General features: G+C 31.5%; 4 protein-coding genes, 1 non-coding gene and 1 pseudogene across 5 annotated transcripts; 4 read left to right on the forward strand and 2 right to left on the reverse strand.

Annotated features, from left to right (window-relative positions):
• LOC131177953 (receptor-like protein kinase FERONIA) overlaps positions 1–580 on the forward strand; it is a 1,650-nt pseudogene extending 1,070 nt beyond the window's left edge.
• An 11,599-nt stretch (positions 581–12,179) lies between these two features.
• On the forward strand, positions 12,180–17,290 carry LOC131177954 (receptor-like protein kinase FERONIA). Its single transcript, XM_058143138.1, has 2 exons — positions 12,180–13,734; positions 17,127–17,290. The coding sequence occupies exons 1-2, from the start codon at positions 12,180–12,182 to the stop codon at positions 17,288–17,290; spliced, it is 1,719 nt and encodes a 572-aa protein (XP_057999121.1).
• Positions 17,291–19,791: 2,501 nt separating this feature from the next.
• On the forward strand, positions 19,792–21,399 carry LOC110664648 (receptor-like protein kinase FERONIA). Its single transcript, XM_058143139.1, is given in 1 exon segment — positions 19,792–21,399. A coding segment is annotated over 1 exon segment (1,506 nt). The 3' UTR covers positions 21,298–21,399.
• An 8,348-nt stretch (positions 21,400–29,747) lies between these two features.
• Positions 29,748–32,431, forward strand: LOC110664643 (receptor-like protein kinase FERONIA). The gene has a single exon (XM_058137032.1). The coding sequence runs from the start codon at positions 29,775–29,777 to the stop codon at positions 32,274–32,276; it is 2,502 nt and encodes an 833-aa protein (XP_057993015.1). The 5' UTR covers positions 29,748–29,774; the 3' UTR covers positions 32,277–32,431.
• Positions 32,432–34,335: 1,904 nt separating this feature from the next.
• On the reverse strand, positions 34,336–37,366 carry LOC110664645 (receptor-like protein kinase FERONIA). Its single transcript, XM_021824421.2, has one exon. It carries the CDS (start codon positions 36,773–36,775, stop codon positions 34,388–34,390), a length of 2,388 nt encoding a protein of 795 aa, XP_021680113.2. The 5' UTR covers positions 36,776–37,366; the 3' UTR covers positions 34,336–34,387.
• A 24,625-nt stretch (positions 37,367–61,991) lies between these two features.
• On the reverse strand, positions 61,992–62,098 carry LOC131178146 (small nucleolar RNA R71). Its single transcript, XR_009147277.1, has one exon. It is a non-coding gene; the product is annotated as a small nucleolar RNA R71 (small nucleolar RNA).
• Positions 62,099–72,089: the final 9,991 nt, after the last annotated feature.

Genomic DNA, 72,089 nt, shown 5'->3' on the forward strand with positions numbered 1-72,089 from the left:
GTTTACAAGGACTACATTGCAATGTTTCCACTGGAGAGAGAAAGGATTCAGGATCTTTTTGGGAGGCTGCACCCCAACACCAAAACGAAGCCTCAATACTATGACGCGATTTTAAATGGGGTGGAGATATTCAAATTAAGCAATTCTGGTGGAGAACTCGCCGTAGTCTATCCACTCCAAGGGCAGGGATCGCAAGTTAATCCCTCCTCCAGAACATCCGGAAGTTCAAAGAAAAGACTACTTGCCATCATTGGCTGCTCGGTCAGCGGAGTGGTCTTAGCATTCCTTAATCTGTGCGTGCTTGCTTCCTGGATTAAAGCAGCAAGCGAGGGAAAAAATAAAAGCAAGACAAGCCATGCCCATTCACTCTGTCCCTATTTCACTTTGAGGGAGATCAAAGCAGCAACTAATAACTTTAGAGAGGCAAAGGTTATTGGTACTGGTGGGAAATTCTGACGTGATTCCATGAGTGGAATTCTTAGAGATCTGAATGCCAGTTGGGAGGTGAAAAATAAATAAATAAAGAAGCTGGATAATGAGTCTCGTCACTACTTGAAAACAAGAGAAGTTTTGGCACCATGTAAGCTGATTATAGATATGTTCTTTGTAATACATTTGATCTCTTTCCTTTCCAATTGGTTGACAAAAGAACAGAGAAATACAAAAATTGGATAGAAAAATTTCTTTCATTGCATTAAATTAAATTGCCCTTTTATAATTTATGTTAGCAACTCACAATATATGGGAATGATTACTTCGCCTTTCTTTTTTTTTTCTTTTTCTAAAATAACCTCCCAGCTTGCTCTCAATGAAATTTCAGAGAAGATCACACATATTACAATCATGGTGAATGCTTGCTCCTATCAACTAATTTTAAGGAGTAACATAAGCTAAGATATCTTAATTTAGCTAAAGTTCTAACTTAATTAATTATTTTGCCTGTATATTGCATAACTTATTTATTTTTTATTTTAATAATTTAATTTAATATTTATTTTTAAAATTTTATATTTTAAAATAATATTATAAAATTTATTGATAAAAAATTATCAATTAATTATGTTAAATACAATTTAAATTTGTATTAAAGTTTTGAATAACATGTCTATTAAAACTAAATTTAATTTTTATTTGTTAAATAATTATTAATTATTTCCTCTAAATATTTTTTGACATTAATGTATCAAGGTAATATTTTTTTACGTACAGTACAACTACATTTAAAACAAATCATATATTATTCAAACTAATTTATTCATAATGGTAAATATAGAAATAAATATGCTCAAAAATAAAATTTTAAACATGATGCTAATATTCAAGAAATAATAATGTTAAGAGAAAATTATAAAAAGTGTCATGTGATTTTTCCCTAAACGGGTTTGGATAGCAATTATCTGCTGGGATATTGAACTCAAACCCTACCTAATATGTGATGGGGTATAAATTTTCAATTTTGAATCCACCCAAACTTGTTTCAAAAGTACTCAAACTTGTTTTTGTTAGAGTTTTCATATATATGAATTACAGTTTCTCTATATAATTAAAAGGGGGCATATATTTAGATTTAAAAATCCATATATTCAAATAATAAAGTAGCTTTCTTCATAATTGAACTCTATAATAAAATATCTTTTTTATTAACAAATTGCATTTTATTCAACATAAAAATAATAAATATTTTGAGACATGTTTCATGTTTAGTGCTGAGTTAGCATTCAATTAAACAACATGCATATAATTTCTATATTATATAATTACAGTAAAAAAAAATTGAATTTGTCTTTAACTTGAAAATAAGTAAATAAATTGTAATTATTTTTGAAATATATGAGTCTAATATTTTGAATTACCATGGAAATTTGAAAAGTTTTTAAGCTTTATTTGACATTTTTTTTATCAAAATTAGAAAAGTACTTAAAAAATCATTTTAAGCACATTAAAAAAGTAATTTAAAAAATTATTTTATTATTTTAATATTTTTATGATTAAAATATATTAAATTTAATTTTTTAATATTTTTAATTACAATATTCAAACAAAAAATATTTTTAATAACAGTTACAACAACAATAAATTTGATCAGAGTCCAATCAACTATGATCGGGTCTTATTCACTCTTGTATCAACAATAGGCCCATTTGCGGCTCTTTATTTCTTAATTCTTTGGGTCCATTAGGGGTTCTGCGATGAATACGTTTCGTTGGAAATCTCAGTGCCTCGCACGCCAGCCCAAAGAATGGGACTTCCGGATCCCAACCAGAAGACATTACTGAAGCAGCTGATGTATCATTTGGCAATTATTGTTGCTGTGGCTGGAGTTATTGTTTTTGCTTGTGGTGTGGTTACTTTGATTTCAGGCTCAGGATCTTCTAGTGCTGAAAGGAAAACAATGAAGGCTCCAGGAAGGAATTATAGCATTTTCAGGGATGACTTTGAGGATGATCCGGCAAAATATTTTCGCAAACTATGCGAATAAAAGACATAGAATGTCTTAAATTGTAGTGTTGTTGATGTTTCTGGTTTAATTAATAATGGAAATGGAAATTTAATTTTTGGAATTTGCAGGAAATTAATAGTAACGTCTTTTATTTACCGTTACACACTGTAGGTTCCTAAGTGTATGCGTATACTGATATAGTACAAGTGATCAAACATTCAATCATGGAGCAGCAAAAGCTTTTAGGATTAGGACCAACAATGAGATGATAGACATGGAACTATAATCCCGAAATTACAATCAATTAACAATAATTTCTTTTTGTGTCTGCCTTGATATTTTGCTCTAACAACCATGAAGCAAACATGGAAAATTTTCATTGCACGCTTTTCCTTCTTTCTTCATATAAGACAAACCAGCAGCCGACAGGAACTTTACTTCAAATTTTTTTTTTTTAAATTTCTTCTGTTTACTTAATCATTGACTTGATTATCAAAATAAATACTGTTAATCTTAGAAAGAAAAGTCCTTTTAAGTCCCTGTGAAATAGTTTTGTTTGGACGTTTAAGTCTTTAAGATTAAAAAAAGAAAAAGTAACATGGCCCAGATTTTTCCAACTAACTATATTGTTTAGTATACAATCCCAATCTATACAATAACATATCTTATATCCGTTACGTTACAAGAATCAACTACAGTAACTTCTTTTCCAACTAATTAGCGAACTTCTTCCAATACAACATCTCAACTCCTTAGCTAAGTTACCTCTTGTTATACCACAACATTACCATCCTCTTTGAAATCATTATTGTGCTTGAGAATGAAAATAGAAATTGGCCTAGAATGTAGGAAATTTATGTCTATGTGGAATCCTGAATGCTAGTGACACTTGAATCAAAACCTTCTTGCAGTTGTTCTGAATATTATGTTAGTGTAGACTCAACTTGGAAATGGCCACGCTTGTGTACTCTTGGAAAGGAAAATTAATAGACTTGATTTGACAACAAGCAACTTGAGTATATATGATAAATGGAATTGTGAAGCAATTGGGCATTTCTAAAAACACCTGTTATGCACAAAAACTCTCTTTTTTTTGTTGCCTTCTTAATATCTCTTATTCCTCTTCCACAAGAATTACAGAAGCACAAAAGCTAAACAATTTTTTGAAAAATTGCTGCTTTTCGATAGTCCTCACAGTTGATATACTCTTATTTGTCTCTTTATCAAGAATACCTCCAAAAATTTAAACAACAAAAGAATTAAGGAAATCTCTATTAAAAACCTATGCAGAGGAAGTTACAATTTTAGTTTCAAGGGATTGGCACCATAATTTTTTTGTCCTTTGAAATGTAAGAAAAAACTTAATACCAAATCAACAATCAATTAAATAAAAAACAGTAAATATGGACCACAAACAAATAATAAAATTCAAATGATAACAATATAAAATCAAGAGAAAAGGAATTAGAGTAGCCTGTGAATTTATAGATTGAAGCATGCTGAATTTTGACTCTATCCTTTGAGAGGAAACGGCCCGTCTATACCGAGTAATCAATCAACCACATCCCTCTCGCAAGATACTTCAATCCGTTGGAGCTCTTGTGTACAGCTAAGAGTTCCCCAAACTGATTATTCTCAATGCTCAGAATTTATTAGTCGATATACCCAAAAACATTAGACAGAAAAATTGCTTCCTTCGGTAGAGTAAAAAAATTGGTGACAATATGTTTTTTAATGACTAAAAAATCTCCAGTTTTAATCAACTAATTAGAAATATTAGGCCACTAATCCTTAAAAGTAGCAAGCAATTAACGTTAAAAATTAGTTCCCAAAAAATAGGAAGAAAACTTTACTGGGTCAAAAAGATATATTTTTTAATTATTATATATATATATATATATATATTAATTTTAAATAAAAATCCAACATTCCCCCACATGATTTAAAATTTAATTAATTCTAAGCATATAATACTGTATAATAGGCGTTAGGTACCTTCAGGGTTTGAACCTACACTTTAGTATTAGTGAGTTTTAATATGAAAGAACACTGTAACATAAATATTTTGAACTAGTCCTTTTTGAACCAGATTAAAATTCACCACACACACAGAGTATGAGAAATCATCTAGGTTCTATCAGTGTTGTGCTTTACGGTCATGCACACGCATCTATTTCATGAGTGTCGTTAGAAAATTACCCAAATTTTCACAGTGGCGACCCCATCACTACACTCACTAGGTGAACCCTCCAAGAGCAATCTATGATCATTACCCGCAAAAAAAAAAAATATGCCATTGGGTTCATTTAGAATTTAATTCTTCCTATACATCACAATAGAGAGCACTACACCATAGGAATGGAACTCGGAATTTTTTTGCAATAATAAAAATATAATGTGCTCTCCCTCGCTACCATACAGTTTCGTTTTTACCCATTGAACTTTATTCATGGGATCACCATACATCTAAAGATGGGTGTCCACTGTGGCAACTACTTTATAGGCTTTAATTCCATTCCCCTCGATGTTTGAAGAATTTGTTGGCATGCCAGTCCTTTAGTGAGTGGATCCGCAATATTACTTTCAGACCTGACAAAGTCTAAAAATATCACACCATGAGAAATCAAATGACGTATAGATTTATGTCTAACCTGGTGCCTTCTTTTTTTCATTAAAATTTTTACTTTTAGCTCTAACTATTGTAGCTTGACAGTCACAATGTATTGAAATTGGAGGTAAATGTTTAACAATGAAAGGCAAGTGATTCATAAAATTCTAAAGCCACTCTGCTTCAGTACTAGTAGCATCTAAAGCCACTAATTCTGCTTCCATAGTAGAGTGAGAAATTATTGTTTATTTTGCAGACTTCCATGAGACTGCACCACCGCTAATGGTAAAAACATAACCACTAGTTGATTTAGTTTCTTCTGAATCAGAAATCCAATTGGCATCATTATAACCTTCCATTACTGTAGGAAAACCACAATAATGAATAGCATAATCAATTGTTTCTTTAGGATATTTAAATACTCTTTCCAATGCATGCCACTGTAAAGAGTGTGGATTATATCTACCTAATCTACCAACTGCACATGCAATATCAGGCCTAGTATGATTAGCTAAATGCAATAATGCTCCTATTATTTGAGAGTATTTATATTGTGAAACACTTTCGCCTGTGTTTTTTCTCAATTTAACTATTGGATCAAAAGGACTAGATACAGGTAACACATTAGCATAATCAAACCTTTTCAATATTTTTTCAATATAGTGAGATTGAGTTAAAGCAATGTTGTTACTATTTCTCAATAATTTAATACCTAAAATTACATCAACTTGACCTAGATCCTTCATATCAAAATTACTAGATAAAAAAATATTTGGTTGTATTGATAACATGGATATTACTACCAAAAATTAAAATATCATCTACATACAAGCAAAGAATAACATAAGTATCACCAAATTTCTTACAGTAAACATATTTATCAAAAATATTAATATTAAAATCATCAGATAACATAATCTTAGCAAATTTTTTATGCTATTACTTAGGGGCTTGTTTCAAACCATACAAGGATTTTACAAGCTTAAACACTTTTTTCTCTTGTCTTGGTACTACAAAACCTTCTAGTTGATCCATGTAAATTTCTTTTTCTAATTCACCATTTAAAAAGGCTGTCTTCACATCCATTTGATGAATATCTAGCTTATGGATAGAAGCTAAAACAATCAAAAGCCTAATAGTAGTAATTTTAGAAATAAGTGTATAAGTGTCAAAGAAATCTATTCCTTCTTCTTGTTTAAAACCTTTAGCAACTAACCTAGCTTTAAATTTTTCTATGGAACCATTAGTCCTTAATTTTTTTTCTTAAAAACCCATTTACACCCTATTGTTTTGCAACCAGGTAGAAGATCAGATAAAACTCAAGTTTTGTTAGAAGTAAGAGAATCCATCTCACCCTTAATTACTTCTTTCCAAAATGGAGCATCAACAGAAATCACAGCATCATTATATGTTTTAGGTTCATCTTCAAGCAAGAAGGTGAAAAAATCAGTACCAAAAACTTTAGTTTTTCTACTTCTCTTACTTCTTCTAGGTTCATATGAACTCACATTATTATGATTAGAACTAGAATGACCCTCGTTAACAGGTCTAGATAACACATTTTTCATAGGAAATACATTTTTAAAGAAACATGCATCTTTGGATTCTACAATAGTATTATTAGAAATTTCAGGAATATCAGAATGTAATACTAGAAAACAATATGAATTACTATTCAAAGAATATCCAACAAAAGCACAATCAATAGTTTTAAGACCTGTTTTTCTTTTCTTAGTAATAGGAATATTAACCTTAGCTAAACACCCCCACACTTTGAAATATTTCAAAGACGGTTTTTTGTTATTCCATAATTCATATGGTGTTTTACTGGAGTTTCTATAAGAAATTCTATTTAAAATAAGACATGCAGAATACAAAGCCTCACCCCATAAATTATTAGGTAAACCAGAACTAAGCAACATAACATTAACCATATCCATTAAGGTCATATTTTTTCTTTCTACTATTCCATTATATTGAGGTGAGTATGGAGCAGTAACTTGATGGATAATATCATGCAATTCACAAAAATCATTCATTTCATTAGAAGAATACTCATCACCTCTATCAAAACGTAAAATTTTTATTTTCCTTTCTAGTTGATTTTCAACTTCTGCTTTATAAACTTTAAATTTATCAAATAATTCACTTTTAGAATTAATTAAATACACATAGCAAAATTTGGAAAAATCATCAATAAATGTAACAAAATATCTCTCACCACCATGGGTCAAAACATTATTACTATCACAAATATCACTATGAATCAATTCTAACAAGCATGTTTCCCTTTCCACAGATTTAAAAGGTTTCCTGGGTTGTTTTACTTGAACACAAATTTGACATTTATTATTTTTATTAATTTCATGTTTTGGAATTAAATCCAAACTCATCATTCTTTTCATAGTATCAAAATTTATATGTCCAAGTCTACCATGCCAAAAAGTATCACATTCAATATTAGTAATAGAAGTAAAAGAAACTGTATTAATAAAAGAAGGCATTACATTCAACTTATAAAGTCTATCAACCAAATAAAATTTACCAATAAAATTACCATGTTTATTAATAACAACTTTATTAGAACCAAGAATAAGTTTAAAACCATGCTGATCTAACAAAGATGTACTAATTAAAATTTTCCTAATAGAAGGAACATGAAAGACTCCATCTAATACATGAAAGTTTCCAGAAGACAATTCCAGTTTTATTTGGCCTTCTCCTAAGACTTTAGCCTCACTCCCATTCTCCATTCTCACAGATCTTGTGCCTGATACCTGATATGAAGCAAAATAATTTCTATCAGTGCACACATAAACATTAGCCCCAGAGTCTATCCACCACTCATTTGAAAAAATTATACTGGACTCTAGGTTAGAGACAAAGTACCTGTGAGATGGGGATTGGGAGCTATCTCCAATGGTCACTATATTAGCTTGTGGTTTTTGACTAGAAGGTGCCTTATTGTGTTGACCATGACGCTTGAAGCAATTTTTGGCAATATGATTGGTCTTTCCATAAACCCAACATTCTACACCCCTTTTCTGATTAAAATTGTTACCTTTCATTATATTGTTGTTGTTCCCATTCAAATTCTTTTTGGATGCAACCTTCTTAAAATTCTTAGATTTTGGTTTGTGAAAATTTTCAACAACATGTGCCTTGGCTTGAAATTCAATTTTTTTGTTTTGGGGTTGTGTAAGACAATGCCTATCTTCAATTCTCAAGGAGACAAGAAATTCATCAAAAGAAAAATTTTTAGGTTTCTGTTTCAAACTTCTAGCAAAATCGAACCATGAAGGTGGTAATTTTTTAATAAGAGATGTAACCAAAATAGAATCATCAATTGAAACATCTTTTATTTTCATGTAAAAAATAATGTTTTCAAAATCATGAATTTGGTCAGAAACACTTTTTCCATCAACCATTTGAAAATCAAGCCATTTTTCATTGGAACATCTTTTCAAACCCTTTTCTTCAGTGCCATATTTATAATCTAAAGCTTCCCATAATTCAAGAGCAGTTTTGGTATGACAGATAATATGATAAATATTATCAGACAAGGCACTTAAGATTTTTCCATGACGTAAAATATCTTTATCGGTTAAATCATCCTTAGCAGTAGTAAACTGACTAGTGGATGAAACAACTGCAACAGTTTTTTTAGTGGGAAAGGAAGACTCGCTATCCTTAAATCTAGTCAAAATCATAGAAAATAGTCCTAATTCAGTAAGCTAAAATTTCATTTGTTGTTGCCAACAAAGGAAATTTTATCCAATAAATTTTTCTGGTTTGCTAGACAAAGATTTCAACACATCCATTTCAACAATCAAGCATGAACGTTTTCCTCTCAAAGATTGTAAGAAAACTTAATACCAAATCAATAATCAATTAAATAAAAAACAGTAAATATGGACCACAAACAAAAAATAAAATTCAAATGATAACAATATAAAATCAAGAGAAAAAGGATTAGAGTAGCATGTGAATTTATGGATTGAAGCACACTGAATTTTGGCTCTACCATTTGAGAGGAAATGGCCCGTCTGCACCTAGTAATCAATCAACCACGTCCCTCTCATAAGATACTTTAATCCGTTGGAGCTCTTGTGTGCAGCTAAGAGTTCCCCGAACCAGTTATTCTCAATGCTCAGAATTTATTGGTCGATATACCCAAAAACATCAGACAGAAAAATTGCTTCCTTTGGTAGATTAAAAAAATTGGTGACAATAATGGGTGGTTCATGAACTGGAAAAAATATACATTTTTTAATGATAAAAAAATCTCCAGTTTTAATCCACTAATCAAAGATATTAGGCCACTAATCTTTAAAAGTAGCAAGCAAGTAACGTTAAAAATTAGTTTTCAAAAAATAGGGAACAAACTTTACTGAGTCAAAAAGATATATTTTTTAATTATTTTATATATATATATATATATTTTAAATAAAAAATCCAACAGGAAACCCTTATTGAATTATCCCACTTCTCTCACCCTAGGTAGAGGCAATATACCTCATTTTCCAATCCCATTAGTTCTAGATTCATTCACATTTACCCCAATTTCATTGACTTTGGACTGAATTTTGGGCACTGAACTAATAACAGGCTCTTTCCCCAAAAGAGTTACAGATTCTTTACCTTTTCCCAACAATGCCCTCATCATCTTCATCATTTGAGCCATCATTTCTTTAACCTCTCAATTGCTCTTATGAATCTCCAAGCCAAAATTCTCTATCTTTTGATTTTGAGACTGTACTTGTTCTTCTAGAATTTGCAATCTAGAATTAAGGTTCTCCATCACTTCTTCTTTCTCACCAGTTGAGTTAATGTGCATTGGATCCTCAGGTTCGAACTGCTCTGATACCAAATGTTGTGACTCCCACAACCCAACAAAAAATAGAGGAAAGGGGAAGAAAATAGAAGAAAGTGGAGAAGAAGAAGATGAAGACAAATCAAGGAAGAAGAAGAAGAAGAAAGAGAGGGGGGTGGGGTGGGGGAGGGGAGGAAAGGGAGGGAGAGAGAGAGAGAGAAATAGAAATAGAGAGTAGAGAGAGAAACTGAATGTATTATTGATCAATGAATCCTAATATATACAGTAGGGTAATTATCACTTGAGATTACTCAAGTTATTTCATGAAGTCACTAAATTTTATTATTATTATTATTTTACTTGAAACTTATTTAACTTCAATTTGAGTATCATTGATATCACTACAACTAGCTATTGTAGGTTTTCAAGTTAACATGGGTTATTTTTTCACTTATAATCACTCAACTTTAGTTTTTTTTTTTTTTTTTTTTTTTTAATATCATCACTTAACTTTAATTTGTTTCTTAAAACTTAGAACTCCCTCAATTTCAATTTAAATAAACTTAAATTTCCTACTGCCTATAATTAGAGGTTTACAAGTTACCATAAATAAAAATTTATTTATTTTTTCTCCTCACATATCTCTTAATTTCCATTAATTTTCTAATCAAAATTTAATAAATATAAAATATTTACATTAGCAACAATACACACACATATACACACGCACTAACTATGGACATTATGTAATATCTTAGAAATTGAAGAAATATATAATTTATTAATTTGATTATTTTAATATTTTTTCACACCTAAGCGAATAAATGATATAGCAGGTCTTAAATATTACAGCGCCGTTGATGCTTCTGTTTCAATTAGTAATGGAATTGGAAATTTAGTTTTTGGAATTAGCAGGAAAAAAATTGCACACTGCCTCTTTCATTTGCCCATAACTTAGTTTTTTAAAGGAATAAGGTTGAATTTGTTTTTTGTACTTATCGATGAGGTTCAATTTAATTTATTTTTAATTTTTAATTCAATTTAATTTATAAATTTTGATTTATGTTCAAATTAGCTCAATTAATAAAAATATTATTTTTTAATATTAAAATATAATATAAAAATAATTTATTTAATATTTTAATTATATAAATTATATAATATAAAAATAATATTTTAATATTATTTTTAAAATATTTAATTATTTTATTTAAATAATATTAAAAATGACTTTTGTTAAAATTAAAATATTATTTTTATATTGCATAATTAATTAATTAATTTGTTTATATATCAAATAATTTATTTAAATAAATTATTTAATATTTAATTATTTTTTAATATTAAAATATTATTTTTTTATATAGTATAATTAATTAAATAAAAATATTATTTTTATTATTCAATATTATTAATTGGAATAGTAATAACTTTTAATTTTAATTAATTATATGAAAATATAAAAATATTTTTTTTTATATTTTCAGTTTAATTAATAATATTGAATAATAAAAATAATATTTTTATTTTTATTAATTAATTATAGAATATAAAAATAAGACTTTAATATTTAAAAAAAACAATTAAATAATTATATATTTTTATTAATTGAATTAATTTAAATATAAATAAAAAATTATAAATTAAATTAAATCAAAAATTAAAAATAAATTAAATTAAACTCTCCAATAATTACATGAGGTAACCTCATTCCGTTTTTTAAACGTATACATTTACTGTTATAGGACAAGGCTTCAATCGTGGTCACGGAGCAATAACCAGAGCTGTAAGGAGCTGTAAGGAGCCGTAAGGATAAGGAGCAGTAAGGTGATGATTATAGATGTGGATTCCCAGCTAGCATTGAGCAATTATAATCAATTAACAATAGATTTCTGTCTTGACTTGTTGCTCTAATTAACGTGAAGCAATATGACTTTGGAAAATTTTCATTGCACTTTTCATCCAATTCTTGAAATATAAGAAAAATCAGAACCTGCCGGCAAGTAACAATAGATTATAGATCCATGTGTCAATATAATCAAGCTTATAAATCTCTTTCTGAGTTATCAAAATAAAAAAAAAATTATTTAATTTATTTAATTTTTATAAAATGAGATTCGAAATTTCAGAATATTCAGATTATTGAATTACCACTGCGCAATAGAATATAAACCTCTCTCCCTTTCACCATCATATCCCCTTTGACTTTTTGCCATATATCTAGCTGTCTGCGGAATAAATTCTCCAACCTCATTCCACGAATATCAAAATATATACAGCTAGTGAAACCCGTCTTATTAAAAAAAATCAAAGCCACCATGAAACCTTGCTCGAAGTCCCTGAGCATTATCATCTTTCTACACCTCTGTTTCTCCTTCTATCTCAAGGACTCCCTTTGTGCAGATAACATTCCTTATGTTCCCATAGAAAATACTGCACTAGATTGTGGTTCCTATGGTTTGAAAACTTTTTCCTTCGATGGTCGGAACTGGACTGGCGATGTCAGATCAAAGTTTGTGGCTTTCAACCGGTACACAAAATCTACAGTATCGACGGCCTCTTCCATGGACCCTGGAGTCCCCCAAGTTCCTTATAAGACAGCTAGGCTATTCTACTCTGAATTCACCTACATCTTCAATGTTACACCCGGCCCAAAATTTGTCCGTCTTCACTTCTATCCACATTCTTATTCTGGTCTGGATGCCTCCAAAGCGTTTCTCTCAGTTACTTGTGGTCACTACACTCTCCTTAGCAACTTCAGTGCTTCTCTAGGTGCCAATTACAATAACGTACATACTTTTGTCAAGGAATTCATAATTCATGTGCAAAACGATTCACTTCATCTGACGTTTAGCCCTTCTTCGAATGCTCCTGATGCGTTTGCGTTTGTCAACGGAATTGAAGTTGTTTCGATGCCATTGCATCTCTACATACGAGGCGAGGATGCACCTCTTCCTTTTGTTGGGTATCCGGCTGTGGTAATCAGACTGGACAGTACATCTGCACTTGAGACAGTTTACAGAATCAATGTGGGAGGGGGCGATGATGTTTCTCCCAAATCAGATACGGGGATGTTTCGCACTTGGAAACCGGATGCTCAATACATATTTGGAGCTGCTTTTGGGCAATTGGCATATGATTTTGATCTTAATGTTAGCTACACACCAACAGTACCAGCATACACCGCACCTGTTGACGTATATCGCACCGGCCGTTTTATGGGAACTAATGCTGCGATCAACTTAAACTATAATTTAAGTTGGCTTTTTCCTGTTGAAACTGGTTTTATCTATCTTGTCAGGCTTCATTTCTGTGAGCTTGATCGGAATATAACAAAGATAAACCAGAGAGTATTTTCTATATATATCAATAATCAAACAGCCCAGGATCAAGCTGATGTCATTGCGTGGAGCGGTGGGCAAGGTATTCCAGTGTACGAGGACTACATCGCAATGTTTCCACAAGAGAGAGAAAGGATTCGGGATCTTTGGGTCGAGCTGCACCCCAACACCAAAACGAAGCCTCAATACTACGACGCGATTTTAAATGGGGTGGAGATATTCAAATTAAGCAATTCTGGTGGAGATCTCGCGGGACTCAATCCACCACAACAGCGGGGATTGCTAGTTAATCCCTCCTCTAGATCATCCGGAAGTTCAAAGAAAAGACTACTTAACATTTTTGGCTGCTCGGTCAGCGGAGTGGTCTTGGCATTTCTTATCCGGTGCGTGCTTGCTTTCTGGATCAGAGCAGCAAGCGAGAGAAAAAAGAAAAGGAAGACAAGCCATGCCCAATCAAACTGTCGCTATTTCCCTTTGAGGGAGATAAAAGCAGCAACTAATAACTTTGATGAGGCACAGGTTATTCTTACTGGTGGGAAATTCTGATTGACTCCATGAGTGGAATTCTCAAGAGATCATAATGCCAGTTGGGAAGTACAAATAAATAAATAAAGAAGCTCCATAACGACTCTCATCACCATTTGAAACAAGAGAAGTTTTGGCATCCAATAGTTTCCAAAATGTAATTCTACCATGTATGCTGATCTATGTTCTTTGTAATACATTTATTTTTTTCCTTTTTAATTGGCTGACAAAAGAATAAAGAAATAAAAAAGTTTAGACAAAAAATTCTTTCGTTGGTTAAATTAAATTTCCCTTTCTATAATTTATACAATCAAAGTTTTTATTAAATTGAGAGTTCAAATTTCAACTGTCCCTTCTAACAAAAGATCTATAAATCTCATTAATAAAAAAAATTAGTAATATATCCTAGCCTTGAACTTAAAAGTTTTCTCTCACTTAACTTAAAAGTCTTCTTTATAACACTCTCACTGTAATTATTTCATACATTATATTGTTTACCGTTACATTCTCTCACTTAACTTTTTAAAATAAAGAGAAATTTATAATTTATATGATCACCTCACAATACATGGAAACGATTACTTCACATTTCTTTTTCTAAAATGACCTCTCCGATTCCTTGTTAAATTTCAGGCAAGATCACACGCAAGGGGAGGAAACAATATTGAAATGTCCTAGAAGACTACATAAGTGGACAGATTACAATCAAGGACATGTGGATATACCTGCTCCTACCAACTAATTTTAAGGAGTAATATAAGCTAAGATGTCTTAGTTTGACTAAAGCTGTAGCTTACATATTAATTAAGCACTTGCCCTTTAACATATGCTATTAGAACAAAATATAACCATAGAAAAATTACCCAACCAAAGTTTTCAACTTGCAAAGTAAAGTTGTATGCCTGGTTAGTTTTGAGAGCTTAGAACACGTAAAGAAAGAGAAAGGAGAACCATCCTTCTGTTTATTTCATAAATATTTTATTTTTATAAATTATCATTATGTTGATAAAATAATTATAACGTCACTTTCATCAAAATAAAATAAAAATAAAGAAAAATTATTTTTTATAATAATATATTTTTATGCCTTTCGTTTATGTTTTTAAACTCTTTATGCTCTTTTCTAAATAGTAATGCATTGCCTTTATATTTTCTAAAGTTATTGCATAATTTTTTTTAATAAAAGTTGATAATAAATTTAAAATAATGATATAAACATAATTAATTTCTATTTTTATTATTCTAAAAAACATTAGATTAAAAAAAAAAAGTAGATTTTAACAACGATAATTAAGTTTTAATCTTAAATTAATTGAGACTAGCTATATGTATATTTTTTCGCCATTTAACTATGTTCTCTATTTGAGGCTAATTTTATATTAATATTTAAAAATTATAAATGTTTTGATATTATTTCACTTCATATTATTTATGTTTCCTCCTTTCTCTTTTTACTATTCACCACTAATTTATCACATTTTCATGCTGCACTCATTATCACATTTTCATATGTGCAACGTATATTTTTTTAACGGATGTGATTATTTCTAATATTATTTATTATAATAATATTAAAAATTCATTTTAACATATGCATTTCTATCATATTCATTTTGTGTATGTGTTGTGCTTTAAATAAGCAACATTCACTTTTATTAACATAATTGATCTAGGGATGGTATCAGTTAGGTTATTCACAAAATCAAGGATATCCAAACTTGAGCTCAATTACATAATACTTGAATCCATCCAAATCCATTAGAATTTAACTGCTTTTTTTTTTTTACTAAAAATTTATGCATAGAGGATATGCAGGTCAGATACCTACACTCGAGTTCAAAATATTAAAAAATTATAGAAAAAATCTAAATTTAAAATAATTAAATAAAAATAATCATGTTATAAGAATCTTCATAAATTATATCAAACGAAATGTCAAATAATAACAAATTAAAAATTTAACTAAAAATTTTGAATAAAATAAAATTTTAAAATATAAATTTAAAGAAATTTACCTAAATAGATTAGGGTACTGCAACCATCCGCTACTTGTTATCCCATTAACTAAACTGATTTGGTCGGGGTGTGCAAACGGTCGGTTCGGTTCCGAACCGAACCGAACCGATAAAACCAAAAATTAAAAATAAAAAATTTTAAAAACCGAACCGAACCGATTGATAAGAGAAAATCGAACCGAATCGAATCGATAAATTTCGGTTCGGTTCAATTTTAAACCGATCAAATCGAAATTTATAAAATTTCATATTTTTAACATTAAATCTAAATAATAAAAACATAAAAACAAAAAAAAAATTAGATATCAAAACTAAAAAATCTTTAGGTTCGGTTCGGTTTTCTTTGATTTTGGTTCGGTTCGATTCGGTTCGATTCAATTTGATTCGATTTTTTTTATTTCCTATATATATTAATAATTTCGGTTCGGTTCGGTTTTTTTGATTTTTTTATGAAAATAACTGAACCAAACCGATTAATCGAAATTATCAAAATTATAAACCGAACCGAACCGATTAAATTTTAAAACCGAACCGATTGAATCGAATTAATCGATTCGGTTCGATTTTTCAATTTAAACCGAAAACTGCACACCCCTAGTAGTGGATATCTGGGGTGTGGAACTCGAATGCTACCCAAACTTGTGATGGGTATATTTAAAATTTCAAAGTTGAATACAACTAAACTCAATTAAAATGTACTCAAACACATATTATTAGGATTTAGATTGATGTACTTATTAAAAACTTGCCCGGTTATCATCACTAAATTGGTGTGAACACAAATATATAGAAAAGTTTAAATTCAAATAAGAAATAATTACTAAATTTTCAAATGATATATCCTATATGTTGTTGACAATTTATTAAGTTCGACCACAGATTATATTATATATGAATCTAGTATTTTGAATTATCATGAACATTTGAAAAGTTTTTAGACTTAATTTGACTTTGAGTTTCAAAATTAAAAAAGCGTTTTAAAAAAATATATAATTTTAGACAGTATTAAAAATTTAATTTAAAAAATTATTTTATTATTTTAATATTATAAAAATATTAAATCTAATTTTTAATATTTTTAATTAAAATATTCAAACAAAAAATATTTTTAATAACAGGCATACAACAATGCTAAACAGCGTGAACTTTGATCAGAGTCCAATAAACTAAGATTGGGTCTCATTCATTCTTACATCAACAATAGGCCCATTTGCGGTTCTTTATTTTTTGGTTCTTTGGCCATTAGGCTTCTGCGATGAATTCGTTCCGTTGGAAATATCAGTGCCTCGCATGCCAGCCAACAGCATGGGACTTCTGGAACGCAACCTGAAGACATTGACACTAAATTAAGCAGCTGATGTATCTTTGGCAACTGTTGTTGCAGTGGGTGGAAGAGTTGTTTTTGCTTGTGGTGTTGCTCTGATTTCAGGCTCAGGATCTTCTAATGCTGAAAGGAAAACAATGGAAGCCCCTGGAAGGAATTATCGCATTTTCAGGGATGACTTTGAGGATGATACTGCAAGCTATTTTCACAAACTATGCGGCTAAAAGATATAGCAGGTCTTAAATTACAGTGTTGTTGATGTTTCTGTTTTAATTAGTAATGGAAATCGAAATTTAATTTTCAGTGCCACTGAACTCTCCAGTTGACATGAAGCATTATAACTTGTTGCTCCAATTAACATGTAGGAATATGACATTGGAAAATTTTCACAAAAAGATTCTTTTTGGGTAAGCCTTGACATGTTGCTCCAATTAACATGAAGCAATATGACATTGGAAAATTTTCATCACACGCTCTTCTTTCAAATCTTGAAATATAAGACAAACCAGAGGCTGCCGACGAGAATATTCTTCTGCCTTTTCCATCCTCTATCACAATATTATTTTCAGTGATATTTTCCTTTTGTTGAAAGAAAATTAGTTTCACATTGACAAATTTCATAAGTCAATACCGAGTGAGCGTTGCCTTATGTTGTGGACAACTATAAGCCACAATCATTAATAAAATTTATATATACAAAATAAATTAAGAGACAAATATTAATCATGGAAGGGGTAAATTAGACTATATGATTTTTATTAATTAATTTTATTATGGCCTTTGTAAATGTAGTTGTGGAATAATTAATACAATAAATACAATTTAATCATAAAATTTAGATAATTTTCAACGTTAATAAAATAAGAAAAATGTTAAATGATCCAATTATACATGTCTTAACTCTATTTTAATTTTTTTAAATTTAGATTTAAATTTAACTGTTTAGATTTTGGATTTTGAAATTAAGATTTAAAATTTAAAGTTTAGAATTTAAAGTTTATGATTTAAAGTTCAGAATTTTAAAATTTAAAACTTAGAGTTTAGAGTTTAAAATTTAGAATCCTAAGATTTAGGATTTAAAATTTTTGAATTTTAGATTTTAAATTTTTAGGGTTAAATTATATATATATATATATATATATATATATATATATATATATATATATATATATATATATATGGGCGGAACAGATATAATTGTCATGTAACATTATCCATAAAAAAGAAAAACTAAAAATTCAGAGTTTTTAATTTTAAATATTCTTTCTAAATCCATATCACCCCAAACTTTTTGTTTTTGAAAAATCATTGGATGAACAAGAGGATTAAAAAATAATATTTTTTTAGAAATAAAAAATCAATTTTTCCTTATATACGTAGAGGGTGCATGTACATCAACTGCATTCAATAATATTTTTTCCTCTCTTAACTGTTGATTTTATATCACAACTAATTGAAAAAATTAAAAATAAAGTTTTATTAGAACTAAATCAAATTAAATTATAAAAAAATCAAATTGAATCAAATTAAAAAAAAAAAAGTTTCTTTTCAATTTAGAAAATTAGTTCTTTCAAAACTCTAAGTTTCTGTTCTCTGCTATCCACAGCCTCACAAGAACAAGCTTCAATTCAAATTAATTTCAAACAAAAGTTAACAAAAAAATTTTCATTAACATAAAGTTCAAAGAATTGAAAGAAGCAAAAAAAATTAAAAATAATAATTTTATAAAAACATATAATTGAACGTTGAATTAACAATTTCAATTCGATTCCTTGAGCAGAATCAAACCAAACAAATATCATATTCAACGATTCAATCATCCAACTTACACAATGAGGCAAAAAGCAGGGGATGAAGAGTTGATTATGGAGGTGATTATAGCTCCATATGTCGGTCAAACTTATACATCTCTCTTTGAGTTGTAACTCCGTTATCAACAAGCTAAAATTTACCCATTTTATATAAAATTTTTTTTTAGATGCATTTTCAAGGAGGTATCTCAGGCCTTTACACATTTTGTTCAGCCCAGACTAATCTCCCTGTGCCAGCTTGTGGGTGCCTCAAAGGGCAAGATGATTAACCCCAGGTTTTTAAGCGCTCCATACACAACGCTGGATGGAAACTGGGACGTTACTTGAGGGAGGACGAGCCCCAACCGCTCGACCACACCCCTGGGGTTATTTTATATAAAAATTTCAAACTACGACGCCGATGCCTACCGTGTGGGGCATTATTTGACTGGGTCTGTACGTGGGTGGAATCACCATTTTATGCAACAGCTGCCAAATTCCACTAGGATTAGTTATTGAAATGTACAACTCAAATTTATTTAATTTTTATACTAATTTTTACAAAATGAGATTCTAAATTTCAGAATATTCAGATTATTGAATTACTAGTTTAATAATGTTTAAACTATTTATTGTAGTGTAACAATATAGCTTTAATTATGAATTAAAAAGTTTTAAAATAAAATTAAAAAAAATATTATAATTATAGAGATTTTAGTTCTAAATACCCTTTATTTAATGGAGTAAAATGAAGTGAATAATAATTGATAGGTATACAACAGGAGTGGGATGTAGCCCTCCCCTTTCTCGCGGTAAAATCCTCTTTGGCTTTTTGCTTGTAAATTCTTATACCTCAATCAACGACTTTGAATATCAAAATAAACACAACTAGTGAAATCCGTCTTATTAGAAGAAAATAAAAAGTAATAACCGCCATGAAACCTTGCCCTAAGTCCCTGCACATTATCATCTTTCTGCTCCTCTGTTTCTCCTTCTTCTATCTCAAGGACTCCCTTTGTGCAGATAACATTTCTTATGTTCCCATAGAAAATATTGCACTAGATTGTGGTTCCTATGCTTTGCAAACTTTGTCCTTCGATGGCCGGAACAGGACTGGCGATGTCAGATCAAAGTTTGTGGCTTTCAATCGGCATACAAACTCTACAGTATCGACGGCCTCTTCCATGGACCCTGGAGTCTCTCAAGTTCCTTACAAGACCGCTCGGCTATTTTACTCTGAATTCACCTACATCTTCAATGTCACACCCGGCCCAAAATTTGTCCGTCTTTACTTCTATCCATATTTTTATTCTGGTCTGGATGCCTCGAAAGCGATTCTCTCAGTTACTTGTGGTCACCATACTCTGCTTTCCAACTTCAGTGCTTCTCTAGCTGCCAATTACAATAACGTATATACTTTTTTCAAGGAATTCATAATTCATGCGAAAAACCATTCACTCCATCTGACGTTTAGCCCTTCTTCGAATGCTTCTGATGCGTTTGAGTTTGTCAATGGAATTGAAGTTGTTTCGATGCCATTGCATCTCTACGTACGAGGCGAGGATGCTCCTCTCCCTTTTGTTGCCTATTCTGCACCAATCAGACTGCACAATACATCTGCACTTGGGACAGTTTACAGAATCAATGTGGGAGGAGATACTGTTTCTCCCTAATAAGATACGGGGATGTTTCGCACTTGGACAAGGGACGATCAATACGTATTTGGAGCTGCTTTTGGGCAACTGGCATATGATTTTGATCTTAATGTTAGCTACACACCAACAGTATCCGCATACACTGCACCTGTTGTCGTTTATCGCCCCTGCCGTTTTATGGGAACTAATGCTGCAATCAACTTAAATTATAACTTAAATTGGTTTTTTCCTGTTGAAATTGGTATTATCTATCTTGTCAGGCTCCATTCCTGTGAGCTTGATCGGAATATAACAAAGATAAACCAGAGAGTATTTTCTATATACATCAACAATCAAACAGCCCAGGATCAAGCTGATGTCATTGCATGGAGCGGTGGACAAGGTATTCCCGTGTACAAGGACTACATCGCAAAGTTTCCACAGGAGAGAGAAAGGATTCAGGATCTTTGGGGGGAGCTGCACCCCAACACCAAAACGAAGCCTCAATACTATGACGCGATTTTAAATGGGGTGGAGATATTCAAATTAAGCAATTCTGGTGGAGAACTCGCCGTAGTCTATCCACCCCAAGGGCAGGGATCGCTAGTTAATCCCTCCTTTAGAACATCCGGAAGTTCAAAGAAAAGACTACTTACCATCATTGGCTGCTCGGTCAGCGGAGTGGTCTTGGTATTCCTTATCCTAATATCCTGTGCGTGCTTGCTTTCTGGATTAAAGCAGCAAGGGAGGGAAAAAATAAAAGCAAGAAAAGCCATGCCCAGTCACTCTGTCCCTATTTCAATTTGAGGGAGATCAAAGCAGCAACTAATAACTTTAGTGAGGCAAAGTTATTGGTACTGGTGGGAAATTCTGATGTGACTCCATGAGTGGAATTCTCAGAGATCTGAATGCCAGTTGGGAGGTGAAAAATAAATAAATAAAGAAGCTCGATAATGAGTCTCGTCGCTACTTGAAAACAAGAGAAGTTTTGGCACCATGTAAGCTGATTTTACATATGTTCTTTGTAATACATTTGATCTTTTTCCTTTTCAATTGGTTGACAAAAGAACAGAGAAATACAAAAATTGGATAAAACAATTTCTTTCATTACATTTAATTAAATTGACCTTTTATAATTTATGTTAGCAACTCACAATATATGGGAATGATTACTTCGCCTTTCTTTTTTTTTCTTTTTCTAAAATAACCTCCCAGCTTGCTCTCAATGAAATTTCAGAGAAGATCACACATATTACAATCATGGTGAATGCTTGCTCCTATCAACTAATTTTAAGGAGTAACATAAGCTAAGATATCTTAATTTAGCTAAAGTTCTAACTTAATTAATTATTTTGCCTGTATATTGCATAACTTATTTATTTTTTATTTTAATAATTTAATTTAATATTTATTTTTAAAATTTTATATTTAAAATTATATTATAAAATTTATTGATATAAAATTATCAATTAATTATGTTAAATACAATTTAAATTTGTATTAAAGTTTTGAATAACATGTCTATTAAAACTGAATTTAATTTTTATTTGTTAAATAATTATTAATTATTTCCTCCAAATATTTTTTGACATTAATGTATCAAGGTAATATTTTTTTACGTACAGTATAACTACATTTAAAAAAAATCATATAATATTAAAAAGAATTTATTCATAATGGTAAATATAGAAATAAATATGCTCAAAAATAAAATTTTAAACATGATGCTAATATTCAAGAAATAATAATGTTAAGAGAAAATTATAAAAAGTGTAATGTGATTTTACCCTAAACGGGTTTGGATAGCAAGTATCTGCTGTGATATTGAACTCAAACCCTACCTAATATGTGATAGGGTATAAATTTTCAATTTTGAATCCACCCAAACTTGTTTCAAAAGTACTCAAACTTGTTTTTGTTAGAGTTTTCATATATATGAATTACAGTTTCTCTATATAATTAAAAGGGGGCATATATTTAGATTTAAAAATCCATATATTCAAATAATAAAGTAGCTTTCTTCATAATTGAACTCTATAATAAAATATCTTTTTTATTAACAAATTGCATTTTATTCAACATAAAAATAATAAATATTTTGAGACATGTTTCATGTTTAGTGCTGAGTTAGCATTCAATTAAACAACATGCATATAATTTCTATATTATATAATTACAGTAAAAAAAAATTGAATTTGTCTTTAACTTGAAAATAAGTAAATAAATTGTAATTATTTTTGAAGTATATGAGTCTAATATTTTGATTTACCATGGAAATTTGAAAAGTTTTTAAGCTTTATTTGACATTTTTTTTTCAAAATTAGAAAAGTACTTAAAAAATCATTTTAAGCACATTAAAAAAGTAATGTAAAAAAATTATTTTATTATTTTAATATTTTTATGATTAAAATATATTAAATTTAATTTTTTAATATTTTTAATTACAATATTCAAACAAAAAATATTTTTAATAACAGTTATATCAACAATAAATTTGATCAGAGTCCAATCAACTAAGATTGGGTCTTATTCACTCTTGTATCAACAATAGGCCCATTTGCGGCTCTTTATTTCTTAATTCTTTGGGTCCATTAGGGGTTCTGAGATGAATACGTTTCGTTGGAAATCTCAGTGCCTCGCACGCCAGCCCAAAGAATGGGACTTCCGGATCCCAACCAGAAGACATTGACACTGAAGCAGCTGATGTATCTTTGGCAATTATTGTTGCAGTGGCTGGAGTTATTGTTTTTGCTTGTGGTGTGGTTACTTTGATTTCAGGCTCAGGATCTTCTAGTGCTGAAAGGAAAACAATGAAGGCTCCAGGAAGGAATTATAGCATTTTCAGGGATGACTTTGAGGATGATCCGGCAAACTATTTTCGCAGACTACGCGAACAAAAGACATAGAATGTCTTAAATTATAGTGTTGTTGATGTTTCTGGTTTAATTCATAATGGAAATGGCAATTTAATTTTTGGAATTTGCAGGAAATTAATAGTAACGTCTTTTATTTACCATTACACACTGTAGGTTCCTAAGTGTATGCGTATACTGATATAGTACTAAGTGATCAAACATTCAATCATGGAGCAGCCAAAGCTTTTAGGATTAGGACCAGCAATGAGATGATAGACATGGAACTATAATCCCGAAATTACAATCAATTAACAATAATTTCTTTTTGTGTCTGCCTTGATATTTTGCTCTAACTACCATTAAGCAAACATGGAAAATTTTCATTGCACGCTTTTCCTTCTTTCTTCATATAAGACAAACAAGCAGCCGACAGGAACTCTACTTCATTTTTTTTTTTTTTTAAATTTCTTCTGTTTACTTAATCATTGACTTGATTTTCAAAATAAATACTGCTAATCTTAGAAAGAAAATTCCTTTTAAGTCCCTGTGAAATAGTTTTGTTTGGACGTTTAAGTCTTTAAGATTACAAAAAGAAAAAGTAACATGGTCCAGATTTTTCCGACTAACTATATTGGTTAGTATACAATCCCAATCTATACAATAACATATCTTATATCCGTTACAAGAATCAACTATAGTAACTTCTTTTCCAACTAATTAGCTAACTTCTTCCAATACAACATCACAACTCCTTAGCTAAGTTACCTCTTGTTATACCACAACATTACCATCCGCTTTGAAATCATTATTGTGCTTGAGAATGCAAATAGAAATTGGCCTAGAATGAAGGAAACTTATGTCTATGTGGAATCCTGAATGCTAGTGACACTTGAATCAAAACCTTCTTGCAGTTGTTCTGAATATTATGTTAGTGTAGACTCAACTTGGAAATGGCCACGCTTGTGTACTATTGGAAAGGAAAATTAATAGGCTTGATTTGACATCAAGCAACTTGAGTATATGATAATAGGAATTGTGAAGCAATTGGGCATTTCTAAAAACACCAGTTATGCACAAAAACTCTCTTTTTTTTGTTGCCTTCTTAATATCTCTTATTCCTCTTCCACAAGAATTACAGAAGCACAAAAGCTAAACAATTTTTTGAAAAATTGCTGCTTTTGTATAGTCCTCACAGTTGATATACTCTTGTTTGTCTCTTTATCAAGAATACCTCCAAAATTTTCAACAACAAAGAATTAAGGAAATCTCTATTAAAAGCCAATGCAGAGGAAGTTACAATTTTAGTTTCAAGGGATTGGCACCATAATTTTTTTGTCCTAGGAAACCCTTATTGAATTATCCCACTTCTCTCACCCTAGGTAGAGGCAATATACCTCATTTTCCAATCCCATTAGTTCTAGATTCATTCACATTTACCCTAATTTCATTGACATTGGACTGAATTTTAGGCACTGAATAATCACAGGCTCTTTCCCCATATGAGTTACAGATTCTTTACCTTTTCCCAACAATGCCCTCATCATCTTCATCATTTGAGCCATCATTTCTTTAACCTCTCAATTGCTCTTATGAATCTCCAAGCTAAAATTCTTTCTTTTGATTTTGAGACTGCACTTGTTCTTCTAGAATTTGTAATCTAGAGTTAGGGTTTTCCATCACTTCTTCTTTCTCACCAGTTGAGTTTAGTGTGTATTGGATCCTCAAGTTCGAACTGCTCTGATACCAAATGTTGTGACCGCCACAACCCAACAAAAAATAGAGGCAAGGGGAAGAAAATAGAAAAAAGTAAAGAAGAATAAGAAGTCAAATCAAGGAAGAAGAAGAAGAAAGAGGTTGGGGGGGGGGGGGTTGGTGGGAGAGAGAGAGAGTAGAGAGAGAAACTATTGTATTATTATCATTGAATCCTAATATGTACAATAGGGTAATTATCACTTGGGATTACTCAAGTTATTTCATGAAGTCACTAATTTTTTTTTTTTTTTTTTTTTTGCTTAAAACTCATTTAACTTCAATTTAAGTATCATTGATTTCATTACGGCCGGCTATTGTAGGTTTTCAAGTTAACATGGGTTAATCTTTTATTCATAGTCACTCAACTTTATTTTTTTTGTTTTTTAGTATAATCACTTAACTTTAATTTATTTCTTAAAACTTAAAATTCCCTCAATTTTAATTTGAATAAATATAAATTTCCTACTACCTATAATCGGAGGTTTACAAGTTACCATAAATAAAAATTTATTTTTTTTCTCCTCACATTTCTTTTAATTTCCATTAATTTTCTAATCAAAATTTAATAAATCTCAAATATTTACATACACACACACTACCTATCGACATTATGTAATATCTTAGAAATTGAAGAAATATATAATTTATTAATTTGATTATTTTAATATTTTTGCATACATTTTGAGATTTATTTTAAAAGTTTTAAATTAAAACTTTTACTATTGAATTTGAGTATTAATTTGAAGAAATAAATAACAATAATTGGCACAAGTATGTAGAAATACAATTATTTCAATTTATTCCTTCAAATTATAAATAAATATAACTATACTAAATATACTCAAATTCAATAGTAAAAATTTAAATATAAAACTTTTAAAATAAATCTCAAAATATATTAATTAAAAATATTAAAATAATCAACTTAATAAATTGTATATTTGTTAAATCTATAGGGTATTACACGATACGATTAGTGTGAATATGTTGTTGGTAGTGTAAACTATAACGCCCTGCTCCAACCACTACTAGAGAAATTGTTCGCTTTGACCCACTCCATCCTGATTCTCACAGTTTTGTCCTATAAGCGAAATGAAAAAATTTTCATCAGGTCACCCATCCTAGTATTTCTGTCAAGCGAGCTCGCTTAATCCCGGAGTTATTATAACTCTTCAGTCATTCCACCAAAAGACGTATATAGTGATTAGTTTTCCCTATTTCAATGTATGATTCGATTCATTCTTATGCCCCACATTCCACTACCCTAGGTAGCCTCGCCATCCTAGAAGCCTACTATGAGTTTACTCTCTTATGCCACTCCCTGCCCTCATCGAACTGTTTTCCCTGGTTGGGTCATCACAGGCCCACCAGCTTTCATCTGATTCGTCCTCGAACTACACATCTACTAGAAGGGGTCCGGCTCTGATACCATCTGTAATGCCCTACTTCAACCACTAAAGGAATTGTCTGCTTTAGCCCACCCCATCCTGAGTCTCATAGTTTTGTCCTATAAATGGAATAGATAACTTCTCAGGAGGTCACCCATCTTAATATTTCTCTCAAGTGAGCACGCTTAACCTTGAAATTCTTCCAACTCTCCAAGTCATTCTACCAAAAGGCGCCTCTAGTGATTAGTTTTCCCCATTTCAATGTATGATTCGATTCATTTCTATCCCCCACATTCCTCTACCCTAGGTAGTCTCACCATCCTAGAAGCCTGCCGGGAGTTTACTCTCTTATGCCACTCCCCTCCCTCATCGGACCGCTTTCCTGTGTCGGGTCGTCACATAAATATTTAAAATTTACTAATTTTTATTATAAAATGTGAATATATATTACTCAAATTGAAATTGAGAGAGTTTTAAGTTTTAAGAAATTAATTGAAGTTGAGTGATGACACTGAAAAAACAACTAAAAGCTAGTGAAAAATTAACCCATTTTAACTTGAAAACCTGTAATAATCAGTCATAATGATTTTAATGATACTCAAATTGTAGTTGAATTAGTTTTAAGAAAAAGAAATTAAAGTTGAGTAATTTTATGAAATAACTCATAAAATTAAATGATTTCGAATGATATATAGTTACTCTTGTACAATAGCATCTCTTAAATCTATTACAAGAATCAATTATAGTAACTTCATATTCCAACTAACTAGCTAACTTCTTCCAGCACAATATCACAGCTCCTTAGTCAAGTTACCTCCTGTTATATCACAACAATCGTCCCTAAAGCCATTTTAAGTTCTTCTAATTGTTCGAAACGTTAATCAATTTCTTTACTTTGGTTCGAATGCTCAATTCTTCTCCTTCCAAGTCAATTTTGTTGCTATTATAAAGCATCTATGGTGAAAAATAATCAAGTGCTTATACAATACTTCTCAATATGGCCTAACAAGTAGCAAAATTTGCAATAAGCTTTTCCCTTCTTAGAATTAGCTTTCTTTAAGTGGTTAGTTCTTTTACACACACCATAAGAAGAAAACTTGCCTTTTCTTTTATCAAATTTATTGTCTTTATTTTCTTTATCTTGCTTGCCTCCAACACTATTTTTTTTTAAGTAAAAAATTTTATTAATAAATAAAAAATTAGAAAAAACTTAGAATGAGTAAATCCAACTATACCCTGATCAACAGATCATTCAATTGAAATTTTCTGAAGGAAAGCATTAAGAATTCATATACATCTAATTTATGTCTTCAGAATCTTCCAAATTAATTAAGATGAAATCTTGACTTCATGTTTCTCAAGTAAACTAACTATTTGGGAAATATACATGCATTTCACAGATATTGAGAGAGGCTTGTAGTGAAGTAAGAGAAGAGACCACCAATCAAATAAATGTTTGATTCTAAAGAGTTGATACAAAATGTAGCTGATAGGATACCTATCAACTGCCTATTAATTATTCTTTTAAAAGTTTATCAAACATCTTGATTCAATTGTTTGATTGTTTATCAATTGTTAGTTACATCAACAACTAAATCAAATATCCCCTAAGATGAATGTCACATGAAGCTCGTAGTTCCATGTGTGTCAACCTTATAGATCTCTCTATGAGTTATTAAAAAAACTATTCAATAGAAACAATTATGTAGAATCTATCTATAAAGCAAGCTATACTCTTCCAAGAACTTGTTATGTGGTATTATAGAAGAAAAGAGTTTGCCATGTGGCATTCCCAGTAGCAATTTATAATTTCATTAAATTTTATCTATTTTTTATTAATTATTTATTCAATTACTTTAAATTATTAATTCTCCAAATTTATATATATAAGTTACAAATTATTAAATTATTACACTCTTATTACTAAAATAAGTAGTCATTATTGTTAAATAAGTTATAATATATTAATATATATTTATTTTATATACCTATAATTTAATATAGCACATACATAATTTTTTTTCCCTTTCGCATTACCTTTGTGCTTTTTTGATTATTAATAATATTTTTAGAATAATATTAATATTAGTAAATAAAGAGAATATTTAAATATATTATTTTTTTTAATATATTAAGAGAATATAAAAAAAATTTATATTTTAAAATGATAAAAATGATTATATAATTTAATCAACCTTTGTATTATCTTTATATTTAATAAATATTTTATCATATTACTACATTTTTCATTATTTTTCTTATGAAAGCTTTATTAAAAAATTTAAGAAATAAAAAGTTTAATCAAAATAAAAAGTTTAATCTACATAAAAAGTAATAAAAATAAAATATAAAATAATTAATAAAAAATTTAAAATACTTAATAAAAAATTTAAAATTTTATTTTATTTTCATACAATAAAATTAAAAAATATATAATTAAAATTATTTATATATTAAATTATTATTAATTTCGTGCAAAAGTATGGGTAATACCCTAATTCATCTATATGACATATTATGAAAACTCTTGGTGCTCCTTCACTCACATATAGTAGTCTCACTTTTCATAATATATATATATATATATATATATATATATATATATATATATATATATATATATACATATTTATTAAATAAATATTTATACATATTTATATCTTAAATTTATATTAAATTTAATCTTTAGATAATAATTACTTTAACAGTGTAAGTGCAAAACGTACTAAAACTTTGTACTCAGATGCACTCAGTAATTTTCCATATATATATTTACTTTTTATTAACTTATTATTCCATAATTTCTAGTTGAAAAAAAAAAATTATCATTTCATACGGTCTATTTTAATAACAGTTTCATATATAATTTTTCCAAATACGACAATATTTTTTTTAGAAGCTTCAGAATACGACATTGATGCCTACCGTGTGGGGCATTATTTGACCGGTCTATATGCGGGAGTCACCACCTGCGCAGCAGGAGCCATAACCTTCCGCCAGGATTAGTTATTGAAGTGGGACAACTGAAATTTATTTTATTTTTACTTTAATTTTTATAAATTGAGATTCTAGATTTCAGAATATTGAATTACTAGTGTAATAATATTTAAACTATTTATTGTAATGTAACAATATAGCTTTAATTATGAATTAAAAAGTTTTGTTATATATAAATATTCCAAAATTCCCTTGGTTTTTTGACGGTATAGCTTTTTATCAAAATATATACAGATAGTGAAACCCGTCTTGTTGGAAGGGGAAAAAAAAAAGAGAGGAAATCAAAACCACCATGAAACCTTGCTCCAAGTCCTTGCACATTATTATCTTCCTACAATTCTGTTTCTCCTTGTATCTCAAGGATTCCCTTTGTGCAGATAAGATTCCTTATGTTCCCATAGAAAATATTGCACTAGATTGTGGTTCCTCTGGTTTGAAAACTTTGTCCTTCGATGGCCGGGACTGGACTGGCGATGTCAGATCAAAGTTTGTGGCTTTCAACCGGCACACGAACTCTACAGTATCGACGGCCTCTTCCATGGACCCTGGAGTCCCTCAAGTTCCTTACGAGACCGCTCGGCTATTCTACTCTGAATTCACCTACATCTTCAATGTCACACCCGGCCCAAAATTTGTCCGTCTTCACTTCTATCCATATCCTTATTCTGGTCTGGATGCATCCAAAGCGTTCCTCTCAGTTTCTTGTGGTCACTATACCCTCCTTACCAACTTCAGTGCTTCTCTAGAAGCCAATTACAAAAACGAATATATTTTTTTCAAGGAGTTCATAATTCACGTGCAAAACGATTCACTTCATCTGACGTTTAGTCCTTCTTCGAATGCTTCTGATGCGTTTGCCTTTGTCAACGGAATTGAAGTTGTTTCGATGCCATTGAATCTCTACGTACGAGGCGAGGATGCTCCTCTTCCTTTTGTTGGGTACCCTGCATCGCCAATCAGACTGGACAATACATCTGCACTAGAGACAGTTTACAGAATCAATGTGGGAGGCGATGATGTTTCTCCCCAATCAGACACGGGGATGTTTCGCACTTGGAAACCGGACGATAAATACATATTTGGAGCTGCTGTGGGAATTTGGGCATATGATTTTGATCTTAATGTTAGGTACACACCAACAGTGCCAGCATACACTGCACCTGTTGACGTATATCGCACCGGCCGTAGTATGGGACCTTCTGCTGAGATCAATTTAAATTATAATTTAAGTTGGTATTTTCCTGTTGAAACTGGTTTTATCTATCTTGTCAGGCTCCATTTCTGTGAGCTTGAGCGGAATATGACAAAGATAAACCAGAGAGTATTTTCTATATACATCAATAATCAAACAGCCGAGGATAAAGCTGATGTCATTGCATGGAGCGGTGGGCAAGGTATTCCCCTGTACAAGGACTACATTGCAATGTTTCCAGAAGTAAGAGAAAGGATTCAGGATCTTTGGCTGGAGCTGCACCCCAACACCGAATCTATATTGAAGTCTCAGTACTATGACGCGATTTTAAATGGGTTGGAGATATTCAAATTAAGTAATTATGGTGGAGATATCGCTGGACTCAATCCACCCCAAAAGCAGGGATCGCTAGTTAATCCGTCCTCAAGATCATCCGGAAGTTCAAAGAAAAGACTACTAATCATTTTTGGCTGCTCGGTCAGCGGAGTTGTCTTGGCATTCCTTATCCTGTGCGTGCTTGCTTTTTGGATCACAGCAGCAAGCGAGAGAAAAAAGAAAAGCAAGACAAGACATGCCCAGTCACTCTGTCGCTATATCACTATGAAGGAGATCAAAGCAGCAACTAATAACTTTGATCAGGCACATGTTATCGGTACTGGTGGGTTTGGTTTGGTTTATAAAGGCTACCTGGACAGTGGGGTGACTGCAGTTGCCATCAAGCGTGGCAATCAAGCGTCCATTGAACAGGGTTTCTGTGAATTTCTCGCAGAGATTAAGACGCTTTCTCTCCTTCGTCATCACAATGTTGTTTCTTTGATGGGTTACTGCCATGATGAGCAGGAGATGATCCTTGTGTACGAGTATATGCCCAACGGTACTCTGTTCGAGCATCTTCATTTTGTTAATAAACCACAAAAATCACCTCTGTCATGGATCCAGCGACTCCAGATATGCATTGGAGCTGCGCAAGGTCTATGCTACCTCCATACAGGATTAAAGCTTGAAATCGTCCATCGCGATGTCAAGACCAGTAACATCCTGTTAGACGATAACTGGGTAGCCAAGATTTCAGATTTTGGCTTGTCCAAAATAGGCCTTACCAGTGGAAGCACCAAAGTTAAGGGTAGCATTGGGTATCTGGACCCAGAATACTGCCGCTTTCAGATATTGTCGAACAAATCTGATGTTTACTCTTTCGGAGTAGTGCTGTTGGAGGTGCTTTCCGCAAAGTTTGTGGTGAATCCTTCTGCAGCTGAAGAAAATAATCACAACGAGGATGATGAAGATGCTTTAAGCTTTGTTGAGTGGGCCTTAAATTGCCACGAAAAGGCAGAATGGGATCAACTCATTGACCCACATTTGGAAGGAAAAATTTCACCGGCATCTCTTGCAAAGTTCATGGAGATCACACAAAAGTGCTTGGCAGAACGGGGGCTAGATCGGCCATCGATGAATGAGGTGCTTTGGAACCTAGAGTTAGCACTAGAACTGCAAATGCATGAGCACAGTGAGGATAGAAACATAACTCTGGAGTCGGTGGGAAATTCTGATCCGACTCCAGGAGTGGAATTCTCTGAGATCATGAACCCAGTTGGAAGGTAAATAAATAAATAAATAATGAGTCTAATCACCATTTGAAAGCAAAAGCAGTTTGGCATCCAAATATGCAGTAGTTACCATTTCCAAAATGTAATTCTACCATGTATGCTGATTATAGATATGTTCTGTGTAATACATTTGATCTTTTTCCTTTTTAATTGTCCTCTTATAATTTATTTGAGCACCTCACTTGCTCCTACCAACTAATTTTAAGGAGTAACAAAAACTAAGATATCTTAATTTGACTAAAGCTCAAGTTTACATATTAATTAAGCACTTTAAGTCCATAAATCACATTAAACTAACACTTCCCCTGGAACATATGTAATTAGAACAGAATATAACCCAAGAAAAATTACCCAACCAAAAGTTTCAACTTGCAAAGTAAAGTTGTATCCAAATTTTTAGCGATCCCTGATTAGTTTTTAGTTTTTGAGAGCTTATTAGAACGTGTAGAGAAAGAGAAAGGAGAATCATCCTTCTGGTAAACAGTCAACGTCAACTTCCCTCAATTTAAGCACTTTGTCCTCAATTTAAGCAATTTGTCTCCTAGCCTATTTGCTTAAATCAAGCTCCATAACAAAACTTTCCAAGTTCTGGAATTTGCATTCAAATGTATGGGCGACTGGCTTTAGTCAAAAAGCAAAATATCAAAATGATATAGTGACAGCACTTAGTGTCACAGTACAATCATCTTCAATCCTTGCCTTTCCGTGGAGGAAGTTTCTTATCTACCACAATAAATTAACCAGTCATCCATCCATCCATACGTTGCGGTAATAATTTTATATTTTATTTTTAATTTTAAGTAAATTTTAACCTGTTAAAATGTTTATCTTTTTTATATATTAATAAAAAAAATTAATTATTATATTAATTTTATATTAATATATATTAGTTTAATAGTATTTGATTTAATTCAAAATCACGAGATAAAATGCATAAAAATTTTGTAAAAAATATTTTCAAAAGATAAAATTATAATATTTTACATTTTTTAAATGAAACTATTAATTTTTTATTTTTGTCAAGTGTTTATTAATGATGAATAGAAGTATCAATTTTTTTATGTAATACCAATAATTAAATGTATAATTAAAAAATATAAGTTAAAATGAAAATATAAACTTAATTAAGATAAAATTATTGTGTTAAGTATGATCTAATGCCAATAATTAAATTTATAATTAATAAAAGTTAAGTTAAAATGAAATTTTAAATATTTTATATTTTTAAATAAAATTATTTTTTAAATTATGCCATGTAATAATTAATGATGGATAAGATTATAATATTTTAAATATTCTAAATTTTATGCATTGATTAAATACATTTGCTTTCATTTTATTTTATATTTCAAATTTAAATAATTATATATTTTAAGATAAAATTATAAAATTATTTCATTAAATATGATCTAAAACTAAATTAAAGTAAATTTTTAAATAATATTATTATTTTTAATTATATCAAGTTTCAATTAATGGTGAATTTCTTTGCTTGTATATATATATATATATAATCAAATTTGATATATAATCAAATTTGATTTGACAGATGATATTTTTAATCTAATATTAGTAGAAAAATAAAAATAAAAATAAAAATGTGAATCTTTAAATCAATTTCGAAAAAAAGATAAAATTAATATTTTAAATGTTTTAAAATTTATAAATTTTATACCCTAATCAAATAAACATAATAAATTAAAATCAAATTTTAAATATTTTAAAATTTATAAATTCTATATATTAATTAAATATATTTATTTTTATTTTATTTTATATTTTAAATTTAAATAATAATATTTTTTAAGATAAAATTATTCAGTTAAACATTATTTAAGATTAATAATTAAATTTATAATTAAAAAAATAAATTAAAGTGATATTTTTAAATAAAATTATCACTTTTAATTATGCTAAGTGTCAAGTAATAGCGAATCCAACTATCAACTTTTGAGTAAATATTTTTGAGTTTTTAGTTATATATATATATATATATATATATATATATATATATATTATATATATATATATATATGATTTGAATACTCAGCTAATTAAAAATTAAAATTCCATTTATTATATTTTTAGACAAGTCTCATCATCATTTTAAATTACCGTTGTATACATTCGGTGTGAGTAATGATCTTCCAAATCCACCGTGGCATCTGTGCTCTCTTGTACGTGCAATGACAATTCCAGACTGTGTAGCACATCTCCTATCGATGGCCTCTGAGTTCGTCGATCAGCCAAGCACTTTACCGTAATTTCCATGAATGTGATGAGAGACCGAGGAGCAATTTTTCCTCTTAGAAGTGGATCGATGATACAACCAAAGTTACCACTTCCATGGCAACGTAAGGCCCATTCGGCCAAGCTAACCTTATATTCCTCTTCTTCCACCACCACTGGTCTTGCACATAGCACTTCAAGCAACACCACGCCAAAAGAGTAGACATCTGATTTACTACTTAGCTTTCTACTTCGATAGTATTCAGGATCCAGATATCCCAGAGTACCCTTAACGTCAGTGTTTACATAACTGCTTGATGCTGTAGTGGGGCCTAACCTCGACAGTCCGAAATCCGAGACCTTGGCCTCCAAATCCTCATCCAACAATATATTGGTAGACTTGATGTCACGGTGTATAATTGAATGTTTTGTGCCGGTATGAAGATAGTGTAATCCTCGAGCAGCACCAATGCAAATCTTGAGCCTTTGATTCCATGATAATGGTGGATGGCGTCTCTTGTAGAGATGATCACGGAGAGTTCCACCGGCCATGTAATCGTAGACTAGAATGAATTCATTGTTCTCTTGGCAGAAGCCGAGTAAGGAAACCAGGTTCAAGTGACGAAATGTTGAGAGCAAATCAATTTCAGTTTGAAACTCCTGTAGCCCTTGGTGGGACTCCGGACTTTTGCGCTTGATGGCAACTTGGGTAGCTCCGCCGTCTATCGAACCCTTGTAAACCTTGCCGAAACCACCCACACCAATCACAAGAACTTCACTGAAATTTTTGGTGGCCACCCTGACGTCTGCTAATGTGAACTCGCGGCAGAGGGAAGATGATCTTAGCACTGGCATATTTGATTTCCTGTGGTCACGGGATATTGGGTGCAGTTGTGAGACTTCGAAACAGGAAGAATTCCTTTTTGTCCACTGGTATACAGCCAAACAAGATACAAAGATTCCACCAAGGCAACCTAAAACGGCTCCAAGGACGACACTGACTCGAATCTTCTTTCTTTTTCCGAATCTTGGTTCAAAATATGGAGCAAGATTGTTATTCTCATCGCTAAGTTTCATGATCTCAACTCCATTTAGTATTGCATTCTCAAATTTGGGACTTGATTCTGGGTTTGGATGCAGGGCTAGCCACAGTTTCTGCTTCCCTCCTATCCCTTCTGGAACCACAATGGTGTAGTCTCTATAAATTGCCACAAGTGGTGCTCCTGCCAAAGCAATTACATCCAAACTGTCCTCTACCGTCTGGTTGTTAATATAAACAGTGAACACTCTCTGATTCACCCCTGTTACCTCATGTGAAATCTCACAAAGATGAAGCCTAACAAGATATTTGAAACCAGAATCTACAAGAAATGTCCAAGTCAGGTTGTAGCTCATGTTAATAGCATCATCGCTGCCCATCGTCCGGGCTGAATCATATAGATATATGGGAGCGGCGTAGTCCCCCATGTTCCAAGGTTCCCCAGTGATTTCATCATCCGTAAAAATGACAGTGCCGCTCATAGATCCCATTATATAGCTGGAGTCATCTAGCCACTCCCAGAGGTCATCAGAAAAAGCGTCGTGACGCCCCACTTTGACTCTATGAAGCATCTCAAAGGCTGGCTCATGGTGAACAGATATCTGATTATAAGTATAATTGTAGAAATTGGCTGGAAAGTTGTAAATTTCTATACCATTGACAAAGGCATAAGCTCCGGATGATGGGATAAAAGTGATATTCAATAGGTTCTCCCACAAGTTAATAACAAAATCTTTAGTGAAGTAAACTAATTCCAAAGTATCTGCCATAACAGAAGGGCTAAAATTGTTTAGCAGAGTGTAACGACCCGAGACCACAGAGAAATCAGCGTCGGTGATGCTTTTTAGGGTGGCGTAGGAAGCCGGATAGAAGTGAAGGCGGATGAATTTGAAACCAGGGGAAAGAGGAAAAGCATAGGTGAAATTAAAACGAGAGACGCGTGCAGTAGAGTATGGAATCTTGGGAACTTCACCATTAATCAGTGTTAATGGTACAGAAATCGAACTTCTCTGATAATCGGCAGGCAAGAAGCTGGAGCCTACATCACCAGTCCAGTTTTTTCCATTAAATGAAAAGGACCCAGCAGATCCGCAGTTGAGAACAATTTTATCCAAGGAAGAAGAAGAGTTGTTGGATGCACAGCTTATGGATTCAAAAGCAGCGCACAAGTATAGAAGGGTGAAGATAGAGAAACTCCAAGGATTCATTGAAGAAGTCCGGTACATCAGCCTGAGAAGGCTAAGTATGTTAAAGACAGTATTAAAGGCAAGTGTTGGAATGCAAGATGTAGAGAAGCAGATTGTTTGCTAATCAGAAACACAAAATGGGAGATCATTTCTTAGCTCCAAAGCTTGATCCACCCTTGATATATCCAGAAATCCATTATTTGAAAGTCAACTTGGTTGGTCTAAGGAAGACCTGCTCAAAATCCTCACAAAAGCTGCTTATTATTATTATTATTATTATTATTTATTTTACTCTTTAACTAAAGTAGAAACTGCAGTAGAGATTTCCCATTTGAGGAGAAAAATTTACCTGATTTGGTCATAAATCAGGCAAGAGTTTCCCCAAATTCAATACCACTGTTAAAGATGATTGCCAGAACGTGTTGTCTATGATATCTGGAAAACCATCTTCTGCCGATGAAGTTGCCTATGAGTTATTCCGTTCTGTTAGCAGACCAGTCGGGAAATAAATTTGGATACACTATACTGTATTTTAAAATTTTTCGTACGTTTAGAGGAACAAATCACATGTGAATGTATTTCCATGGTAAGCACGCTGTTGGAAAAATAGAGCGTATGTCGGTCCGAGAAAAAGACTATTAATCAGTGTCTTAAGGACATTTATTGGATTTCCTTTTTATTTAGTGAAAATTTGCCCCAACCAGATGTAAATATTATCGTTCATCGATGTGATGGATTTCAATTTTTTCTGTTTATAACGACAAATGACCTGGTTAGAATATTGCTTTCATACGACGAAAGTCATGGGGCTGGATATTTTATGAGTGGAAATTGGTAATTTAATTTAGGTGAAGATGGGATTGAGATGGGACCACCTAGGATCGATTCCAAGATATTGTAATTCTGAAGGTCAAGTTGATGGCGTTTTCGATTCCAGCTTACGCTGGACTGATGGTGATTTCAATTTGGTTATGGGACGTTTTCAATTCTAATTTCAAATTGTTGGAATTTTTTTAAAAAAATAAAAAGTTAATAAAAATTATAATGTATATTTTTTTTTTATTGTAAAGGAATGAAAAGAAAAATACATGTGTGTAAAAATTATATAAAAAAAAAGAACTATTATATATTTTAAATTTATAAATTATTGTACGTAAATTATTTAATTACTGTTAAAAAAATTGCATCGTTTAAAAATTAGAAAAAAATATCTACTTAATTAATAATCAAGAAAATAGAAATTACATGTAATTGATTTAATTACAAAGAGAAAAAAAAATATTACATGATGTTTCTTCTTAAAAGGACAAAAAATTTTTTTTTTTAACTTAATTATTGGATAATTGAGTTGTCTATATATATTCTTTTGGTACTAAAAGGAATCAAAACTTTATGGTCTGTTTACTTCTGAAAAAAAATTTCTAAGAAAACTTAAAAACAGGTTTTTAGAGTTTTTGTATTCACATTTTTCAAATGGATAACTGAAGTTTTTTTTTTCAGTTTTTTAAAATTTTTGTCCAAAATTGATTTATAAAATAACTCCATTGTTTTTCTTTATAATAAATTTTATATTTTTAAAATGAAAAATAATGACTTTTTTATAGATAAAATTATGCTGTAGACTTTTATAACTAAAATTGAATAATTATTTAGGAAAAAATATTTATTTATAATGATGGAAAATTAATTGTATTATTATAAAATAAATGAATAACACATATTAAATAAATTTTAAAAATAAAACAAAATTTTAAATATATTTTATAATGATTTTTTTTTTATCAATTATGAAAGATATAAATAATTTTTTTCTTTTAATTTGAAAGTGTTTTTTTATTATTTGTAGGTGATACAGTCTTAAGCCAAAAATTGGCTCTGATGGTTCGAGTCAACCCAGTTCGATTCCAATCTCACTTTGGATCCAAGCTAAATAACAATGATAACAAAGAGGTAATCTCTTAAGGGCGATCACCTCCATAGAGTTTGAATCAAGAAACATCAATGAGGAGATTGGCATCCATAGAGATCGAAACAACTGGAGATCATGCTAGAAATCACGCAGGAGACTACGGCTGAGACTAAACACACTAATTGATATGTATTCTATTAAAAGCCAATAAGGAAAAGGCAAAGATTCAACTAAGATTTCGGGTGATTATCATTCATCTCTATACAAACAAGTTCAAAACAAAGAATAAGGTACATTCTGAAAAAACTGAATAGAATATTTACTTTCTATAATCTTTTGATAAACCCTGTTGTTAACTTGAGTGTTGAAGTGGCTATCAGATAACCATCGGACCTCACCTTTGCTCTTGTTTTCAGGTCACCCAATGTTCAACCATTGGACATAACTAAATATCCATAAATCAATGGCAATATCAGCTAAGAAAATACGTTTTTCTTTTTTCTTTTTTTATAAAAAGTGAAAATTGTGTTTTTTAAGAAAATACAAGACCAAAAAAAACTATTTTCCATAATTAAATAAGCCTAATTTTAAAAAACTCCACATACTTAATTTATAACATCCTAAGTCTAATTTGCCCAAATAACTTTCAGATTCTAAACCTCCTAATTACTTCTTAATAGTTAGGTTTGTGCTATATAAACCCATTCAATTTTCTTTCTCCCACATCCAGCCTACGAGGGAACTTCTAATCTATTTCTCTTAATTTTGTGACATCTTCATCACAACTCATGTTGATATTGTGCTAGGTATAATTACATGTCAAGACCATGAACTTTGGTATTATGTTCTCTATCCACTAGTAACCCTTTTTTCACACTTCCACGAGTTTAAGGCATGTCATTTTTACCACAATATTGTCTCCTCTCTTTCATAACACTACTATGCATCCATGAAAATTTAAAAACATTTTTATAGGTTGAATTAAAACATTCAAAGATCTAAAAACATCTTGAACACAAAAATTTAATATATGACAAGTACATCTAACATGAAAAATCTATCACCTAAAATTGGTCGACATATTTTTATATTTTTTTTTATCTAATAAAGAATATTCATCTAAAATATTTTTTATTCACCTAACAATATTTTGAATAGTATGTCTATTATTAAAAACTATAAAATATTTTTTTGCTAAATACAAAAATCACCATCCATTTAATGGTAAGTAATTTCCATATAGGAATAAATTTTCTAATAGTCGGATCAAATGTCGAAACAAGTACATACTGATGCCCCTACACAAAAGATTAAAAAAAATCATTTTTTTCCTTGTAAAATAGGGAAAAGATTTTCTCTCTTAATTTTAAAATGAAGGTTTAAACTATTTTGATAAAATCTTTGAAAATTGTAATTTCTTCTGAATCAAAAGGAGGTGTTAAATCAATATTAACTTGGCAAGTTAATCCTTCATAATATTTTTTCATAAGTAATGCTGCCATGAACTTCTAGAGACTAGTCCTGTTGCCACATAAGCCTGTAAAACAAAAAGTGTGAGGTCAGTGACCTTTTGGCCAATTACTCCGATACTCACATTAGAAAATTATATATTAAGAATTAAAATAAGAGAATAATCCAATAATGATGTAGACATAATGATTGTATCTGATTCCTTATTGCTTCTAATATTTAGAGGCTTTTAAGAAAAATAGTTGTTGCTTTAATTTCGGAAATTGGATTGACATTCCGAGATTGTCTCCTAATAATCTGTCTTGATCTTTGATTGACATTAATATTTCTCGGCATAGGTTTTGCTTGGCTTGTTAGGCAAGTGATAATATTGCTCCTTCTTTTGGCTTATTGCTATTCAGTTTGAGCCTAAATCGAACTATCTTTTGTTCGGCTCGTTCCTGCTCGGTTTAGGGGGTTGAGCAACCTTTCGCTTGGTTTTAACTCTTTGATAAAGTGTTGATACTTTAACTATCATGTTGGATATTTTGTGGACATTTATCTGATTTTAAAAGTTATAACAATTGTTAAAAGAAAAATATGTTAATTTACATTTGTTTGGTGTCGAGACTATTCTCGAGCAAATGTTTATTTTAAATAAGTCGCCTAAGAATCTCGTAGTTGTATTTTTTTTTTTAATTTGAAAATCTATTCACAATAATTTCATTTTACTTTCACTTTATTATTTAGATGAAGTTTAGTAAAATGAACTTTGAAATGTCAGAATTTAGGGATTTGCCTCCTTGGTCAGGCTAAGCTACAATTGAAGTTGAATTTTCGTCTTCATCCCTATCCAAGTCAAAGTGCTCCCTTTCTTAGGTTGAATAGATGAATGAGAGTTGGGTCTCAAATAATTCATCGAAAGGATTAATTCCTATGTGACAGAAATTAAGGTCAAAATAATATTTGGGGTTTTAAGTGATGAACTAAACTTGTATTTTCAGAAGTAGGAGCTTTGTTGTTGAAGCGTGATTTCCCACGTGACTGGGAATTGTTGCGAGCAGGTGGCGTAGTAGCAATTTGCGCTGTCAGTGGAATTTGGTTGACCACCATCTCTGATTCATTCTTCGGTTGGGTTTCTTCGCTTAATAACAGAGCATACAACTCATCAAAAGTAATTGAAGCATTCCTAACTTCAATTGCTCGTGTAAATGGCCTGTACTCAGGTCCCAGTCCATCTAGTATGTCATTGACCAGCATATCCTCAGTGAGGTGTTTCATTTGTTTTCACAGCTGGATAATCTGCGTTCGTGTGACGAATGAAAAAATGGTTTCTAATTTGCTCCAAACTTGTTGTGCTGTGTAGGAGCCAACAACATGAGGCAGCAATTGTTCAGAAATCGAAGCAAGCAGCCATGACAATACAAGCTGGTCTTGGCAATACTAGCGTTGGTACTCGGGTTTGGGTTGTCCATTAGCCAGATTTTTCTCTGGTGCAGTTGAAGAGGAAGACACATGGGTTGCAAGATTGTGCCCATTCAAAAGAGGAAGAATTTGTCCTTTCCAGATAAGGTAATTTGAAGATGTCAGCTTGACTGAGAGAAGTTGGGAGACATTCAGAATTGAAGAAGAAGAAGAGACAGAAATAAGGGCTGAAGAGGTGTTTGCCATGGATGGCTATTAATAGCTCTGATACCATGTAAGTGATGAACTAAACTTGTATTTTTACAGAGGCATATTTTGGTTGTTACACAAAATATGGCAATAGTTACAATATATCTATTGAGATATTTGAATTCAATTTGATCTGAGTTGGTTTATCATGTTTCAAACTGATACTGTTGTTACATGTCCTTCCTCTGATTATTTCTTAGACATATTATGGTGGTGTCTGGGTACAGCTAATAGCTTATAGACATCCAAACAGGTAAACTAAATGTTTGTGAAGTTAAAAAAAATAAAGCTGATAGCTGATGGGTAACTGATATTGTATTCATTACCTGCGGTTTACATCAGCTCTGTTTTTAGAGCTGTTTCTCTTCGACTGATAGCTGATTTAATTTTATTTTTTTATTTTGATCATATTATCATTTTTTATTTAACTCAAAAACTAATATTATTAATACTTTTTCTTTTCATTTATAATTTTAACATTTTGATTAATGCATTTCTACTTTATAAAAATATTTTTTTATTAATAACATAAAATATTTATTTATATCGAAAAACTTAAAATTAATTATAAATTTTTTCTTTATCAACAATAATAATTACTTTATTATTTATCTATATTTGTAAAGTTAATTAATTATTTTTTAAAAAAATTTAATTATTTTCTTATTTCAATAATAAAATAAATGATATAATATAATAGATTAATAATTATATATTTATTTTAATAATATAATAAATGATATAATATATTAATTTAATAATTATATATTTAATTTAATAATAAAATAAATAATATAATATAATAAATTTATAATTTTATATTTATTTCAATAATAAAATAAATTATATAATATATACCCTTATTAGTCATTTCACATATTAACAGCAATAGCTAAATAGAGTTTTACCAAATACTTAACATAAATTAGCTATCATCAGCTATCAGTTATCAGACATCAGTTAACAGTATCAGCTATCAGCTAACAATTATTAGCTGTATTCAACGGTTAAACGAAACAGGCCTTAAGGAACATTCACTGAACATTTTTCTTTTGAGGTGAAATAATAATAATTAAGTTAGAGAGAATTTAGAGAAATGAGAGAATTTAGAGTGTTAGGAAATTAGAGAAAAATTAAAAGAATTAAGGAGTTAAAGAGGTTAAAAGTGATTTTTAGATGAAAAATCAGATTATTATAGAGAAATACTCTTTTTTAACATTTTAAAAGTATATATATATATATATATATATATATATATATCAAAAGATACAGAGAGAGGGAATTGAATCCGCTCTTTATGTACCGATTTTGATCTCATCCAATTTCTAAAATTATTGATCAGTTCCAAATCTAATTTTAATTGGTTTGATTTTAATTTCAAACTGAATTGTGGCTGAATCTAAATAAAGATAATATTTGTAGATTTTTTTATTGAACTTTGTTTAAATTGTGTTATTGGTCATAAAATGAGTTTTCAATTCATTCATCTACCACATTTATGGATAAAATAACATTTATTTAGTTAAAAATAAAATTATCATATAATTTCTCCTTTAAAAAAATAGTAAGGTAAAAGAGCTTCGGATATTTTTCATGAAAATTTATTTTATGAAAAAGTAAATACACTTTTTTTATAATTATTTATTAAAAAAAATCCCCTAAAAGAATCTTCATAATAATATTTTTTTAATGTTGTTTATTAATGTGAAAATTTTTAGTATTTTTTTATATATGATTTGAACTTTAGGGGAAATCACCATTTAATACTTACGTTTTAATAAAATTAAATATTTAGTACTTATATTTAAAAAAATATAATATTTAATCTATGTATGCTTTTCTTAAATTGTTTAATTTCTCCATTAAATTTTTTGTTATTCAATTAATTTTAATACTAATCTAATTATTTTTTAATATTTCTATTTTAACAAAATTAATTAGTTAAAATTTATATTTAAAAAAAAATTATTATTTAATTTCTTTATTTTAATAATACTAATTAGTTAGTTCTTATATTAAAATGATTAAAATTTTATGATTAATAAAAAATTGATGAAGGGATTAAATAATTTAACATAATAAATTAAAGAAATAAATAGTTTTTTTTAATAGATGGACAATAATTAATTTTATTGAAATAAAAAGATTAAATAACAATTTTTCTTAAATATAATTGGAGGCCAAATTATGAGTAAATAATTAAGTGAATTTATGCAAAGCTTGAAACTTACCGAATACGTGAATTTTTAAAGCTTCAAATAACGAGATTAAGGTGCCAAATTGTCAATGGACTCTTTAATGCCAATATACCAAAAGATTTGGTGGGATAAATTGTATAGGAATAAATATTTATTTGGGTTGATTAATGCAACAATAAAATTATATAAAAAAAATTGAAAAACACATAGAATTTATGCACTTGATTGTAAACTTAAGTTCACTGCCAAAAAGAAGCAAAAAAATCCAATAATAAACTAACAAAAGATATAATAACAAGAAAATTATCACTCAAATTTTAAAACCCAATTACATAAATAAAAAAAACCTCATCGAATTTACAAATGTACAATTGTTTCTCTCTAATTTTTCTATTTTTCTTATCACGAAAGGTTTACAATAAAATGGAGAATTTTCTCCTTTTTAATAACCGTAGAGGCTCACTTTCATGCCAAAGTTGCAACTTATGCAACTTGTACAAAGTTGTATTTTTTAAAATTATTTCCATGGATAAGATCAAGACAACTTTCTAGCTTTACAAATTCTTCATGATTAAAAAAGATTTGATTCTTAACAACTAAGAATTCAAGTCATTGAATTATAAATCTTCACATTGACTTGAATTCTCTTGCTCTAAATTAGAAGATTGCTCTCCATCTTCTCCAAAATAAGCCCTTACAAGCAAGCTTAGTTATTACAAATTCTATTTAAGTCGAAGCAATGCTTGAACTTGTTCACTAAAAGAGGCTTAATCATCACATCAATAAGGTTAACAATAATATTTCTTGAGAAATAATATCTCGAATAAAATGCTACTTCACATCAATGTGTTTTGTTTTCTCATGGAATATCTAGTCCTTTGTCAAATGAATGGCACTCGAGCTATCACAAGGAACCAAAGTCACCTGCAAATTTGAATTGAGCTCAACAAATAAACCTCTTAACCAAATAGTTTAGTTTACGGCTTCAACCACTGCCTTATATTCTGCTTCTATAGTGGATGATGCAACTGTGGACTATAAGGCACCTTTTTAACTGATAACGCAATGACCAAGGGTAAATACATAATCTTTGGCGGATCTTCTTTTATCAAGATCACATGCATAATCTGAATAAATAAAAGCAACCACATTGCCATTATTTCTTCCAAATTCTAAGCAAGTGTTAGTACCCGTCAAATATCTCAAAATCAATTCCTATTAATACTCTTTACCAAGATTAGATATATATTTACTAACCACACAAACTGCATGTGCAATGTTAGAGTAAGTGCAAACCATGGCATGTATAATATTACCAACAACTCTAAAGTAAGGAACATATGATATGTACTCAATATCTTTTTTAGACTACAATTACAAAGCAGTAGAAAATCTAAAATGAGCAGCAAGTGGAGTACTTATAGGTTTACTATTTTCATGCCAAAGAACCCCAAAATTTTCTCAACAAAATTCCTTTAAGTTAGATAAAGTTTACCTGCAATCTTGTCTCTCCGAATCTTCATACCAAGAATTTTCTTGGTTGCTCCCAAATCTTTCATCTCAAATTCACCATTTAACTTTTTTTTCAAACTGTAGATCTTAGATATATCCTTGGCAACAATAAATATATCATCAACATAAAGCAACAACTAAATAAATGAGTCATTAGCAAGTTTTCTGAAGCACACAACTATTATATTAGCACCTAGAAAAACCATACCCAACCATAAAGGAATCAAACCACTAACTATCGGGGAGATATCTTTAATCCATATAGCAATTTTTTCAACAAGCAAACGTGTTTTTCTTTACCTTCAATCTCAAAACCCTTAAGTTGTTGCATATAAATTTTCTCCTCAAGTTGTGTAACACCCCTATTTGTATAGCCTGGTATATTTCACTGTTCCGGTAACCGGTGTCGGTCTGGACAATTAAGGGGATTAGAACCATACTTAAGACAACTAGAGAAGCCATAAACACAAATAATTAGTAATTGCCAATTAGTTCAGTATAAATAAGAAAAAGAGAACATAAGAGGTTAAACGAGCCGAGAGTCACAGCGATGGGTGACCTCCTCGGGAACGACTGCGAAGTCGTTTTAAACTCAAATTTCGAATTGTAAAATGTGACGCCGCGGTCCTTAGGACCCTTATGAACACAGTGAAAAAGAGAAAATCATGAAAAAGAAATGTTAAGTCAGTCAAATAATTAGGTCAGGGAGCCGGAAGAAATATAGAATTATTTGCAAACCGGGATGAACCAGGGAGGGGCAATTTGGTCAATTGACCCCGAGAGCTGACTCCTGACCTAACTGTCAAATAAAATCGGAGAAAAGAAAATTTCGGGATCGAGAATTAAATTAAAGAACTAATAGAAAAATTAAAAAAAAAAAAAAGAGAAAAATGAAAAAGTAAAAAGGTGATGACATCATGCATGACCTCATGCATGATGCCATAAATAAATTAATTAATTTAATTAATTAATTAAGGTTTTTGTGGTCTTCCATAAACCAAAATAGATAAAAGAAAATAAAAGAAAAAAAATTCATTTTAGCTTTTCTTCTTTCTTGGTGCCGGCCCACTTCCTCCATAAACCTCCATGAAATTTTCTTCATTTAAGCTTACACTTAAACTTAAATTCCTTCAATTAATCTTCATGACTCCCCTAAAAACCTTATTAGAGCTTGTAATCTCAACTTAAGAAGAAGCTTGAAAGAAGAAATGAGAGCAAAAGATTGAGATTTGAGGATCCAAGCAAAGGTTAGTCTCTTAACTATCAATTAGTTAATTAAATGCATGATTAGTTGTTGAAATGAGCTTAGAAATTAATAAAATGAAATAAAAATATGGGGGGAAGGACCAACTGAAATTTTGGCTTGTTGAAGGGGAGCATGATTTTGCATGGTTTGATAGGTTTAAATGAGTTTATGGACCTCCATTAGTTGAATGGTTAGGATTAAATGCACTAAATGTGATTAAATGCATGAAATTGATGAGTTAGGGTTTTGAATGTTAGGGTTTGTGAACAAAAAATGTGAGAAGTGAGTAAATGGCATGTTTGACCTATTGTGAAGTGAAAAATGGTCAATTGTGACCAAATGAGTTGTGTTGGAATGGTTGGAATGGAAGCTAAATTCGGAGGTTGTATAGCAGCATGACCAAGTCAACTTTGAAGGACCAAAACGGAAATTTTACAAGTCCAATTGATATTCCACCAATTGGGGATGAAAATAAACATAAAATGACAAAATTTTCATTTAGGAACCATGCCCAAAAAGTGACAAAAACTTAGTGAACCAATTGACCAAAGTTGGATAAGAGCAGTTTGCCACTGTACAAACTGACCAAATGAATAGTGTTTGTTCATTTAGTCATAACTCGAGCTAGACAGGTCAAATTGAGCTGAAATTTTACTAGTGGTTAGATGGGATATAGACCTAAAACTTTCATGAAGAACACAAGTCTAAATTCTACCAGCAACCAAGCCATTTGGCCATCCCAAGTTGGTGACCCAAATCTGCCAGCACCAAACTTTGCCTAGAAAATCTGGGTTGTTTCCAATCCGGCAGCCCTGGTTCAAATGGCCATAACTTGAGCTACAAAACTCCAATTGGGGTGATCCAAAAATGAGAATAAACTTAAGACAATAAGGAACATTTTCTATGAAGGAAAGTTTGCCAAATTCTAACAGTAGATTGACCAATGGAACAGTGCAACTAGAAGCACTAAAACTGAAAAATTGACAATTTTTCTTGAAGGACTTAAGCTTTAAGAAAATGACCAAAACCAACAAATTTAATGACCAAAATGTGGTATGTGGGTGAAGTTGGAGTTCCCATACCTATTAAGCCTTAAAAAGTCAACAATTTGACTTGAATAGTGTAGTAAATAGTAACCCGAAACACAAAAACTTCAAAAACGTCTAATTTAACGCAGTAGAACTAGAAAAAAAATGAAGTTAAATTTATTCTTGGACTTATGTTAAGTTATGATACTAAAACACTATGAACTATGTGTTTCAGCTGAAAAAGATTTGGAGGCTCGAAGAGACTGAGTCAAGGCCTAGAGGCGACTCCAGTCAGGTCTGTACACAATAATTCTTGTTTAAATATTTTATTCTTGAAAATTTGACTTTTGTGATTAATTGTGTACTGTATTGCCATTTTATGATCGCAAATATGACTTTAGAAATTGATCAAATTTCTCACAAATTATTTAAATAAATTGTTTTGAATTGATTTTATGTTCACACTTAGCATGACAGTATCACATTATTCCTCCTCCATTTATGGGGTTGAGATCGTTTATTTTCCTCCCTCTCTGGCTTGCCAGTTGAGGTTGAGATCGGATGAGTACTCATTAGCTAGCTAGCCACCTCCCTCATTGATTTCGATTAATGGGGTTGTAGATTGCTTTGTCGTGGTGTACAACACGGCATTGATCGGAAATTTTGTGTCATGGCTTAAGTTGTGTATGATTTTGGCAACACTGTGTTTAATAAATTATTTGATTAAATGGAATTGTTATGAGCTTTGATATTTGTGAAATATGATTGAGAAGTATTCAAATTGTGTTTCATCAATGAATGATTTATCTATTGCATTTTAAATTTTTATTGTGCACCACTGAGTATGTTTATACTCAGCGATAGCTTATTTTGCTGTCGCAGATAAGAGCAAGGAGAAAGCAGCAGAGTGAGCTGTTATCGAATTGTGGACCACATCGATCATTTTGTACTTGTATTATTTTATACCCTTGTAGATAATTTGGATGTAAATATGGAAATGTTGTATGTATCAATGTAAGTTGAGCAGTTGTAAATAAATTGTAATAATATTATTTTGGATTTTCTTCTGTAAATTTAATATTGTACATGTGAATTTCATGCTTTATGCCTTGTGAATGAAATACTAAATATTTTGAGATAATGAATTTTGATTTGGATTGTGGAATTACTTTGAAGTGTTTTGAATTGAGTTGATTTGAGTTTTATAGGAGGTTGGGAGTTGTGAAAAATTTTTGGAAGTGTTTTTCGCAGGTGTTTGAAGAACTGTTTTCTCCAATTACAAACGGAACTCTGTCAAAATTTTTATAAAATTTGCGGCAAAATTTAAATGGACAAAATTTTTTTTACTAGTATTTAACTTTGAATAAATGGTTTTTAATTCCTACCAAAATGCTCACCACTTCCAAAATGTAAGAAAATTGTTTTAAAATCCCTTGTAGGGTACTTAATGAGTTATCGGTAGGTGAAGTTCGGTAGTTCATTAAGTATTCTACGGGATCATGTTATGCCTTACGGAGGGTTAAGGTGTGACAAGTTGACCATGAAAGAAAGCAGTCTTGACATCTAATTGTTCTAACTCTAAGTTGTGCATAACAACTAGAGTAATACACGAATAGAGCTATGTTTAACAATAGGTGAGAAAACATCATTAAACTTGACTAAAGCCCTTAGCCACTAATCATGCCTTGTATCTAGCATCTTCGACACTTGGAATGTCATCTTTTTTCTTGAAGAACCATTTGCAATCAACAATCTTTTTATCTTTAGGCAGTTTCATCAATTCCCAAAATTTGTTCATAGGGAGAGATTCTACCTCCTTTTGCATAGCAATCAACCACTTAGCATAATCATCACAAGAATATGGCGTGTTAGGAGGGACTATTGTCATCCCAATGTATTATATTATTAGGAATGACAACATTTAGTTGTCCTTAAATTTAATATTAATTAATTTTATATTATGCATGAATGTTATCTCTAATGCTAATTAATAGAGGGGAATTATTATTCTCAAATATAACATGAATATTGTATTAAGTTTTATATTAATTTGCAAATTTATTTTAGTTTGCTGTATATTTGACATTGAGGTGCACACTCGATTAATTAAATAACTCAAAACTAAATGTAAAATAATCATTCACACAATCACAATTATCATTAGAAATAATAAACCATAGTTGAATAAAAAATAATTATAAATATTCACATACTCAATAAACTAAAATTTGATTCATAAGATAATTTCAAATGATTACAAGTGTCAAAAAAGAGTACAAAGAATTTAAATATCCTTCTTTCTAGACATTCTGTCTTGTTTAAAAATGTTTATTCTTCATAATCCTGCAAAAAAAAAAAAAAAGAGTGAGGCAGATCTTATATAACCATTAACAAGTATGCCTTTCAATAAAAATAATATAGGAGAAAAGCAACCTAGGTTTCTCAACTTGCAGCAATCAAATTACAGGAAAAAGTTTTAAGTTTAATTTTGTAACACCCCTCACCTGACTACAATGTAGCCGAGCAAAGTGTGCTACATTCGGTGCTGGAGCACCCTATCTTATCTTACTTTATTCCTTTCATAATTTGATCTCGTTATATTTTAATATTAATTATTTTTCGACGGAGAAACCAGCGGAGTTTTCCCTATTTTATTATTAGTTGACGTATTTTACTATTTACCTGTTTGAAAATTTCAATAATATTTTACAATAAAAATCTCATCAATTATTTTCATAACCATCTCATAATTCACATCTCATTCATATATCTCAATTTAATATTCATTTCCATGCATTATCTATATATTTCAAATCTGTCTTCAAATCCATACAATCTCATTCATGCTCAAATCACATAAGCAAAATTTTCAAATTTCATTAATTTACATAATTTCATAATTTACATGATATATAAATTAATTACATATGAAAAAGCTAATTTATTAATTTACATCACATTTCTATTAATTACCTGTTGATAATCTACATTTTAATACAATATCTAGCATTTTATACAAAATACAAAATATGATCTATCTGGGCCCTATCTACATGCATTGCTGAGGAGGTGACAACCTTGAATACTCCAGACACTTCTGCAGATTTGGACTCCAAAAATCTTCGTCAAAGTACCTGCGCGAGGAAACAAATCCATCGCGCTAAGCATTGCTGCTTAGTGGTGCAATAATATAACAAGAAAATAATATACAAATAAAGATAGAAATAAAACATAATTCAAATAATTAAGATTTATTTATACTTCACATGCGGTTTTTAAAATTTAATACGTTTTATCCTAATTTAGTCTTCTTTGGAAGTGTTTATTTTGCCAATGTACAGTAATAATGTACAAAGAAAAATGATCTAAAAATGATAAATTTATGTTTATATTATCATGTAAGTCACATTTGTAATATTTATGTATGTTATAATTTTCTTTGCTAATCTTTTAGCATTTTCTCTATACTTGCTAGGTTGTCTCAGATTATTTCATAATAAGTAAATTTTGATATCGGTCCAGTTCATTTCGATTCTTTCTAATAAATAACTATTCTAATTTATTTTAGGTCATCTTACTCATTTATTTTATTTAATTTCTAATATTTTAAATTGCTAATATTCTTAACTTATCTCAATAAATTTCACTGCCCAAGTAACCTATGACAAGCTGACTAAACTGGATAACGGGTTGTTGGCACTGGACACCGCGGTGCCTCGAGCCGTCATACCATGGGACGCAGAACGTCAACTACGTATGCAGTCAGTATGGCTAAAAAGCCATGATAACACATAATCGGGCATAAAAGTCATGAATGTTGCCATAAAGCCATGAATGCGGGCATAAAGCCATGAATACAGGTATAAAGCCTTTCGCAGTACTGCTAAAATAATACCCTATTGGCATGCCAAACTATCCAATCTGACACACATGTCTAGGCAATACAAGGGCACATAATATCATTAAATATTAATATATTGTGTTTTATGACTTTATTATTTCATGTTAAATTTCATAATTCATACATTCATCTTAATATTCATACATTCCTTACATCATTCATATTGATCACAATTCACAACAATGGTGTTCATATACCATTGTACTCAAAATATTTTTCCTTTCTCTTATAAAGAAAACTAATGTTCCATTCATATTTTCATATGATTCATTTATTCATTACAATATTTATATGAATTCATAACTCATACAAGGTGTTATTATCTTATTTGTAATGGAAACATAAATCCTAATGTAAACCTCATCCCATTTATACTCAACAATCCATCTAGGTTAATGTCATTTCATATTCAAGTGGTATTACTTATGTTTTATTAGACATACTAGTAATGGAAATAAATCTTAACTATATACTCACATAACTTAAATGTTCATTAAGCCATTTAGGTGAATTACTATTTCTATTCCAAGTAATCCATGATTGTTTCATGGATTTCAAATTTCATACCTTAATTTCCTCTACCAATTTAGTTATTATACTTTGTGTCTTTGTATTACTATTCACATTACTATTCACTCAAATTGTTGACTTTTTAATACATAATAAATTTATTGAACCTAAGTTCTTCAAGATACCACATTTTTCATTCAAAATTTGTTGGTATTGGTTGCCAATACCATTTCCAAGCTTAATGTTAATTGGGCAGAATTTTCAGTTTTCATGCCTTGTGTTTACTGTTCCATTGGTCAATTTTACAGTGGGAATTTGGCAAAATGATCAACATGAAAGTTGTTTCTTATTTTGTCTAGTTGAATTTCTTTTTTTGAATCACTCCATTTGGAGTTTTGTAGCTCAATTTATGGTCCAAAAACCACAACTGGTCAGATTGAAATTTTTCTGGACTGATCATATCTACAGTGCAGTGAACAGTGACTTCAACTCACTTGTTGGATAGGTTATGGTCATAATTTGGGTTAGGTTTCTTCATGAAAGTTGTTGGTCTATATCTCAGCTTGTTGTGGGTAAAGTTTCAGGTCAATTGGACCATTCTACACTGAGTTATGGCCAAATGACCAAACACTATTCATTTGATCATTCTGCAGAAACAGACTGCAGGTCACCCGGATTGGGGCAAGCTTTTGGTCCACTTGGTTTGGTCTTATGGGCATGGTTTCTTCACCAAAGTTGTGCCATTATGTGTCTAGTTTCATGTTAAATTGGCCAAACACCAATTGAACCTCTACAATTCAAGTTATGGCTACCCAAACCTGCTGGACTCATGTCTAATTTTGAAGGTCACCTAGGGCAGCCAGACTAAACCTAAATCCCCTCACTAAACACACTTCATTTCTTATTTACCAATAACCAAATGGTCACTAATTGACCATTAAAACTCACTTTCATCATTACATGATCAAAGTCTCAATTTCATGCTCAAACCCTAACTCCAATTTCCAATTCATGGCATACACACACCAAACTCATAGCAAATCACTTTATCCATCATCTATACTCATCAATAACATAATTAAGCCATTTAATTTCATCAAAAACCAACAATCCTTAAACTTTCTCATGGCTGCCAAATTTATAGATTTCATTTACTCAAGTTTTTCTTTTAATTTCACACAATTTCTACTTGATTTAGCATGCTTACAAGATTAAAGAAAGAAAAGAAATTGTTTAGGGCACTAACCTCTTGTAGCTCAAATCCAAGCCAACCAAGACTTTAATTTTTCTTCACTTTCTTACTCTTTCTTGGCTGCCAAATACTTCTCCTTGGTGTGGGTATAATTTTTAGTGAAGGGAGGATAAGGTTTTAAGGTGAATTGAAGTGGGAAATGAAGCTTAAGGGAGCTTTAATGGTGGAACCTCTTCTCTCTCTCTCTCTCTCAACGTTTTTGGCTGCCCAAAGGTTGAAGATGTAGATTGGTTTTTCAAATTTTTGGTCTCTTTTATCTCTTTTAATGAGTTTAACAAATTGTGATTGGTGGAGGAAATTTAAATGACATCATATGATGTCATAATTAGCATTTTCTTTCATTTTCTTTTCTTCTCTTCTCTACTCATTTTCAATTTAATTTTTAGCAATATTTATTCATATTTTAGATCATAATAATTATTTTCTTAACTGGACAAGTCGGCCAAAAATCATCTCTAAAGACGAAATGACCAAAATACCCTCCGTTTGGCTTAACGGGCCAAAATTGTCTGTACCAATTGAAAAATTTTTTTGAAGTATTTTCTTGGCATTCTAATTCCATAAGAACCTCAATGACCCTTCTCTGGAGTCCCAAAAATTATTTTATAATTTTTCCCTTGGGTCTAGGGCTCCTAGTTGCGAGAACCGCAACTTCTCACTAGGTTACCCATCGTTAGGGCACTGGCTCATTTAACTTGGTTGTATTTTATTTCTAAATTTTTTCCTAAATTTTTCTTATTAATATTTGAGTTATTTATGACTCCTCACTCTAGTCTAATTATTTTTCCAGACGTTCTAGCTGTCCGGACCGACACCGGTCACCGGAATAGTAGAATGTACGTAATTGCTACAGTGAGGGTGTTACAAATTTGGCAACTGTAGTTTTCTATTCCAGTCACTTTCAATCCATCACACTAAGTAAGATAGTAGTCTCTTGACCATAGATATTTTTTAATGTCATGTATCAAGCATATACAATCAAATTTTTCCATATAAGGAAATGTAAGCTACTAATTGGTTGATTGGAAAACACACACACACACACACACACACCTGACAATCTCAAAATGTTCACTTGCACTTGAGAAGGAGAAAAAAAAATTATTAATATCCTTCTCAGCAACTTTGGGAGAGAGGCTTACAGCTTCTACATTATACCCAACTTCATTCATGATCCTAAAACTTGAAGAAATTAAAATTAGAAATCAAAACCTCAATTTATACCTATAGAGATCAACTACACCAATTCTTTTTATTTGTACAATTCATGTCAAGCTCACAACAATAACAATCATATAAGGCATTCATACGATTTGTTTGTGATGTTCTTCTTCTTTCTGGTGGATTATGGATGTCAGGTTCAAGGATCTATAAAAGAGAAGAGCACTGGGTGGGTTAGATGATCATCACTCTGATATTTAAGTTAGAGATGAGAACTAGACTATAAAATAGTTGGGTAAAAAACTGATTAGTATTCATACCTGATGGCCTTTATATAAGCTTGTGATGTGAATTCCTATTAGGATTAGGAGTCTGAGGTTGAGTATAACTAGGAGTCCACTTCTTTAGTTGAGTCCTCATATGGATGGAATGCTAATCATGTCAAATATCTTTAGTTGAGTCCCATTTTATTTTTCCGCAAATTTTATAAAAATTTTGACAGAGTTCTGTCTGTATTTTGAGAAAACAGTTCTTCAAATACCTGTAAAAAGCACTTCTAAAAATTTTTCTCAACCACTACTTCAATTTCACAATCAAACTCAATTAATTTCAACAATTCCACAATTATTTCAATCAATTTCTCAAGTTCAAAATTCAATAATCCTCAGAATACTACCAATACATTTCATTTAAATTAAATAAAATAGTTGTACTCATATTTCATTAGAGATAAAACAATTTATATATATACATCATTACAAAAATTACATCAAAAGAATTACAAACTAAACTTTATTACAGACTTCATACAAATTTTGTACAAGCTGCTCAAGACCCATTTACATGTCCATACATTTATATGCAATACATACATCAAAATAAATATTTACAATTAGGGTATAAATTATACTCGATGACTTCAAGCTGATAGCTCCTCACACCTCAGCAGCTTAGTCTGCTGCTCCTCTAGTCTCTATATCTGCGATAGCAATAGAAGCTATCGCTGAGTACTAGGACTCAGTGGTGCACAACATACTAAAATAATCTTTATGCAAAACTTAAATCACATTTATTCAAAAATTTTGACTAAACATAAGCATTAAACACAAAACATGAATTATGAGATTTTAATGCCAACCAAGTTCATTTCAAAGTCTCAAAACACATTTCATAAAACCCACAGTTAGATCATGCCATTCGAAACAAATAGAATCTCAATAGCCAGAGGCTAAAGAGAAATCACATCACAAGGCTAGCTAGCTCAAATATATGGATATCCATTCACATCCTCTTCTACCTAGCACACCTCAACACTTCTCCAGAGAAGGAATCAAAATTCGAAACTAATTACCCCCACTAGTCGTGCTAGTGAGGTGTTCAAATATATGGTCATTACACTGTGGTTTCAAAACTTATCTTAACAATTTGCTAAACATTGTCATTTCAAATATACACAATAACTTTCACAATTTAAATCAAAACATCATGAATACGGTCACAATAAACTTTCAACAATTCAAAGCAAAAGTAAAATGTATATTTCATTCACTTTATCAATGAATTTTAAATCATAGTGATGTTGTGCACAAACCTCAAGCGAGTCGCCTCTTGGCCCCGACTCGGTTCCTCGGGCTCCTTCCCGGTATTCTTTTTAATTGAAACCCACAATTTTACAATGTTTCAGTACTAAAACTTAACATAAATCCAAAAATAAATTTAGCCTTATTTTTACCTAGCTCTAACGCGCTAAACTCGACGTTCTTGAAATTTTGTGTTTCGGGTTACTATTCACTACACTATTCAAGTCAAATTGTTGACTTTCTAAGGCTTAATAGGTATGGGAACTCCAACTTCACCCACATACCACATTTTGGTCACTAAACTTGTTGGTTTTGGTCATTTTCTCAAAACTTAAGTCTTTTAGGCAAAATTGCCAATTTTTGGTTTTGGAGTCCTAAGTTGCACTGTTTCATTGGCCCTTTTACTATTGGAATTTGGCAAAACTTCCTTCATAGAAAATGTTCCTTATTGTCTTAAGTTTATTCTCCTTTTTGAATCACCCCAATTGGAGTTTTGTAGCTCAAGTTATAAGCAAATTACGTTTACTGTTCATGCTGCAGAATTTGGTTCTGCAGATTTGTTGATCCAACTTCGTTCAGCAATTTGATCAAGTTAAGTCTATAATTTTGTCACACCTTACCCCTCCGTAAGGCATAACATGATCCCGTAGAATACTTAATGAACTACCGAACTTCACCTACCAATAACTCATTAAGTACCCTACAAGGGATTTTAAAACAATTTTCTTACATTTTGGAAGTGGTGAGCATTTTGGTAGGAATTAAAAACCATTTATTCAAAGCTTAAGGACTAGTAAAAATTTTTGTGCATTTAAATTTTGCCGCAAATTTTATAAAAATTTTGACAGAGTTCCCTCTGTATTTTGAGAAACCAATTCTTCAAATACCTGTAAAAAGCACTTCCAAACATATTTCACAACTCCCAACCACCAATAATTCTCAAATCAACTCAATCAAGGCACTTCAAATAATTTCACAATACAAATCAAGATTTCTCATCTCAAAGTATTTAATATCTTTATTTACAAAACATAAAGTAGAAAATTCATGTTTACAAATATTAAATTTACAGAAACAAACCCAAAATAATATTATTATAATTTATTTACAACTGCTCAATTTACATTGATACTTATGACATTACAGTATTTACATCAAAATAACCATAAGGGTGTAAAACAATACCCGTACAAAAGGGATCAAAAAGATCTTGTCAATCCCGCAGCTCACTCTGCTGCTTTTTCCTTGCTCTTATCTGCGACAGTAAATTAAACTATCGCTGAGTATAAACATACTCAGTGGTGCACAATAAAACTTTAAAATGCGATACATAAATCATTTATTGATGAAACATAATTTGAATACTTCACAATCACATTTCACAAATATCAAAGCTCATAACAACTCATTTTGTCAAATAATATATTAAACAACAGTTTAGTCAAACAATTGCGTAAACACAGTGTTGCCAAAGTCGTACACAACTTAAGCCATGACACAAAATTTCCGATCAATGCCGCGTTGTACACCACGACAAAGCAATCTCAACCCTATTAATCGAAACCAATGAGGGAGGTGGCTAGCTAGCTAATGAGTACTCATCCGATCTACAACCTCAACTGGCAAGCCAGAGAGGGAGGAAAATAAACGATCTCAACCCCATAAATGGAGGAGGAAATGTGATACTGTCATGCTAAGTGTGAACCAAAAATTCATTTCAAACATTTCATTCAAATATTGCATACAAAAATCAATCCATTTCCAAAGTTACAATTTGATCGCAAGGTGGCAACACAAAAGTTCATAAATTCATAATGCGTAATAAATCAATTTTTCAAGGATAAAATGCTTAAATAGGGTTTATTGTGCACAAACCTCAAGCGAGTCGTCCCTTAGCCTCGACTCGTTTCCTCGGGTTCCTTCCCGATATTCTTTTCAACTGAAACACAAAATTTTACAATGTTTCAGTACTAGAACTTAACATAAATCCCAAAATAAATTTTAACTTCGCATTTACCTATTTCTAACGTGTTAAATTCGACGTTTTCGAAATTTTGTGTTTCGGGTTACTATTCACTGCACTATTTAAGTCAAATAATTGACTTTCTAAGGATTAATAGGTATGGGAACTCCAACTTCACCCACATACCACATTTTGTTCATTAAACTTGTTGGTTTTGGTCACTTTTTCAAAGCATAGGTCATTTTGGCAAAATTGCCAATTTTCGGTTTTGTGCTCCGAAGTTGCACTATTCCATTGGTCGATCTACTGTTGGAATTTGACAAAACTTCCTTCATAGAAAATGTTCCTTATTGTCTTAAGTGTATTCTCATTTTTGGATCACCTCAATCGGAGTTTTGTAGTTCAAGTTATGGCCAAAATAAGTTTACTGTTCACGTGTACTGTTCATACTGAGATTTTGGTGCTCGCAGATTTTTGGTCCCACTTTGGTTAATAATTTGATCAAGTTAAGTTCATAATTTGGTCTCACTTTCTTCATATGAAATGTTGTACTATGTCTTACATTTCCATCGGTTCAAGAATCGCCTAAATCCGAGTTTTCTAGAGGGAGTTATAGCTATCCAAACATTGCTGCTCAACTGAAAATCTGCAGAGTTGCAGTACAGTAATTTAATTTTGCTCAATGATTTTGAAAGGGTTAATGGCCTAATTTGGGTTGGTGTTCTTCATGAAAGTTTTAGGTCTATATCATATCTAATTGCTGGTAAAATTTCAGGTCAATTTGACCTACCTAGCTCGAGTTATGACCAAATGAACATTTGGTCAGTTTGGTGCAGGGCAGCCTGCTATCAATTCACTTTGGTCAATTGTTTCACCAACTTTTGGTCAGTTTTTGGTCATGGTTCCTTAATGAAAGTTGTGCTCTTTTATGTTTATTTTCATCTCCAATTGGTGGCATATCAATTGGACTTGTAAAATTTGAGTTTTGGTCCTTCAAAGTGGGTTTGGTCATGCTGCCAGCAGCATGACCATTGACCTACGAATTTGATTTTTATTCCAACAATTCCCACACAACTTATTTGGTCATAATTGACCATTATTTCATTTCACAATAGGTTAAACATGCCATTTATGTATTTCTCCAATTTTTGGTTCACTAACCCTAACATTCAAACCCTAATCTCACTAATTCATTGTGTTTAACTACTTTCAAAGCCTTAAACCATAATAACTCAACTACTTAAGGTTCATATACTCATACACACCTTTAAGTCCATCAAATTCATACACACACATCAAAACCCTAGCTGAATGAATTTGTCTTTAATCCTCCCACCATTAATTTCTTTTCATTTTAAGTATATTCCTAGGTTAATTAAGCTATAAACATAACTAAATCAACTAACAATTCAAGTTTAGTTTACTAACCTTGTGTGCAGAATTTCTTCTCCCTTTTCTTCAAATTTTTCTTCTTTCTTTTCTTTGAATCCTTGATGCATGCATTTTATATCATCATTTAGGTATAATTTTTGCACATAATTTACCCTTATTCATAGCTATTATTTTAGATATTAGTATATATTTAGTCAATTTTACAATTTTCACATTTCTTAGTTTAATTTTTGGAATTTATTTGCTTTGTAGGTTAAATCTGGAGAAATTTGATGAATTTTGATCAGAGTAGCCATTTGGAGGAGATTAAAGTCGAATTGCAAAAAATTTTGAAGTTGAGTTAAAAATGGCCGAGAGCGACACAACCTGCAGCACAACCGAATTAGCTTATGTCGCAGGTTGTGTCGATCGTCAGATATTCACGCCGAGAGCGACACAACCCGCGACACAACTGACTCGGCTTATGTCGTTTTTACTGGAAAATTTTTTGACGTGGCATTTCCGTTACTCCAGCCTTTTTACCTCACTTTCTCTGGATCCTTCCCCCTTTTACCCATTCTAGAACAGTCCCCTCGCCTATATAAAGTGCCCTTTATCACTTTCTTTCCATAGAGAGCAAGAGAGGCATTTTTGGCAAGATAGAAAGAGGGAAAGGGAGGAGCATCTTCTGCATCTTCTTCCAGCAGCAGCAAGGATCACGTTTCTGCACTTTTCTGCAGAGATCCTGCTGCAAATCTGCTGGGTTTTTCTACCCCTTTAAGCTTACATTTCCATTATTTCTTCATTTCTTCATTTGGGTTTATTTTTAAACAATGATTTGTGAGTAGTTGATTGAGATTCTAGAGATGGGTTTGTAAATATTGATTTGTTTTGTGGTTTTGAACTGATTTAGCCATTTAAATGAAGATTGTTATATTTTGATTTATTGCTTGTGTGCTTATTTCCTTGCTTGATGAATGGGCCCTCATTAAGTTAAGTTTTAATCCTTAATAGATGGACTGAAAAGTGAATATTGGGGATGGATAATCTTGCAATAAACTTTATTTTCTTGGTGTTAGAAATAAGCTAAGAAGATTAAGGGGAACTTTCCAAAAATCAATTAGAGCATTAATTGGGTTTTTGTTAGATTTGAAATACCGTGAAAACAGGATTTGATTTAATGAAAACCAATTTTGAGATGCTTGAAAAAGGTTTCAAAAATTTAAGAATTGATTTCCCTCAAAATTGCAATTCTCATGTGTTTGGCTAAATTAGGAAAAAATCACATGCAAACAATATTGAAAATCCAATCTCTAGAATCAATTTATTTTTCATTGAAATTAGATATAAATTCTCCAAACCTCATAAATAGCAATTTCAATTTAAATCCAATTTAAATTTAATTCCAATTTAAATCCAATATCTAGAATTACTTTATTTTTTTTTTTAGATTTAATTCTTCTTAATTTCATGAATAGAAATTTCAAATTAATTTTTGGTAATCTAGTTTAATTAATTTTAGTTAATTGATTGATCTAGTTTTAATTCCTCAAATACCAATTTTAATTCCAAATTTCATTTTACATCTTTAATTTTTGTCTTAATTTTAATTTTTAGATTTTATTTTTAATATCTTTTAATTTTTGTCATTCTAATTTGCTTATACTTTTATTTCCAATTTAAGCACAATTCCCTGTGGGATCGATATCATTTTTTTTTAAAACTGTACTACTATGACCCGTGCACTTGCGGATATACACACAGTATCAAGTTTTTGGCGCCGTTGCCGGGGAATTGTTTGTTTTTAAGTTGGATTTTGATTGTTTTAAGCTAATTAGAATTTTTATTTTCTTTTATTTTCACTATTGTTCCTTGTGTTTTTCAGGTACTTTTCTTGTTTATGAGACGATCGAAAAGCACAAGTGACACCGAATTGTTGTTCAACCCAGAAATTGAAAAATTCTGTCGAGCCAACAAAAAGGAATTCAAGAGAAGAAAAGAAGCAGAAAAAGAAGAACAACAAATATTTGAGCAAGAGGAGACAATCGAAAATATGGAGAATCAAAATAGAGCTATTGGTGGAGATAATGGAGGAAACGAGCAAAACGGGCAAAATGTGGTTATTAATCAAAATGATCCTCAAAGAAGATCCATGTTAGACTATGCTTTTCCTAGATGTACTGATGTGAGAGATAACAGACCTATTATTGGAGCTAATCAATTTGAATTAAAAACTGGTCTTATTCAAATGGTTCAGAATTCACAATTTGGAGGTAGCCCACTTGAAAATCCTCATTCTCATTTGAAGAAATTTTTGATGATATGTGGTACACAAAGACAACCCGAGTTTCGATGAAGTTATTCGGCTCACCTTATTTCCATTCTCTCTTGGGATTCAAAGATTGGAGTGGTATGACTCACTTCCACAAGCTATTATAGCTACTTGGGAGCAGCTATCTCAAGCTTTTCTATCTCAATTTTTCCCACCTGGGAAAACCACTCATTTGAGGAATTTGATGGTAGCTTTTAAACCAAGAGATGATGAAACTTTGTATGAATCCTGGATGAGATTTAAGGAGCTTGAAAGGCAATGTCCTCATCATGAAATACCCAAATGGATGATTGTTCAGAATTTCTACACTGAGTTACTCCACCATAAGAAACACAATTGATTCACAAGCAGGAGGAGATTTCATGAGAATGACAAGTGAAGAATGCTATGATCTATTAGAGAAGATTGCTCATAATACCCATTTGTGGGGAAATCCTAGAGCACTTGAGCCAAAGAAAGCTGGGATCTATGAACTTGACTCAGTTAACTACATGAATGCAAGATTTGATCAGTTGACTCAGCTTCTTAGTGATTTTTGCACAAAGGCAACAACCTCAACTCCTACAACTATGTAACAAGTTGCCTTCACAAATGGAACTCAAAGTTGTGGAGTTGATTATTCTTCTTATGGTGATGATTATTTGCAAGAGCAAGCTGCTTATGCAGGAAGTTATCAACAAAAACCTATGGGAAATTCTTATTCTAATATGAACAACTCAACATGGAGACCACAAGCAACTTTTTGCTCAACAAGGCCAAAGCTCAAATTATCCTCATAACCAGCAGCTTTATGCGTGAGAACAAGCCTCAATTTCATCCCACAAGACAACCACCACCTGGATATCAAGCAAGAGCACAACAATCCCTTCCACCTCATGAACCGAAGCCATCCTTGGAAAGCATGATGGAGAAATTTTTTGCTGAACAAAGCAAAATGAATAGCAAATTGGAGGAAGAAATGCAACACATGAGACAAACCATGGATCAATTACAAGTCCACAACCGCATGTTGGAGACTCAATTGGCGCAACAAGCAAGCTCATCAGGAAGCAATTCCTATGGGAAACTACCTAGCCAACCACAAAACCCTCATGAACAATGTAAGTTTGTAACCTTGAGAAGTGGTAAAAAAGTTGGTCAAGAGAGTGAAAACAAGAGAGAAGAAAAAGAGAGCACAAAAGAAGAAAATTCAGTTGAGAGCAAGAAAAATGAAAAAGAAGAAGAAAGCAAAAGTGAGCAAGATGAGGGAGAGAAACCATACATCCCACCTGAACCTTACAAACCCACCCTTCCCTACCCTCAAAGATTCATCAAGCATAAGCTAGACAAACAATTTGGCAAATTCCTTGAAGTGCTAAAGAAGTTGTATATCAATGTGCCATTCACTGAGGCACTATCCCAAATGCCAAGTTATGCCAAGTTTTTGAAGGAGATTCTTTCCAACAAGAGAAGACTAGAAGATTATGACACCATCAATTTGGGAGAGCAATGCAGTGCTATAATTCAGAAAAAGTTACCTCCCAAACTCAAAGATCCGGGTGTGTTTTCCATCCCTTGTCATATTGGTGATAATTGTGTGGCAAATGCTTTATGTGACCTTGGAGCTAGCGTCAGCCTAATGCCTCTTTCAATATATGAGAAGTTGAATATGGGAGAGTTGAAGCCCACAAACATGTATCTTTCATTGGCTGACCGTTCAATTAAGTATCCGGAAGGCATTCTTGAAAATGTGCCTATCAAGGTTGGGAAATTCTACATTCCGGTGGATTTTGTCATTTTAGATATGGAAGAAGACACAAAAGTTCCTATCTTATTGGGAAGACCCTTTTGGCAAATGGTGCATTAATTGATGTAAAGGGTGAGCAATTGACACTTAGAGTGGGAGATGATCAAATGATATTCAACATCAATCCAGCCATGAAAAGGAAACATGAAGAAGTTGAGTCTTGTTTGCGGGTAGACATTATTGATGAGATTGTTCAAGAGCATTTCAGACAAAGCTATCCACAAGACCCACTTGAAAATTGCTTAGTCCATGGTGGGAGCATTGATGATGATAATCACAACATAGCTGCTTTTGCACAACACTTGGAGAGCTCTCCACCACATCCTGAAGCCACAATTTTTCAACTTGAAGGAGTGCAAAATTTGGAGATCAAACCACCATCATTAAAGGTAGAGGATGCCCCAAAGGTAGATCTTAAACCTCTTCCTTCCAACCTCAGGTATGCTTTTCTTGGACCCAATGAAACATATCCTGTTATAATTAATGCATGTTTGACTGATATTGAGATTGACAAATTGTTGAGAGTTTTGAGAAAATATAGGAGAGTTTTGGGTTATGCAATTGATGATATAAAGGGAATTAGTCCAACAGTTTGTATGCATAGGATTTTCCTTGAGCCAAATAGTAAACCTTCCATTGAACACCAAAGAAGATTGAATCCTACAATGAAGGATGTTGTGAAAAAGGAAATCCTAAAATTACTAGCTGCTGGAATTATTTACCCTATTTACGACAAAGGAGTGGGTTAGTCTGTGCATGTTGTACCAAAGAAAGGTGGGGTGACAGTTGTTAAAAATGAGAATAATGAATTGATACCCACTAGAATCAATTATGAGTTGGAGAATGTGCATAGACTATAGGAAGTTGAACAATGCTACAAGAAAAGACCATTTTCCCCTTCCTTTTATGGATCAAATGTTAGAGAGATTAGCCAAGCATTCATTCTTTTGTTACTTAGATGGATATTCTGGTTTCTTTCAAATTCCAATACATCCTGATGACCAAGAGAAAACTACCTTTACCTGTCCCTATGGCACCTTTGCCTATCGAAGGATGCCATTCGGATTGTGTAATGCGCCTGGCACATTTCAAAGGTGCATGATGGCCATTTTTTCTGATTTTATTGAAGAAATTATGGAGGTCTTCATGGATGACTTTTCAGTATATGGCACTAATTTTGATTCATGCTTGACTAATTTGTCTAAAATTTTGCAGAGGTGTGCTGATAATGATTTGGTGTTGAATTGGGAGAAATGCCACTTTATGGTCCAAGAGGGGATCGTTTTAGGGCATTTAATCTCAAATAGGGGAATTGAAGTGGATAGAGCTAAAATAGAAATTATTGAAAAAATGCCCCCTCCAACCACTGTCAAAGGAGTGCGGAGTTTCCTTGGACATGCCGGGTTTTACCGGCGATTTATTCAAGATTTTTCTAAACTTGCTAAACCCTTAACAAATCTTTTGAATCATAATGTTAAATTTGATTTTAATCAAGATTGTATGGTTGCTTTTTGCAGGTTAAAGACGGCATTAACAACAGCTCCTATCATGCAACCCCCAGATTGGACTTTGCCATTCGAAATCATGTGTGATGCAAGTGAGTTTGCTGTTGGAGCTGTCCTTGGCCAGCGAAAAGATAGAAAACCTTATGCCATTTACTATGCAAGCCGAACCCTTGATGAAGCCCAAGTCAATTACGCTACAACTGAAAAGGAGTTCCTTGCGGTAGTATTTGCACTCAATAAATTCCGTTCTTATTTGGTCAACTCAAAGTTAATTGTTTTCACTGATCATGCAGCAATAAAGTATTTAATGAGCAAGAAATAAGCTAAATCTAGGTTGATTAGATGGATATTGTTACTTCAAGAATTTGATTTGGAAATAAGAGATAAAAAGGGTGTTGAGAATGTGGTGGCTGATCACCTTTCTAGGATGAAAACTGAAAATAAAGATGATGAAATTGTGCCAATTGATGAGTTTTTCATGAATGAGCAGTTGTATGTGTTGAATTCTGCACTTCCATGGTTTGCTGATATTGTGAATTTCTTATCTTGTGGTGTCTTGCCACCTGATTTGTCTTGGCAGCAAAAGAAAAGATTCTTGCATGATGTTAAATTTTATTCTTGGGAAGAACCTCTTTTGTTTAGAAGATGTAATGATGGAATAATTAGGAGATGTATACCAGAGGAAGAAATAAATGATGTTATTTACCATTGTCATTCCTCTGAATATGGTGGTCATTTTAGTGTCTCAAAAACTGTTGAAAAGGTCTTAACATCAGGTTTCTATTGGCCTAAAATGTTTAAACATGTGAGAGACTTTGTAAGCAGGTGTGATAGGTGTCAAAGAGTAGGCAACATTTCCAAGAGAGATGAGATGCCTCAACAGTCTATATTAGAAGTTGAATTATTTGACGTGTGGGGAATTGATTTCATGGGGCCATTTCCATCTTCTTATGGGAATAAATATATCTTGGTAGGGGTGGACTATGTATCTAAATGGGTAGAAGCTATTGCTACACCTACCAATGATGCAAAAGTTATGGTGAAATTTCTGAAAAAATTTGTTTTGACCAGGTTTGGTGCCCCACGTGCCATAATCAGTGATGGTGGTAGCCATTTTTGCAACCACCAATTTGAAAAATTGATGAGAAAATATGGGGTAAAGCATAGGATTGCCACACCATATCACCCTCAAACAAATGGCCAAGTAGAAATCACAAATAGAGAAATCAAGCAAATCTTGGAGAAAATCACAATAAGTCCAGAAAAGATTGGTCCCTTAAATTAGATGACACTCTTTGGGCATATAGAACAGCATTTAAAACCCCCATAGGAACTACACCTTATAGGTTAGTTTTTGGGAAATCATGCCATTTGCCCGTAGAATTAGAACACAAAGCTTATTGGGCCATTAGAGCAATCAATTTTGATTTACAAGCTGCTGGACACAGAAGACTTTTGCAACTTGATGAATTAGAAGAATTGAGACTTGATGCTTATGAAAATGCTAGGATCTATAAAGAAAGAACAAAAAAATGGCATGATAAGCATATCAAGAAAAAGGACTTTAAAGAAGGAGATTTGGTTCTCTTATTCAATTCAAGGTTGAAATTTTTTCCAGGAAAATTAAAATCAAGGTGGTCAGGTCCATTCAAAATTGTGAAAGTTTTACCTCATGGTGCTGTGGAAATTTTTGGTGAAAAATCTGGTAATTTCAAGGTAAATGGACAAAGATTGAGGCACTATTCAGTTGGTGAGCCAATTGAGAAAATAGCAACTTGCTATCTTTCTCATTCTCCATGAAATTTTGAGTGAGTATGGTCAAGCTAAAGACCTAAACTTAGTATTTTTGTACATAACTTATAATTTTCCATTAATTCTTTATTTCTTTTATATATTTGTTTTAAGCTTTTCTATACTCCTTACTCAGAATCTAACATTGTTCTAATTTCCTTGTGCAGATGGGATGCAATTCATTGCAAGCAAATGAGCATAAAAAAAAATTGTTTTTGTGTTAGCTCCCCAAAAAAAAAAAAAAAAAAAAAGCCCACTAAACCATAAAAAAAAAAAAAAAAATTCATGTCTTTATTTTAGTTGCTTAATTCATTAGTGTTTTTAACTTGTTTAGTTAATATTCTGCTTGTGTTGTTTTTCCTTTACTTGAACCATTTACTTATTCAGTTTTTTTTAGTTCCTCATAAAATACATTTTTCTTTTATGTTTTTAGTACATTGCTCACTTGCTTTGATTTGCTACTTTGGATTTACACTTGATGGCTATATTTTTGAGCTTAACCTCTCTATTTCAACTTTTTGAGTTTAATTGATTTAATGGATTCCATTGCACTGTTTCTTTTGCAATGAGTGCAGCAGCTGTCCAAATTTTACCTAATTAAATTGGCTGCACTTCAATGAGGTAACACTTCTTATCTCAGCTTGTGTCACTTTCAACACAAGTTGTGCTATCGCTTATGCAACAGGGTAATAATTTCTCTATGCACATATAGCCAAATTATCCCATTCCTTGCACATTTTTAACATTGAGGACAATGTTCATTTTGAGTATGGGGGAGAGGGTAAATTTTTTGCAAAAATTATTTTTCCTTGCAAAAATTATTTTTCTTTTTCATTTGCATATAGCGACACACTCATTACTTCATACTTGTACATATTCACGTATATACACTGCATATAGCTTCATATACTTAGTTATGCATACTTAGTTGCATATAGGTTGACTATACATTTACACTCATGCATATCATTCACTCATTTAAAATTTTTGAATTTTTAAACCAGTCTTTGGATTCCATAAGCCACTTATTCAAGCAAACCAACTTGCCTTTAGATGGTTAGTGGAATGAAAGTTCCAGCTGGGTACAAAGTCTTAAGCATTATTCTTTCTCTTACTTAATAGCTGAAAATTAATATATCAATCTAGGTATGCAGTGCTAGTTAGTTATTTTGAGTTTTGAGTGTCTGGATAAGCCTTTAAGGAAGAAAATGGTCCTTGTCATCTTACCATTCCTAGAACAAGCATCTTAGATCTTTCAAAGCGAAATTTTTAACTTGCATTTGATAAGAATATGATTTAGGCATTCCTTCATATTTTAAACCTCGCATTTAGCCTTAACCTACCTTAATTGCATTTCAACCCTTGCAAAACCCCCTTGAACCTTAATTCCCTAATTTCTTTGGAACCCAAATCATTTACCGAGCCATTAAACCTAAACACTACCACCTATCTATGAGAATAATATTTTAGCAATTAAGTGCATAAAAAATGATAATGATATAGGATCGGAGGATTGAAACATCTTGAAAAGTGCTAGAGTAATTGTGAAAAGTCGAAAAGGTCACCAAAATATCCCAAAGGTAATTTTGGGTGTGACATGAAATAGGGACCAATACAAAATCAAAATAAAATAAAATAAATAAGCATCAAAAGTAGTCCCTTTGTATAATCATTGTGATAAGCACTTGAGATTCATTGTGAATTTCTTTCCTCTTGACTTGATAAAAAAATAAAAAAAAATAAAAAAAAAAAAGAGAGAGAAAAAAAAAAGATGCACTTTGAGTTTCATGATTAATATTATTCTCATATTTTGTTTACCTTATTCCCTTTCTTTGTTAACCACAATCTTACCTTATTAGACCCCATTACAACCCTTAAAAAGACCTAATGATTCTTTGAAAATTGCTTGTTACATTAGTAGAGTTAGATCTTTTATGCTTGCATATGGGTTTGGCAATATAATCTTCCATACATTACTCACCATCTATTTGAGACACATTGGCTATTTATTTCATTTAGGTTTGTTTTGGCACAATTGACTCTTGTAGCTGGTTGGTATTTGTTGCTTGGGTTGATTGGCTAATTCTTAGCTATTCTGTAATAGTTGAGAGTGCTTGCTTCATTCTTTGTGCTTTTGCTGGTGGGAATTTGGAATGTTAGTGGCTAGAGGTAAGTTGGTAGTTTGGATTAGTGAATTTTGTGTTCTCAAAGACTGATTCTATTCCCTTCCAAATGAGTTTCAATGAAATTTTTGCTTGAGGACAAGCAAGAGTTTGAGTATGGGGGAATTTGATGCATGCATTTTATATCATCATTTAGGTATAATTTTTGCACATAATTTACCCTTATTCATAGCTATTATTTTAGATATTAGTATATATTTAGTCAATTTTACAATTTTCACATTTCTTAGTTTAATTTTTGTAATTTATTTTGTTTTTAGTTTAAATCGGAGAAATTTGATGAATTTTGATCGAGTAGCCATTTGGAGGAGATTAAAGTCGAATTGCAAAAATTTTGAAGTTGAGTTAAAAATGGTAGAGCGACACAACTGCAAAGACAATCGAATTAGCTTATGTCGCAGTTGTGTCGATCGTCGATATTCACGCCGAGAGCGACACAACCCGCGACACAACCGACTTACTTATGTCGTTTTTATCGAAAATTTTTGACGTGGCATTCGTTATTCCAGCCTTTTTACCTCACTTTCTCTGGATCCTTCCCTTTACCCATTCTAGAACAGTCCTCGCCTATATAAAGTGCCCTTTATCACTTTCTTTCCATAGAGAGCAAGAGAGGCATTTTTGGCAAGATAGAAAGAGGGAAAGGGAGGAGCATCTTCGCATCTTCTTCCAAAGAAAGAAGGATCACGTTTACGCACTTTTCTCAGAGATCCCGCTGCAAATCACTGGTTTTTCTACCCCTTTAAGCTTACATTTCCATTATTTCTTCATTTCTTCATTTGGGTTTATTTTTAAACAATGATTTGTGAGTAGTTGATTGAGATTCTAGAGATGGGTTTGTAAATATTGATTTGTTTTGTGGTTTTGAACTGATTTAGCCATTTAAATGAAGATTGTTATATTTTGATTTATTGCTTGTGTGCTTATTTCCTTGCTTGATGAATGGGCCCTCATTAAGTTAAGTTTTAATCCTTAATAGATGGACTGAAAAGTGAATATTGGGGATGGATAATCTTGCAATAAACTTTATTTTCTTGGTGTTATAAGCTAAGAAGATTAAGGGGAACTTTCCAAAAATCAATTAGAGCATTAATTGGGTTTTTGTTAGATTTGAAATACCGTGAAAACAGGGTTTGATTTAATGAAAACCAATTTTGAGATGCTTGAAAAAGGTTTCAAAAATTTAAGAATTGATTTCCCTCAAAATTGCAATTCTCATGTGTTTGGCTAAATTAGGGAAAAATCACATGCAAACAATATTGAAAATCCAATCTCTAGAATCAATTTATTTTTCATTGAAATTAGATATAAATTCTCCAAACCTCATAAATAGCAATTTCAATTTAAATCCAATTTAAATTTAATTCCAATTTAAATCCAATATCTAGAATTACTTTATTTTTTTTTTTAGATTTAATTCTTCTTAATTTCATAAATAGAAATTTCAAATTAATTTTTGGTAATCTAGTTTAATTAATTTTAGTTAATTGATTGATCTAGTTTTAATTCCTCAAATACCAATTTTAATTCCAAATTTCATTTTACATCTTTAATTTTTGTCTTAATTTTAATTTTTAGATTTTATTTTTAATATCTTTTAATTTTTGTCATTCTAATTTGCTTATACTTTTATTTCCAATTTAAGCACAATTCCCTGTGGGATCGATATCATTTTTTTTTAAAACTATACTACTATGACCCGTGCACTTGCGGATATACACACAGTATCAATCCTCTTTCCTAGTTGTCCAAACAACATCTAGTTATGGTAGGACAATTGGCCATGGTTGGATTTTGGTTCTTCAAGCTCAAAAATGAGCTTTCATGGTGGTTTTGGTGTGGGAGAGAGAGAGTGACGTTTTTTTTGAAGAAGAAGATTTGTGTTTTAATTTTTTTTTTCTTTTCTTTTCTTTATCTTATGGAAGACCACAATTCCCAATTTAATAATTCACTAAATTAATTTGTTTATGACATCATTCATGATGTCATCAACTTTGACTTTTCCATCTTCTTCCCCTTTTTTTTATTTATTTTTTTCTATTAGTTATTTAATTTAATTCTCTATTCCGAAATTTTCTTTTCTTCGATTTTATTTGACAGTTAGATCAGGAGTCAGCTCTCGGGGTCAATTGACCAAATCGCCCCTCACCGGTTAATCCCGGTTTGCAAATAATCCAATATTTCTTCCGGCTCCCTGACCTAATTATTTGACTGGCTTAACAGTTCTTTTTCATGATTTTCTCTTTTCCACTGTGTTCATAAGGGTCCTAAGGACCGCAGCGTCACTTTTTACGGTTCGAAATTTGAGTTTAAAACGACTTGTGATGCTTCCCAAGGAGGTCACTCATCTGTGACTCTACTCGTTAAACCTCTTATGTTCTGTTTTTCTTATTTATAGTTAACTAACTAAACATTACTAATTATTTGCGTTTATGGCTTCTCAAGTTGTCTTAAGTGTGGCCCTAATCCCATTAATTGTCCGGACCGACACCGGTCACCGGAATAGTAAAATATACTAGGCTATACAACGGGGGTGTTACAATTCTCCCCCCCTTAAATAAATTTCGTCTCGAAATTTTACCTGGTATCAATCTCTGAATAGCTGTGGGTGCTATCTTCTCATGTCCTCCTCTCGTTCCCAAGTAGCTTTTTGGCCCGAATGATGGTTCCACAAAGACTTTTACCAACGGTATTCGCTTATTCCGTAGCTTCACCTCATAAGCCGTAATCTTTATGGGTTCTTCTTCATATGTGAGGTCCGATTCACTTCTATTTCTTCTCTCGGTAGTACATGAGATGGGTCTGATCGGTATCTCCTCAACATGGACACATGGAAGACATTATGTATCTTCTCCAACTCGAGGTAGTGCCAACCGATATGCCAAAGGACCCACTCTTTCCGTAACCTCATATGGCCCGATAAAATGAGGACTTAGTTTTCCCTTTCTCGCGAATCTCATAATCCTCTTCCAAGGAGAAACCTTGAGGAAAACTTTCTCACC

The sequence above is a fragment of the Hevea brasiliensis genome, chromosome 2 (assembly GCF_030052815.1).
Source record: "Hevea brasiliensis isolate MT/VB/25A 57/8 chromosome 2, ASM3005281v1, whole genome shotgun sequence".
Taxonomy (NCBI): domain Eukaryota; kingdom Viridiplantae; phylum Streptophyta; class Magnoliopsida; order Malpighiales; family Euphorbiaceae; genus Hevea; species Hevea brasiliensis.

Bases quoted from the DNA above. Each gene is read 5' to 3' on its own strand.
- LOC110664645 (XM_021824421.2), bottom strand. From the start codon at position 36,775: ATGTACCGGACTTCTTCAATGAATCCTTGGAGTTTCTCTATCTTCACC.
- LOC131177954 (XM_058143138.1), top strand. From the start codon at position 12,180: ATGAAACCTTGCTCGAAGTCCCTGAGCATTATCATCTTTCTACACCTC. The intron at 13,735-17,126 runs GTGGGAAATTCT...CTGTTGTTGCAG, and splicing joins GGCACAGGTTATTCTTACTG to TGGGTGGAAGAGTTGTTTTT.
- LOC110664643 (XM_058137032.1), top strand. From the start codon at position 29,775: ATGAAACCTTGCTCCAAGTCCTTGCACATTATTATCTTCCTACAATTC.